The sequence below is a fragment of the Numida meleagris genome, chromosome 4 (genome assembly GCF_002078875.1).
Source record: "Numida meleagris isolate 19003 breed g44 Domestic line chromosome 4, NumMel1.0, whole genome shotgun sequence".
In the NCBI taxonomy this organism is placed as follows: Eukaryota; Metazoa; Chordata; class Aves; order Galliformes; family Numididae; genus Numida; species Numida meleagris.
In genome coordinates, this window is record NC_034412.1 from 61,390,394 (window position 1) to 61,462,482 (window position 72,089).

General features: G+C 37.5%; 3 long non-coding RNA genes across 4 annotated transcripts in view; all 3 read right to left on the reverse strand.

Annotated features, from left to right (window-relative positions):
• LOC110397337 overlaps positions 1 to 2,959 on the reverse strand; it is a 10,624-nt gene extending 7,665 nt beyond the window's left edge. Inside the window, exon 1 of the long non-coding RNA XR_002437711.1 lies at positions 2,665 to 2,959. This is a non-coding gene — a long non-coding RNA (uncharacterized LOC110397337). The remainder of the gene's footprint in view (positions 1 to 2,664) is intronic.
• On the reverse strand, positions 8,907 to 31,479 carry LOC110399022. The gene is made up of 4 exons (XR_002438828.1): positions 31,346 to 31,479; positions 27,546 to 27,693; positions 22,758 to 22,792; positions 8,907 to 11,856 (listed from the first exon to the last, which is right to left on the reverse strand). It is a non-coding gene; the product is annotated as an uncharacterized LOC110399022 (long non-coding RNA).
• LOC110399001 lies at positions 49,898 to 56,703 on the reverse strand. Of its 2 annotated transcripts, none has more exons than XR_002438809.1 (4): positions 56,548 to 56,703; positions 55,747 to 55,894; positions 52,137 to 52,182; positions 49,898 to 50,026 (listed from the first exon to the last, which is right to left on the reverse strand). It is a non-coding gene; the product is annotated as an uncharacterized LOC110399001 (long non-coding RNA). The 2 variants fall into 2 exon arrangements; XR_002438808.1 differs by having other exon boundaries at positions 56,495 to 56,703.

Here is a 72,089-nt window from a genome sequence, read left to right on the forward strand (position 1 = left end):
CAGTGAAGACATTTAATCCTTCCATTTCCTAATTTCATTTTTATTCTGATAAGGCATGTCCAGCAGAGCAAATCATAGAATCATAGAATTAGCTAGGTTGGAAAAGACCTACAAGATCATCCAGTCCAACCATTCACCTACCACCAATAACCCCACTAAACCATGTCTCTCAACGCTATATCTAAATGTTTCTTGAACACCTCCAGCGACGGTGACTCAACCACCACCCCGGGCAGCCCATTCCAGCACCTGACCACTCTTTCAGAAAAGTAGTGTTTCCTAATGTCCAGCCTAAATCTCCCCTGGCACAACTTGAGGCCATTCCCCCTTGTCCTGTCACTAGTTATAAGAGAGAAGAGGCTGAGCCCCAGCTCACTACAACCTCCCTTCAGGTAGTTATAGAGAGCGATAAGGTCTCCCCTGAGCCTCCTCTTCTCCAGACTGAACAATCCCAGCTCCCTCAGCCGCTCCTCGTAAGGCCTGTGCTCCAGACCCCTCACCAGCTTCATTGCCCTCCTCTGAACACACTCCAGGGCCTCAATATCTTTCTTGCAGTGAGGGGCCCAAAACTGGACACAGTACTTGAGGTGCGGCCTCACCAGGGCTGAGTACAGAGGGACAATGACTTCCCTCCTCCTACTGGCAACACTATTTCTGATACAAGCCAGGATGCCATTGGCCTTCTTGGCCACTGTCATGGTTTTGTGATTTTCGGTTATTGGTATTCCACATCATAACATCATGTAGTGGACATACCTAGTTCAGAAGAGAAGGACTACTACAGTCCCCACGGTACTTTGCTCCTTTGTTACCATTTTCCAGCCGGAGGGAAATGATAGAAGCTCGCAGTATAAGAACTTGCAGATCACGAGACCTTGTTCCTTTTTCCGCCGTCTCTCGTCTTGGCAGCACCTCGCTCTCCAGCCGTCTTATCGTCGGTAGTAGAGTAAGGCCTACCTTGACTTTGGGACATTCTCTCTCTCTGTATTGGATTTATCAGCTTAAATTGTAATTATATTGTATTATAGTGTGTTGTTTTGCATTCCGATATTTTATTTAGTAAATTAGTTTGTTTCTCCTCAGATTGTTGCCGCTGTTCTTTGCTCTCAGGGCCATCTCCCTACCCTTTTCCCCTTTCCCCTTTTCCCGGGACGTGGGCCCTTGGGTCCCCTGTCCCCTTTGTCACGGAATCGGGCCTAACGCCCGTAAACCGTTGACAGCCACCCAGGCACACTGCTGGCTCATGCTCAGCCGAGCATCGACCAACACCCCCAGGTCCGTTTCCTCCACACAACCTTCCAGCCACTCTGCCCCAAGCCTGTAGTGTTGCCTGGGGTTGTTGCGGCCAAAGTTCAGGACCCGGCACTTGGTCTTGTTGAACCTCATCCCACTGGCTTCAGCCCAGAGATCCAGCCTGTCCAGATCTCTCTGGAGGGCCTCTCTATCCCCAGGCAGATTGACACTTCCTGCCAGCTTGGTGTCATCTGCAAACTTACTGAGGGTGCTCTCAATGCCCTCATCCAGGTCATCAATAAAGATATTGAAGAGGACAGGCTCCAGCACCGACCCCTGGAGAACACCACTCGTGACCAGTCACCAGCTGGATTTAATTCCATTCACCACTACTCTCTGGGCCTGGCCCTCCAGCCAGCTCCTTACCCAGCAAAGAGTGTACCTGTCCAAGCCACGGGCTGCCAGGACAATACTGTGGGAGACAGTGTCAAAGGCTTTGGTACATCTAGGCACATCATGATACATCCAGGCTTACACCAAACCTATAACTGGGCACACCAGAACGATAACTTTCAGCGAGGAATGTGACAGCATCACAGACCAAATTACTGGCTCATACAGGCCTGGCAGGATGGCGTGGGTGCACAACAGAGCTGCTGCCCCACCGGGAGGCCCTGGAAATTCAGTGGTGGAAAGGAGCCACAATGCAGGGTTTACAACAGGACATGGACAGGAATGTTTGACTACTAACTCACGGGGCAGAGTGCTGGTATTCTGAATAGCCCCTTTTCACTTCTACCTCCTTTTTCTAAAGGCTTTTTTACTTTCTTATTTACTTCCTAACCACTATTTCTCAGTTTTTAATCCTTTTCTCTGAAGTCTGATAGTTCAATTCTATCAAACATTTCCAGCCCAAACACTGTGAACTTCTCACACTTTTCTTCTTACCTTGACCTTTGATGTAACTTCCAAAGCAAGTTCAATGAGGTATAACACAGAAATAAAGACGGTCAAAGACTTTCCTGTCAAGTTCACAGAACTTCGCTCCCCTCATATCTCTGTAACTGTTACCCTCCAATCGCCAGTTTGCACAGGCTCCAGCCATCCAAAAGGCATTGCAGGAATCACATCTGGGCAGAGGCAGGCACACAAGGCTGTGCCAGGTTGGCATCAGTGCCCTTTGCAGGCTTTACATCAAGTAACTGAAAGAAGATTCAGCTGGCAACTTTGCTTATATTTTGACACCTCAGGGAAGTGCTTGCTTTTCTCTAAAACCACAAGAGACACTCAAATCCTGCCTAAATATCTAGCTCACTTCTCTCTGATCACTATTTTTAGGGCTGCGTAATCCTTCTCCTTACTGTACATGTAAGCAAATATGCTACTTCAGCTCAGCTCAGAATAAGTCACTTATATTTACTCAGTACTTACATTTTGTAAAGGAAAAATATAGAAGGATGACCACATAAGTGTTTGCTTATCGTTGAAATCCATTTGCAGAGACCAGCGACAATGTGGGGTTTCTCCTCCTGGTGCTGCATCTTCTGAGGAAATAATAGAAAAATAAAATAATAGAATGGCTTGGGTTGGAAGGGACCTTAATCTAGTTTCAATCCCCTTGTGGTTGGTAGGGCTGCCAGCTACTAAAATCAGGCTGCCCAGGGCTCTATCCAACCTGGCATTGAATACCTCCCGGGATGGGGCATTCACAGCTTCTCTGGGCAACCTGTGCCAGGGCCTCACCACCCTCTGAGTGAAAAATTTCCCCATAACATCTAATCTACATCTGTCATGGTTTTGTGATTTTTGTTGTTGTTGTTGTCTGTATTCCACATCATAACATCATGTAAAGCACTGGCAGTTAAAGAGTTAATGTCCCGGTTTTCAGGGACTGCCTTTTTTGGGTGTTTGGTTCTCCAAGGGGGAGGAGAGAAGCAGCACTCCCCAGCGGTCTTTTTGGGTCTGGAGGGGGTTGATGAAGCCGCCTGGCAGACCGAGAGCTTTTCCTTCCTACCCAGCAGAGAAGCATGTGGTCCCCCTGCAGCTTATGGTGCGAGAATCTCAGCTTGTAACTCTCTGTTTGATTTATTGGCCTCAATTTCAATATAATATTTAGTAAAGTAACGTTCCTCCTCAGATTGGTGCCGCTGTTTTGTTTTATATCCATCTACGAGTTCCTACCTTTCCCCTTTTCCCTTTGTCTTCCCCAGGGCGGGTCCCCTGCCGCACTAGCTGCCGGACGAGTCCAGGCTGGCCCCTAACCTGCTAATTTTTTTTTTCTCCTTTCTCTCTTTTCTGGGCCTGTGGGCCTGCTGTCCCCGTGTCACAGACGCAGATAACGCCGTGACAACATCTCCCCTCTTTTAGTTCAAAACCATTTCCCTTTGTCCTGTCACTATTAGATTGTGTAAAAAGTTGGTCCCCCTCCTGTTTATAAGCTCCTCTTAAGTACTGGAAGGCCACAATGAAGTCTTCCCAGAGCTGTTTCTTCTCCATGGTAAAGAAGCCCAGCTCCCTCAGTCCTCCTTCATAGTAGAAGTGCTCCACCTCTATGATCATCTCAGTAATGCCCCTCTGGACCGGCTCCAACAGCTCTGCATCCTTCTTGTGCTGAGAACCCCAGGCCTGGAAGCAGTACTCCAGATGGGGCCTCACTAGGGCAGAGTAGAGGAGGGCAATCAACTCCCTAATCCTGCTACCACTGCTCTTTTGATGTAGCCCAGGATACAAGTGGCCTTCCAGGCTGCAAGCACACACTGCTGGCTCATGTCCAGCTTTTTGTCCACCAGGACCCCCACGTCCTTCTCAGTAGGGCTGCTCTCAATGATCTCTTCTCTTAGTCTGTACTCATATCTGGGATTTCCACAACCCAAGCGCAACGCCTTCCACTTGGCCTTGTTGAAAGTCATTAGGTCGGTTCACCTGGGCCCACTTCTCAAGCTTGTCCAGGTTGCTCTGGATGGCATCCTTTCCTTCTACTGTGTCAACTGCACCACTCAGCTTGGTGTCATCAGCAAGCTTGCTGAGGGTGCACTCAATTCCATCATCTATGTCACTGATAAAGATGTTGAAGAGCACCAGCCCCAAGACTGATCCTTTGGAGACACAACTTGTCACTGGCCTCCACCCGAACATAGAGTCACTGATGACAACATTCTGGCTGTGAACATCCAACAGGTTTTTTATCCATTGAATATTCTATCCTTAAAACCCATATCTCTCCAATTTAGAGATAAGTACGTGGTGTGGGTCCATGCCAAAGGCCTTGCAGAAGTCCAGGCAAATGACATCAGTTGCTCTTCCTTTCTCCATTGATGCTGTCACTCCATTATAGAAGGCCACCAGATCAGTGAGGCACTATCTGCCCTTGGTGAAGCCATGCTGTCTCACATCACCTCCTTGTCTTGCACATGCATTAGCTTCCAGGAGTATCCACTCCATGATCATCCAGGGAACAGAGGTGAGGCTCACCAGCATATAGTTTCCCAAGTCTTCCTTTCTCCATTTCTCAGTAATGGGAGTGATGTTTCCTTTTTTCCAGTCACCAGGGACTTTGCCTGACAATCATGACTTTTCAAGTATGATGGAGAGCTGCTTGGCAACCACGTCAGCCAATTCCTTCAGGATTCTGGGATGTATAATCATCTGACCCCATAGACCTGTACACATTCAGCCTCATGAGGTGATCTCAGACTTGTTATTCTCTTACAGAAAGAAGGGCTCTGCTCCCCTGCCCCATGCCTAAAGGTTCAGGGACACAAGAGATGTGGGAAAACTGGCCATCAGCAAAGGGTGAGGCAAATAACTTGTTGAGTTGTTGTAGACAGTTTCCCCTTTTCATTTATCAGAGAGGGGTACATTCTCCTTGGTCTGTCTCTTCTTGACTAATGTATTTATAGAATTGCTTCTTGTTCTTTTTCACATCTCTCACCAAGTTCAGTTCCATCTGCACCTTGGCTTTCCTGATCCCATCTCTGCATGCCCTGTATTCTTCCCAGGCCACATATCCCTGCTTCCAGTGCCTTTACACGTTCCTCTCTTCCCACCATTTAACCAGCAGGTCCTTCTTCAGCAATGCTGATTTCCTCCCTCCTCTGCTGATTTCTTATGCTGGGGGACAGAGAGCTCTTGTGCTCTCTGTTTCTTTATCACTAAACATAATCTCCCAGGGGAGATCATTCAATAATTCCTTAAACAGCCAGAAGTTTGGTCTCTTCAAGTTCGAAGTCCTGACTTCACTTTTTGCCAGGCCCATATTCCTTAAGATCACAAACTCTACCAGGGCATGGTCACTACATCCCAGATTGCCTCCAACCTTAACCTCTTCAACAAGCTCCTCTGCACTGGTGAACACTAGGTCTGGTAACACTTCTCCTCTGGTCATTTGATCTAATAGCTGGATCAGGAAGTTATCTTCAATACACTCCAGGAGTCTACTGGATTTCACAACAAACATCCAAGTGGGTGAAATCCCCCATCAAGACAAAAGTCTGCGAGCACAACACTTCTTGTAGCTGAAGCAAGAAGGCTTCACCCACAGGCTCTCCCTGATCAGGCAGCCTGTAGTAGACCCCAAACACCCAATGTCCTTTGTTGATCTGGTCCCTGATTTTTATCAACAGGCTCTAAACCTGATTATGGCTGTGCCTCAGAGAGCTTCACTGAATACCTCATGGGTTGCACAGGGAAGTCTCACCAACACACAGCACTGGGCTGTAATCAGGATCTTGGGCACCAGTAAAACTCAGGGACAGCTTTCCCAAATCAATCAGTTTCAGTCTGATCAGGCCAAGCTTCAGGAAAATTAATGTGCAGTCATGCAGCACAGAGTTGCATAGCCAGGTAGCAGCTCCAGTATAGGTTCCAGCAAATGTATGTGTGCTTTAGCACAGTATTACAATCAATTAAGTGGTTCTGCTTTTTAACAAATTACCCACCTCAAGCTGAAATGTTTGTACTAAATCCACCTCTAAGGCTCTACTGGTTGGAAAGAAGAAGAATTACAAATTATAAACATGTATCTGTAATAATATGAACACAAATCTATTGGTGAGATTATAACATCAGCCTGCATATAAGGGCACAAGTTTTGTATGCAGCAGTTAAATGAAGGAGACAGCAAACTGCAGAATAAAGGTTGATTTAAACTTGTCTACTAACCATTTGCCTAGTGCCAGGGTGAAAGAGGGCTGGTGAAACAAATACTTAGCTCTTCAACAAATGCTATCAGAGTAGCTCACTCTAAAGTATGTTGAGAAAACTTGTGTCCCATATTGAAGAGATCTGAGAAACTAAGGACTGAAAATAAGTACAGGAAGCAGCATTGAGTAATAATGCACACACATTTTGCAAGCACACACAAACGTTTGTTTCTTAACATTCACTTGGTCCTGTTGCCTGCAACTAACTATACCTAGAAACAAAATCCACAAGGATGAAAAAGTATAAACATGAATAAATGCAAAATTTATTTTTTCTCCTCTCACACATTTTCAATTGGAAGGGAAGGTTTTAGTCTAACTGTACGCTGCTAATAGAAAGCTCTTTTGCTGGCTGGTCTAGTGTCAGTGCAGTCACAAGGCACGAGCAGCTCATGCCCCTCAAACCATCTCTATCTATGCAGGAATAGCATAAGGAAGTCATATGGAAATCATACACGGAGATCACCTTCCACTCAGCAGTTACCTTCACGCTATATAGATCTGCTCTTGGCTATGTAGGTGCAAAAAGAAAAAAAAAAAAAAGGAAAAGAAAAGAAAAACACCAGCTTCCTGACTGAACACTAAGTATATTTTAATTTCAATATTCCTATTCTCTGTACAGCAATGTGTCATTTCTTATAAATGTCAGGGACTTGGTTTAACACATACTTTAGACTTTTGCCTGCAGTAGCAGGTAATACACAGACGCAGCTCTTGGCCAAATCTTCCTCAGTGAACAAATTTGACAGAGGAACCATTGATGCAGAATGAATGCAAATCAGGATGCCAGTTTATTTTCCAGTCAGTTCTGCACATAACTAGAATCTAATCCAGTTATGGTAAATATTCAAAATCTAGATGCAACAGTAAAACATATGTAAATTGCCATTGTGATTATTTTTTAAATAAACGAGAATCCAGCAAATCCATCTCATTTCATTATCCTCTGCTGCAGAGAAGAAAATTCAGTTGCCAAGAGCAAATTAAAAATAATACTGGCAATACATACTTTACAAGACCATTCTGCATCTTAAAAAAAATAAGGTCCCTGGATGCCATAGAGGCCAATAAATAATTGCACAGGCCACAAAGCAACATATCTCTGCACAAAGTAGATTATCTGCTCACATTAACAAAAAAAAATGAAAGTGTACCACTTCAAATATGAGAACACCACTGTTATTGTATTTTATAGTTCTAATGAAATTTTAGAGGCAATCACTGACGACTATGCAGAAGGCCCGTCCACTGCCAGAGTTGTCAGTTTACATAAATGCCTAGTAGGGAAACCAATATTAATGGCCTCAGCTTCACTGTAGCCTGGAGCTACGTTTGGTTGTGAAGAGAGGAGAAGCAGTAATGACAGGCTCTCTGCCCTGCTCGCCTGCCAGCTTGTGACGCATCTTTCAGAGGAGTGCTGCAAACAGACATGAGTGTCTGCCTGCCTCTGCTGTCAAGGTTCTTAAAAGCAAACTTGTTGATCAGAGAATGAAAGCTAAATGGTTGTCTAGCCAAAATTACACTATGCTGCCGAGGGCATTTTTAATACAGGAAGTGCTGAGAGCTCACTTTTCTTTTTTATATATGCCCTCGCAGACTGAGTCAAGTGTCAACACAATTTATGCATTCAAATAGAAATATGGTACATGTTCTAAATAAAGCCATATTAAGAACAACTGCCGTTTCTGTGTATTATTTACTCCAGTTGGTTTTTAGGCAAAAAATTATGCAGTTCGGTATAGGAAAAGACCAAATGCAGGAGTTTGCTCTCAGACAATGTAATGGAAACAGCACAAAATATTTTATGCTAACATAAGTTAGTGGCCATCTCATACCAAGAGGAAAAAAAAAAAATGAGTTTTTAACTGAGAGTCATGAATTTTAAATTCTCTCAACTTTCCTTTTTTTTTTTTCCCCCCCAGTATTGTGTTAGAGAGGTAGAGAAAGCAAGGTGAAGTCTAGAAAACTAAATGCTTCTGAAAGGAAAGCAAGGACAACACAGTGTAGCTCCTAAGTAATTCTTCCAGAAAATAATCCTGTTATACTGAAAACAAAAACAGAGTTATGAAATTCTCATTAATATACATTAATATGTATATACAGAGCATTTATCTGATGCATTTTTCTTCATCTTCAATTCTTACCCAGAAGAAGCCAAAGGAAATATTCTCATTAGTTCCACTGCCTCTCCTCAGGCTCCTAGCACTATCATTTAATTTAGGATCATACAGTGCCTGCTATCAAGTATTGCAAAATGTTAACAGATTAGTTAACTTTCAAGAAAATGAGAAATTAATCTGATAACAGATACTGCTAAATATATCAAACAAATAACAACACTCACCTTTTTTAGCTCTATGTCTATCAGAAGCAGAATATACATCATGGCAGGAAAGCTGCCTCTTTGTTTTGAGAAGGGGTACCCAAATACAAAATTTGCGACCATTGCCTTTTGGACTATAGGTCAGCCTCCATGTTTGTATAGCAAACTTCATCTACTTTCAACAGTCATAAATCAAAAGGCTAGAGGGTTTAAACCATTTCCCAGATATGGTATGTCTACCAGACAACAACAGCTGGGCAATAAACTCATAGCCGTAAATGTTTCTGAAAGCATCAAGTTCATGGCCAAAACCGTAACTACAGTAGTATCAATTGATGTCCAAAATGCAATCTAGTTGCATGGTTCCTTTTAACATGAAACAATATGTTACATTGCAAGGTACTTACCAGCAGCCTCCAGGTTAAATAAGATGGTTTAAGGTCAGGTGGGATGGTTCTGAAAGGATCCGTTGAGTCAGCCTGAGATTTGTGGCCTCCTCCGAGCCTTTAGGGCTCTCAGATTTCATCCCCCTTCTATCGAACACTCTCAGTATCACTTTAGACTGGATATTGAAATCACTTAGCTGGAATAAAGGAGTGCTGCAGAACTGAATCCCATTTTGCTCAGCACTATCTCTAAACTATTATCAGTGTGAAATGAAATCTAATGTCTCCCTTAGCAATCCCATCTTCTTTGTCCTCTTGTTTTTCCAGGAGTGTTATGATACACAAAATTCATTTGTACACCCAATAGTACATGGAGTATACTACAGATTTCAAAAAGTGTTTTCCAAATTTACGCAGCCACTGTGTCAGGTCGCTTTTCAGTCATCACACACTCAGAGTAATCATTAATAAAAATAGAGAGACAATGCAAACACCCTAGATAAAAGACAAAGTTACATAAAGTGATTAGAAATGTGAGAATGGTGAAGTTACTTTAGTAAAACAAGTTAATCTCATCCCCAGAGCACTCATACTAGTGGCTTTATGGGAAGGCAGTCAAAATTCCCTGGTGCCATTTCACAATGTTAATTTAGATTCTTTCACACACTCTTAAAAGGAAGTAACTCCGTTAGGCTGAATACATAAGCCCAACATATCCACTCCCTTTTCTCTTGCTAGTAGTTAGTTTCCTTTTCCTCATCTGATTTTTATTTGATGAAATTTGATTTACTGACAAGATGACAACAATGAAGGTATGGTTACCTATGACAACATCCTCTTCTTTATTCTGAATTATATGGTAGTAGAAAAAAAGAAAATGTGACTGCATCTCTGCAGTTTCATCTAATGTCCTCATTAACAAAGCGAGCTCTAGGACAGTACAAACATTATACAGAAAATACAACCAGTTGAAATTCAAATGCCTTGACTTTCATGGGGAAAAACAAGGCAATAGCTACGGGTTATGCTATCTGAGATGGATCTTCTTCTCAGCGCTGCTAAATGCTTCCTGATTTCCACAGTCTTGCCTTTTTGTCATTGGTGATATTCCTTCTTTCTCTCTAATTACATCTTATATTCTTCAGTATTGGAAGTTTTGCTGAAATAATACAAGGCAAGTGACTGATCTGCAGAGCTAACTAATTAAAGGATGAATTTGCAGGGCAAGTGAGGATATAACCTGCCCCAAGAAGGAGTTTTAGAGGAGGATTACTGCATTGTCAACTACTGAGAACAGATGTAGTTTATGGAGCTTGGGCAGAAAGCTCATCTGATAGCTCTTGGCCAAGTTAAGATGATGGCTAGTCAACAAAATACAATGCCCAAGAGACTGTGAAACTAAACCCTCCGGAAACATGTTCAAAGAATAATCCAAGCATAAGGCAATACTGTACTAATAAATCAGCTTAGCCTCTTAACACTAACAGAGTCAGATATGCGTATAATGATTCTGTTTAAAACATCTGAGGAGCTTGTCAAAGCTTTGTTATCAATATATATCCTATACATAATTTTATTAAATAAAAAGAGATTGCTAGCTTCCAGTTTTCCTCAAATTTAATAAATGCTTTTACTCTTCGTATTAATGAAGATAAGTTTCTTTAGATAGCTGCATGGCACAGTGTCTTCTTGGATAGCATTTTTAACTCTTCACAATTATTTCTGGAGTGCATTAGTTCCAATAATGTCACAAAGATAGGATCTAGCACAGTGAGTCTTTGACGTAGCTTATCAGAGTTACAGCTTGCTTTGCATATGATACCAGGCTGACCGGTTATAAAGTAAAAAATGATAAATTTAAAAAAAAAATCTTTGGAGGGAAGTATGCAAAATGTCTTGGCTGTTTATCTTGAGCAGTCAATAAAAATGGTATATAAAATAAAGAGTATACAAAATTAACAAAACGTAAGCTAACAATAATTGATGATTAGTATATATATATATGCACACTACACAGAATAAAGAATGAACATATTGCCAATTTCAAGGTAATTAACTATTTCAGTAGTTGTAGGATCAGTACGTAGTTTTTCTTCATGTAACCTTCAAACTTAAAACAAAATTATGTCTATCAGTAGTGGATCAGAATATGAAGCTATTGCTTGCATTAGGTAGCATCTTGCAGTTTAGAGTAAGATACCACTCAGCATGAACAAAACTACCATAACTTATACTTTCATTCAAGTTCTAAGTTCAGGATAAACATACCAGAAATTGCACTTCCCTCAAATTTTTTCTAACCTCTTAAGTATAATCATAGCTTAAATGAAAGCAGACAGTTGCTCATAAATATTTTGGCTGTAGAAATGAGTAACTACACAACACCGTATTCAATTTACCTCACTTTTACCATCAGCTGGCATAATACACGATTTAAGCAAAGAGAAGACATACACTCATGTGACAAATTGAACATACTGGCCAATGTGACACTGAACATCCAGAATCATCAGCAGTCAGGAAATAAAGCTGTACCCGCATTAGAGAACTACCAGCTAAAAATCTGGCGAAGTAACAAACTACCTGTTCTAAAGGCACCTATCTTGGACGCTCTGCCCATTTTTCAGCCTGGACTTCACATTTTGTTCTCCATACTCAGAGTGACAACTGAGTTTCCCACTTTTCTGAGATCCTTCCCTATTTCCATTATCTTCTGTAAACAAACAAGACAAACAAGAAAAAGAAAATAAGTGAAAAACACATGTAAAAGAATTCTTGTTTTCTAGCCCCAGTATAGATTGAAGGATATAAAGGAAATGTTTGTTCTTACTTTACTCTGATTAGATTTGAATTACTAGTATTAATAATGACTGCAATTTGCAGTTACTTCCCTTGAAAGAAATTTCACACAAAGTCATTTGTCTGTCTTTAGTTATTTTTACAAACACATTGGAACTGGAGCAATAAAACTTTCCAGTATTCCTCACTTGGATGGACAGACATGTTGGAGGAAGGTCAAAAGAGTGCCTTTCCAAAGCAGAGTTGTAGGGTTCATATCTACAATAGTTTTTTCCCTCCTCTTGGACCATACTTCCAGGGGACATGTTCTAATTTAAAGTGTCTTTTTCTTTTTTTAAATCATTTATTCAAAAACGTGTATTTGGGTGAAAAGCCCTTAAACAGTAATGCCTCCCACTGCAAACAAAGGTGAAAACCTCCTTTAATGGAAAAATACTGTTCCACAAGGTACAAAGGGTTATCCCAACACTAAAAGCAATGGCTATTTATACTTCCCCAGTCAAGGCTCTTATTAATTGCATTTAAATAACTAAGTATATGGTAGACAACAAACTTACATCATTTGCAGGTTATGCAAGTTATAACAGCATCCTGATGTAGAAAATATATTTTTTTCAGAAGATACTGCCTCTTAAATTAGCTTTTACATGTAAATATAAAACAAGACTACTAGGATGGCTATTAGACCATAATAAGGGATGTTCTTGATTTATTTCTTAATTTTTTCCCCACTACCATAGTGTAGCAGTACAATTCCCTTTACAACCACAAACCATGTTCATGACATAATACAGTGCAATAAAATTGACACAAATAAGAGCAATGGGTCATATTATTCTGTGTGATTGAATCAGAAGACAACACAACTCCAGAGAATTGGTAATTCAGTGAGTATCTTTCATAAGATTTTATAAGATCCCATTGCCACAGATGAATTAGAAACCAAACAGCAATAAACTATAAAATTACAGAAGTTTTCTATACAATGTCAGGCAAGCTTCTCCCCAAAAACAGATTAAGCAAGACATCACTGGCACTTGTTAACTAGGTCAGTGTCAACTGCAATTTAATATGTGAATTTTCACACAATCTAATACAGTAAAAAAGCATAATTAACGATCATATTGGGTGGGTCACCATTAGCCACCTGCTGAAGATACAGATTGTAACAAAGGACGCAGCAGGGTGCATTACAGAAGAGTTCGTAAATCTTATAAACGGAGAATTTAAAGGTTTATCTCAGAAACCTTCCCCACCTCACCAGTACATCGGTTGCTCTGAAAGTAATGCCTCCAATTTCTTTCCATGGAAACTGTAATACATACAAAGAGCACAAAAACACTAGCTGATAGAGCAAGTTCTCAGCTACAAAAGGCTATTTTTCAATATTTTCACCAATATTACCTATACATTCTCATCAACAACAAAAAAGAGCCTGTATGCTGTGCTCCTAAAAATCTGCACCAGTGGAGGTGCCCCACTGTTGCCATTACCACTGCTGAAACACACCACCTCACATCCATTGTTTGGTCTCCAGAAACATTCAGCAAGTGTCAATGAATGTCAGTGGGTACAATTTTTTTTCCACATGGAGGAATTCAATGACACACCTTTGCTTCATACACACTTCCATGTCAGATGCCATTTTGTCACAGACAGCCCCTCTGCTGCCATTTGTCACAGAGCAACAAAATGCAATGGAATCTACTCCATATCACCAACATCCTCTTCTGACATTGTGGGCCAATATTTTTGGAGCAGTTCTTGTACATACAGTCATATTTCATTAGGTAATGATGTACATGAAAGGATTTCTAGGACTGAAGAAAAGCAAAAATACCCTGAGAGACTGAACTGAGCAACAGCAGATGATTGTCTGAAGAAGGAAGCCATGATGATTCTATACAGCTTCAGTCTTTGGACACAAGAACAAAATTCACAAACGTAATAAGAAAAAATGATACTTAAGTTTTTGTTTTCCCCTAAATAGCTCTTTAACTCTAGAATTAGAAACTCTATAACCTTGATGTTTGAGAAAATTTCTGTGACAGGCACTCCAAGTGGGGCCGTTCAGAGCTTTACAAAAAGAGTTTTTATAGAGTCTAGATGGATGAGATGGAATGGAGTATCAGTTTCCAGATAAGTTTATCTTCTTATTGTGACTTTTCCTGAGTCAATTCCCGATCTTAAAAATAAATAAAAATAAATAAAAAAATAAAAAGGCAAACATCCATAACATGCAAGCTTTACAAAAATAAAAAAAGTAGGCAAATTGTAGCCATCAAGCAGCCACATGTACATTCAACTTAATCTCAGTGTACATTTTATATGTCAGAATGCATTTCTTTTTTTTTTTTTAAATGGAGAACTAATTAGCAGATGACTTCCTACAGTAATTTTTTTAAAAAAGTTTTGCTATTTCGCTATTTTGCCCAGTCCATTCTTTACATTACAAACACAGTAGTTTTTATTTGGTGCAGCAGTTTTTTCATAAATTACACTGGCATAAAGCTCTTGAAATGGAGGCAGTGATCAAGATCTTAGTTTTACTGGGTGTATTATTTTGTACATACACATAATGTATTTGTCTGGTTAAGTCACAGAGAACTGCTGGATGAACTCAGTAACATAAATACTGCATGTTAGAAAAATGGGTCTTCTAGTACAGAGATTATGCTATTAAAGATAAGAAAGACAGGAAAAAATCATCCTAGACATATAATTACAGTGCAATGCTTTGTTCTATACTCAACTTGACAATTTTACTTGGTTCAAATCTGAATAATTTCACATCTATCTGGTGAAGTAATAGCCACACAAGAATTGGCTTAAAGTAATAAAGAAAACTCCTAACAAGTGTCCTCCAATAAATACTGGTGTTTTGACTATATTTGGAAGACAGGCAGAGCACTGATCCAGATATTTTGATTACCACATGGTGCAATCAACAGAAGGAAGCCAGATGCTTTGTAGTACTTCCAAGATTCTATTATCTACGGGGAATTTTATTAAAAAAACAACCAAAAAAAAAACCAAACACATAGCCAGCATAGCTTCTTGTAACAAGTGCATAACCTAGAGTTTTCAAGAACATGATTGTTTTAAAAAAGAAAGAGGGCTTAAAATGCACTCACACAGTTCAACTTTAAGAAGTGCAGTCTTTGTTAATATAAAACAGGCTGTGCTGCTGTATTCGGACTACTTCTGAACAATAGCAGGTCACAACAGAAGGAAGAATGATAATACTGGGAATATTACTAATGGGTTTGTGAGGTATGGATCAGGAATAAAGTACGCAATCTCGCATGTTGAAGAATAACTCCCACATATTAAGATGAGAAACACAAAGTTGAATTGTATGCTCTTATGCGTGTGTGTGTGTGTATGTGTGTGTGTGTGTGTGACAACAGTCACTCTAGACATGAAAATTGTGGATGTACTTTTCAGCAGGCTGAAAATACCTGCAGTTTTAAAAGGTCATAGGGGTTGGTTGCTCACAAGTCTTCAGCCGTCTTTCAACAGACAAAAGCCAAATCATTGGCATTTTAAATTGGTCTAAGATGCCATCAGCATACAAAGATAAAAACCTCCACTATGTTTCTGATTGTTACATTATTTCCAATGGCACTGGAAAAACTATCTTCTTTACAATTATACAATCTGTTCTTGTTTTTCATCTTTTGAAAACTTACTAGTATTTGCTATAAACCATTAACATCAGCTACCTAGCACAAACACCTGGGTGGGAGAGAAGCTTACACAATTACCAGTGTCTTTGGTGTGCTGAATTGTCCGAAAACAACATTGAAAGTGACATCCAGGATCTCTGGATCACTGCTATTTACTTCTAAAATATAGATTCCATTAGATAGAATAACACTTCCATTCCAGGCAGAATGAAATCTTAAAACTGATGACATGAAGATAAGAAACAGTAACTGCAATGTCACTTTCAAGTGCCATTCTGCAAATGAAGTCATAATATCTGCAGACGATATAGGGCTTTTGTGTAGGCTATAAGGGAATACAGAATTTGAGCTACTGGTTGCAAATTGAACTGGCTGTAGTCTTCTCTTAACAAGTCATAGTATACTGACTGAGCCAGCCAAACCCACCTAATTGAATACACTCAAAGCAAGGTAACAGTTCTTGCTGAACTCGAGCTATGATTCTGACTAACAGTGCTGTTACATCACTTTTGTACTCTGTGGTGTTTATGTTTATTATCTATACTGGCTATCCAAATAGCATTTTTTCCTCTAAACAACAGCTAAAGATATGGAGCTACGGCTAGCACATCTCTCCACAGGGACTAGATACCACACCACTCTATTTTAAGTGTGATATAATGGAAAATGGAGCAGGGATTTCAAATGGCCTTTAGCTGTTAACCTCAAAAAGCAGCTTTAAAAATATTGTATTTGTTATTGTAATTTCTAACAGTGTCCAAAAGGATAACTCCTGGGACTGCAAGAGCTCATTGGCTTCACATGTTTGACCTCAGAGAAGGATGTACACAGGAACCTTTCATGAGTGCGCAGTTGAGAGAAGAATTACCTAATGAAGTGCTCTTGCCTGAGCACATCCAGCTCAGACAGCGCTCCCTCACAAACATAAAAAGCAGCTTTTAATGTGAAAACCTGTTTTTGTTTGAAACTATGAAATGTTTATGGGAAATTCTGCCTGTAGGCTCTGAGACATGCACATGCATAAATGCACAAAGTATTGTTCTCATTTACATCATTGTGGTCTCAAGGGGAAAAAAGGTCTGAAAAACAAATTTGTTTTTACAAACGGGATGAAATGAAATTATCCAGGTTAGAACATCTTACTAACACTGACAACTAAAGGTGCTTGCTGAAGTACACTTTGTTGAAATCTAGTCTGTTGATACTCTTCAAGAAACAAGATACAAAAGTCAAAAGCACATCTTTCAAAGTCATTATTACAGAACTCTGCACTGAACTCAGTTAAGTGATGGAAAAAATGAGGCATTATTAATGACATTTCTTCAGGAAACCAGAGATAAAGGGCGATGGTGAAGTGGTTATGTTATAGACAATGTAACCTCCATGCTAGTTAGTCTGATGATAGGTTCAGTTATCATTGCATGGTAATTCCACAGCATATGAGGATATTCAGTAAGAATTCAAGTGAAAATCTCAACTAAAATTTCAGTGGCTCTTTCAACTTACACACTGATTTTCTAAAGAATATCTTAGAGGCAGTGAGAACTTACCAAGAAAGGGGAAACAAACAGATCACTGGATCAGAGCAGTAAGGTTAGACATGTTGGATAAATAGGCTGAGACTGAGACTGATACCAAGAATGAGAAAGAACATATGCATGCTTAGGTTAATAATTGTAAGATTATTTCATTAGCTGATGCTTGGATAATTGCCAGCGTTCCCTGAATATACATTCTCCTTCTTGGCCGTGAAACCAAGAAATCATCAGTGCAAAACAGGAACAACAACATCCTTAGACAACTCATGACCAAATAAGGGCAAAATGAATACGGGGAGCACTCCCCAAATGACCACCAAGGGTTCCATAAAACCCCCATACAACTCCATGCAAGTGCGGATGGCTGAGGAAAGCAGCCAAAAGGGGATGGAGTATCATGCCTGCATATGTATATGTATGTAATAGGTGTTTCTTTTGTATTAGCAAGGTGGAGTAATGTAGCACTGTATGTAAAAAAATCTGCATGAGCTGAAGGAGGTGTGCTAGATTTGTGGAAATACTCCACCTGGTACCCTGCCCTGAAAACAAACCACCTCTCCTCTCAACATGCTTTGTGAGTGTGTTTCAGGAGTGCATAATTGCTACATTTTCAAGTAACAAGATAAGAAACCTTATGTTTGGAAACTTGGACTGAGAGTACCGAGGACCAGGGGAACAAAGAGACAAAATTAGAAGCAGAGACAATTTCAAGGGCAGGGTGTGATATTTGAGTGCCAAGAGGTAAGGAGCCAGGAGCCAAGCGAGCTCACTGCCCATCCATGTCTGATACTGGAGAAGTGCCTCAAAATCCACAGAGTCCATTGACAATAGTATCCATAAAACTCAGCATCAGTGTTTCTGTGCCCATTTATTACTGCAGATGCTGACCAGTTAGCAGTACTCTTTATACTTTTAGCTCAGTGAAAGGGACAGAAGGATGTAGCTGACCTAAAACTTCATTGTTGCAGATATTCTATATACATGGTACTAGAAGTAATTTTACTGTTTGCTCTTCTAATGTCTAGCAAATTTCACATAGTATGTCAAACAAGCTATTAAGGCTGTGCTATCAGAAGTTGGAACACATCGTAATGTCTGTGCTGCTCAGACTACATGACGATATATTGTTTTCACAGTATTATCCATCTCACTGAGTTCTAGAACAGTCCACTGTGTGATTTCTGTCAGGTAGAAGGGATTTGTCTATAAAGCCCCAGTTTCACATGCAGCAGGGCTGAAAGCTACATAGCACATACGAACGGAAACTGGAGAAAGACCATCACAGCTACCCTGGAGAGGATTCATGCTCTACCTCAGATGACTCGTGATAATAAAACACAGTTTAAAAAAAAAAAATGCAAGACTACTACTTGTATATTTCTCATCGTCTAGCAGCCTGACATGATATTCCAAAGTCTGACTGACAGATCCTCAAAAACACTTCTTAAGAGAACAGTGAGCCGCTAAGATCTGCTCTCCGGCCTTCCTCCATAACATGAGCCACATCATTTCTATATCCACACAGAATATGATCTGATTAAAACAATGAAATCCATAACTTTTGACTGTAGAACTGCCAGCGTTCACCTTGGAAGTATAATCAGATTGGATTGCCTACCAATACTCAGAAAATTAGCTAGGAAAAATCCAGTTAAGAAATGCTTAAAAATGCAGATTTGCATTTCTGGAAGTTTGTGTTTCTTATACAGCTCCTGGGAATATGTAAGATACAAATAGGCAAAAAAATTATCTTCTGCATCTTCTCCCTACTACAGAACAGGAAAAAATAACAACAGTACACTCTCACGAAGTGTTACAAAATAGAAGATTCGTACACAGTTGCCTATGCTTAAACCACAAGGGAGTGAAATGTAAAGACTAAAGAGACATCAAGTCGCCACCATCATTATTAGGCAAAAAAACTGTTAAGCTGTGCTGTTTGGGAACGCTTCCTTTGCTTTTCTAATTGCTTCCCTATGGGGAGAAGAGTGGAATGCATGTGTTGATTTTACTAAGGTCTCCTTCTAAAAGGGCTGTTTAACTTTAAAGTAACACTGAAACACAAATAACAGCGTTCAATTTACATACAAACAGCTCGGACAAGCCAAATACCTCCCCTTGGCAATAGCTGAAGCAACACAGCCTGCGTCTGAAGCATTTTAGCTCTCCTCCTGCTAGCCGAGCACCACTCAGACACGTCACATTCTGCAGTTACTGAGGACACAGTTACCTAAATAATAAAGCTGGGGAGAAAAATAAGTACTTTTTAAACCTCTACTTTTCAGTCCCAACTTTCCTCATAACGTTTTTGCTTCAGCAAAGCACTTAGGTATAGATGTCAGTGAGAGGAATCAATACTGTTATTCACTTTCTTTTAGTTGGTCTGTGAAATGAGCAATGTGAAAATATGTATTGGCGCACTGTCAGTTTCCATTAAAAACTGAGCCTGATTACATTTTTATTTCACTTTCAATAGTTCCTCTTCAGCTTTAAGTAGTGAGTACTGTACTCACAGCTGCCTGCCCTGGGAAATCCCTGGCAATTCCATCTACAGCGAGAACAAAACAGCCCTACTCACTTTAGAGCAGATCTATGCACCCTTGAAAGAGTTACAGACTTGATTTGCAGGCAGAAGTGCCTCTTCATAGTTCTTCCCATTGCTCAGAGGCTGCAGGGTTTGCAGTGCAGGAGAGTCAAAGCTGTATGAAGAACGTTCCCTGAATACCAGAAGTCGAGGGACAGCACAAGAGAAAAAACTAGCGCAACTCTGTTGCATTAGCTGTCACGCTTACTTAGGAAACATTTCGTTCAATATTTAATTCAAATGTCTTTTTAGCAGCTTGTTCATTTACTGGATAAAAGAAAGAAAAAGAAAAGAAAGAAAAAGAGTAAAAAAAAATTCACCTGTTTATATACAATTTACAAAGACTTCCTATCACTGCCTCTATTCATCACAAGGCTTGAGAAATCAAATCTTTTCATTCTCTCTCACTCATGTTTAGTACTTCTACGTAGAATACAGCAGATTTAGAAGGAGAGACTGTTTTGGTCAAGTAGCTCAATTATTAGAGTACCATTAAAGTGACAGGAATTCTCTTTTGCCCTAGCTAAGCTACACACCAGTATTAAAGCAATACATTCAGCGAAGCAGGGGGGAAGCCTCAATCTTCCTCTGCAGATTCTGAAAAGTAGTATAAAGGAAGGGACTTGCACACATATGACAGCAGAGACTTGGAGAAAAGAGTAATTTCTGAACTATCTAATTGGAGTTAGAAAGCCTAATGTGGGTCATGGACATCCTAAATCCATTTACTGTGGCCTAAGCTCCTAATCTCAAGCATTCTCCTTCAGGAATTCAGGGTCTCATAATTCATAGTCTTTAACTCACAGCTATGATCATACTAACAGCTACTAAATGTTTCTGTGGCACCACTCATAAGCATAACACATTATTACCTCACTTTTCAGGAGTTGCCCTGGAGAAATGTAGGTGTCTCAGTCTCTCTCAGCACAGCACAAGTGGGGCCCCTTCACAGTGACATGTTTTGCTACTGCAGGCAACATTTCCTCAGTGGCAATACTGAAAGAAGCAGCTGCCATTGTCACCGCCTATAATTTGCTTTAACAAATACTAGGGAACCACTGCCAGGATTAATCCCTCTCCTGACTGAAATAGATGTCGTAACACGTACAATGAGTCTTCTCCTTGAGCAGCTTTTTCTACTTATCTCTATTTTTTGCTACAGAAGCCATGTCAATGCAAGCAAGGGATCATGTGGAAGAATGAACAGGCTCCGATTTATGCATATCATATCTGACAGCCTTTCAGAGGCACTTTCTGGGTCAGCATGCTCCATTATTCTCCAAATGTCACAAAAAGTTACTTAAATCAACAGGCTGAAGAGCAGGGATTAACAAGCACAGGAACACAGACATCAGAGCATTTACTGACATGATGTTAAATACTGTATGCCATGTCTCCACTGCCCCTCTCTGTGACAACAGTTGGGAAGCATGCAAGCATGCTTGTTTAGAGCAGGAGCTGTAGATGCCAACAGGGCCTACCTTGAACACAAACATTTTTGATGACTATTTCCACATTGGTTCATGCTGCTGGGGCCATCCATCAGCCCATTTCCAGGCAATGGACCTCACACACAGCAGCAGTGAAGCCACTGACAGCCACAGCAGGAACCTGAGGCCTCCTCAGGTCCAAGGCTGCCAACCAACACAGAACTTCTACCACCAGGCACAGGAGGACAGTGTGTAAATTGGTACACACCAGCCTCATAGTTCTTCTCATTCCCTCTTTGTACCTCCTCTGCATCCCTCCCTGTCCCTGTTTTCTCCCATAAGCAGCCCATCTTCTGCAATTTGCAGAAGAATCATGATGTTTGGAAACCTTCTTCCCTACTACCTCCTCCTTCGCAAGCACAGTGTGACTCCTCAAACTCATCCTAGAATCATAGAATCATTAAGGTTGGAAAAGACCACTAAGCTCATCTAACCCAACGGCCAATTCATCACCCAATAAACTGTCACTCAGTGCCACACCTACTGAGTGCAGAGCTGCACTCCCTGCACCTTGGCTCTCTCACTGTGTTTGTGACAGTTCTTGAATCTGCCTGAGTCAGCTATTGCTTTTAGTTGTTTCTGGTGAATAAGGATTGTGTTGAAATTTCTGCTGTCAAATAGCACCACTGCTCTTCCTAATTCTTCCACAAGTCCAAAGAGTGAATGTACACTGGATCCATCACCACCTTACCCCAATGCTTTCTTCCAGCCTATCCAATTTTTTTTTTTAAAACGTACTTCCAGAGAACACAAAAATGTAAAGCTCTATTACAGCAGGAGGCTCATAGCAACACTTACAAAGAAAATGGCTGTTGTTCCTCTAGCTTAAAATGCAGAACATAACTAGATTTCTGTGTATTCCCAATGATACACCCAGTTCTTGGTAGGGACTGGAAGCAATGGCTAAAGGCACTTATGGAGCAATGAGAAGCATATCAGTGTGTGAACTGGGCAGCTGCAGCACGCAGCCTCCTCTGTGCATCAGCAGGGCTTAGTTCCTCCCCATGTACTGCAGATTCCATCATCCCGCACCATAGACCTGCAGCTGGCATCTGCACTCCCCGCCACAGTAAGAGTGCTTACATTTGTTTCATTTCCAGGCATCAGGCTTGCCATTGTTAACTACTGTCACTAGTTGACTGGACACTAAGCAGTTCCAAAAATATCAGTTTGGGGTAATAATTTTCTCAGGTGAAATCTGGTATCTTGAAAAAAAAAATGACGCAAGTGTGTATAGTTTAAAATACTAGCACCCACAATTATTTCAGCTTCAATTCTCACATCTGTCAGAGTTTAAATTAATTATTTAGAGTTCAGGCTGTTCAAAGATTTTAGTTATATATTTACTTTTTAACTGTCACACCTTTTCTCACAGCTTTGAAGATGCTGTAATTTAAAAATTACTAAGAATGTATCAAGGGATTAATTGCTGGTACCAGCTCACAGATTCAGTCATCCAGAAGTAATTTGATAACTTTCAAATGCAATTGAGGCACCTTCATTAGAGCCTTTACCTCAACGATTGCTCAGGTAACCCATCTTCATTTTTCTAGGGAAAAGAAAAAACAAAAAAAAAACATTTTTACCTGTTTTTCAGAAAAAAAAAAGACTTAAAATGTACAGCATTACAGTAGGTGATACCCTCAGAGGATTGTAAGGTTGTAATGGCACTTTGGATGTTCAGCTAGGATTGGAGTTACTTGCTCTCCTTCTGTATAGGAGTGAACAACCACCAGTGCTCCCTATGGTGCTTGCTATGAATCCTCATACTGATGCTTGTGTGAAATCCTAAAGTGTTTGCTCATATAAAGGAAACAAAATTAATCTTTAAACTTAGTTGTTGGGCCTTATCTGGAATCTACATTTTATCAGCAAACTTGCTAACATTCAAAAAAAGAAAGAATCAAAACTCCAAGCCTTGTCACTCTGCCTTACTGCTATGAAAACATGATTTCTGGTGCACATAGTCTTATGACTAGGCTGATTAATATTTTTTTTTCCTTTCTTTGACAAGAAACACCTATGTTCTCTCCTACTCATATATGGACTGCGAGGCAATGCCTAAATGGCTGTGATGCAGCTCGAGTTCCCTTTCCATTTTCAGGCATGTTAAAACTGCAACCACCTTGAGAGTTTATGTCCTAGTAAAACTATCTACTAATAGGTGATTTTCCAGGGTTAATCCAACAATTGTAAAATACCATCTATTAACAACTGTCCTTATTAATAACTGCCAATCAGATCTGCTTCTACTGAGAAGTCAGGAAGAAAGATCTCCACAATACCACTTTCTCAACTTTATTACCTATCTCAAGTTAGCAGTCCTGAGGAAAATTTATTTGCATTGATAAAGATCACTCACAACCATAGACATAGTGGAGAGCACAATGTGCTTCCACAGGTGCTCTGAAGATTTATGAGGACAATGAACTTCCAGGTTCTCAGGTCACCCTCAAAAGATTTATAGGTCAGGATGGTTCAAAAGAACAGTGAACTGTGGGTCTTCAGAGACCCTGTGCATCTGTCTGTGGAGAACATGCTTCACAAGCAAATACATTTTATATTTTTAAGCTTCATCCTGAATAGGTGAATTCTGAGAAAATAACTGTCAGGAGTGATGAATCAAAATGTAGAAATACAGAAAAGCACTGGCAGTCCTCTGGAAAAGCTTTGAAGGTGAAATTGGTAATTAGCATGGTTTTCAGGGTGGGCAGCTCAGTGCTGGCAGAATAGCTCCTCATCCTCCCAGGAAGGAGAGGCCACTCAGAGATAAGGTCAGGGTTGCAGCTTCACCCTTCTATAACCTTCCAGATATTAAAATAATGAGTGTTGGGTCTCTGCCTCAAGGTCTGATCCGATCCTCCAAAAGGTCCATAAATCAGCCTCTAGGACTGAAGCTCTACATCACTTAAAAGATACTATTTATGGGTTGGAGACATGTTTCAGGTACATGAGGAGTCTCAGAAAAGATTAAGCTGTCCATGTAGACATAGATATTCAGCAGAAGAAAGTTGCTTGTATAAGCAGTCTTCAAGGTATCAAGGACTGCATGGTCTAGCTTTTCATTAGGTGTCTGAATTTGAAGTGTTTGTTTGAAGTGGTCATGCTTTTGCGAATCTTTCGTTTGTTCTGTGTTTCTTTATCATTGGATTATTCAAAAACACTATCCTTCACAGATAAACCTAATCTGCTTTAATGGATGTAAGCAACAAAGATGGAGTAGTCATGAAGAGATTTTGATTAAAATGGAAAATAGTTCCAAGTCACACAAAAATTTAATTCAGTACTTCACATTTTGTTTTCATTCTAATAAAAAGGCAAATGCAATTTACCAGAAATTATTTTTCACCAAAAAAAAGTGTATGCTATTATGCACTGATTGGAAGTGGTGCATTTAAATATTCAGTACATCAATGCTAGTGGAGAATTGACAAAAAAAAAAATCCTCTCTCTCTCTTCCTCCTCATTCAGCAAATCAGGTGTAGTGTTTTCAACATAAATTCAGAAAGTATTTTCATAAATAGAATATTTCACCACTTAAAACTGGTTTTAAGCAGTTCTGACTCTTCCTGAATTCTTTGCCTATGCCTTAGAGGAAATAAATCAAACTCTTAAGCTGCTGCAATAATCGCCAAGAAACAAAACAGATGGAAAAATAATGGGATGAAGTACCTTATGAGTAAGATTTTGGCAAACCTAATGTCTCTACTCTTTACCCCAGTGTTTAGACTTGTAGCTGTAAAAATCAAATCAAAATAGTGGGGTTTTGCTTGTTTAAAGTATGTGGTACATTTTATAAAAAGCACATTTAAAAAAAAGTAATAACAATCTGCGCCGGAAAAAAATACCTCAAGCAGAAAAATACTTAAATGTTCTCCAGTAAATTTTGCAAGAGACCTCAGGCAAGACATACAGAGAGGTACAAAGACAGACAACCTGTCTTGATCACAGACATAACCACCCTTTACATCTGCAGTTCCTCAGGTGCCGCCTGCAGCTAGGGAAAATACACCATCTCCCTCCTGGACAGGGAGCCTTGACATGTCACACTTGATAACGCTGGAAAGAATTGCATCAATTGGGCATGGAGGTATTTGAAAGCAACCTTGGGGCAGCACCAATCACAACTTTTAAACTTCTTCTTATTGACTTCTTCCCCCCGCCATGTATCTCCCCTTCAAGCCCCCTGCACCGCCTGAGATATACATTATTATCCCTTTGGCCCTAGTTTTGCTCTCCTAGTATTTCTTTTTTGTTACTTACTGTTTGATTATCTTGATAACACCCACCATAGCAGTTTACTAATCCTCTATTTTTATTATTTACAAGATGTGACCATTGTTCACATTACCTTGCTGTTGCAGACATAAAATGAGGTTAGACTTGAAAAAATAAACACTGCTTTCTCCCTGTTTTCAAGAAAGTTCATCACTTTCTTTTATTTCTATTTTGTTTGTGGAAATACATGGCCAGGTTAGGCTACTCTCTCAGTATTATTTGCTTTTGATATCAGGAAGTTCTCATACTGTTGTCCTGAACTACACATTCAGGACAGGTTTTCTGTCTGTGCAGCATGACATAGTTGTGGTTCATCCTTTTCTACTTATGGGTCTTCTTGATCTTGTGAAAAAAAGCCAAGCAATTTTGCCAAATAAATGGTATTTCACTGACATTAATCCTACTACAGCATGGGTAAATTTGTCTCCTACATATATCCCCAACAGAACATAGGTAATTGCAACCATTTTTAGTTTTATGGGAAGCCCAATAATGTGTCTGCAAGCCTTTTTTTAAGCAAGGAACCTGGGAAGAAATGGGCACAATTTTAAAATTGTATATTTAAGTACATTCAAAATAACCTGCACCTCACTGTCTTTTCTTGATTGATAGAGAATTACACTCCCCTACAAGAAAGCCATATCATATTTTGGAAGCTTGTTTGTTTGGCTGTTGCTTTCTTTAAATTATCTGATAAAATACAATTGAGAGTACATCTTAAAAACAGTCCAGAACAGTTAACCTTCTTTGTATAGCTCTTACGTGTATAATGAACTTGCAGGGAAATTTACCTACTTTGACCATTGTGCATTCTTTTAATGAAATGAGACTGAACAGCAAAAGAAATAACAAAGAACATACACAAGGATCCTTGTGCAACCTTAGAGCTATCAAGTCAAATTTAAAGATACACAACCACTATCTTGAGAGAAATACCTTTTGGGGGAATTTATCTTGACTAAGAAGAAGAAAAAACACTAGAAATACATAATACTTTATACAGAAGTCTGTGTGCATACGTTTGGGTGCATAACCACGCAGCTTAAAAACGCACACAGCTCAAGGGCTTTTTGGTTACTTGACTTTAATCTGTTCCAAACTGCGGTTCTCAAATTGTGTTTTCTATAATTGCTTTTAGCCAAGCTGTAATTCTCTAAATTCGGAAACCTTAAATCTTCCTGATCTTACGCTGAGTTTTGGAGATGAAAATTAAAACAGACTTTGAATCATTCCAGTAACATCTTCATGAACCAAGCTAAACTTTCAAGAGTTAAGAAAAATGTAACAGCTTAATTTTTGAAGTGGAACAGCTATAAGACCCCATGAACATTTGTCTTTTTTATTTCAATATTAATATCTTAGGTTTTATGACCTTATTCAAAATACCCACAAGAATTTAACTGTTCTTTTTATATTGTGTTTGTGCCCTTTACATCATCTCCTAATACTAATAACTAATGAGGATAGTAATTACTTAACAGATGGTAAAAGTGCTTTAATTGCTTTTAAGGACTACTGAACTTGGCTGAATTTGGGCAGCATTAACTTCTGTGACTTTTCATCTTCCTCAGCTCATTCCAAGTTTGTTCAGCCATCATCAAACACTGAAGGGACTGAGCTTTTTTTTCCAGCACCACTGAACGGGAGGCTAGTAACATGTGGCTGCAGCCTGTTGTTATTTCAGATACATGTCTTTTATGAGGTGGCTCTTGGCACTGAGAAAGTAGTACCCTTCCCTTTTCTCCTCAGTCCAATCACCGTATCAGGCCACGCAGCCCAGGGCCCCCAACCTTTAGTTACCAGAGCTGCATCTCTCTCCCTTTCCTGCAGCAAAGAACTATCAGATCATTAAGAGGAGGCTAGGGGAAAAAACATAAAGCCTCAAAGCTAAACGGGCTGAAGCCTCATTAACATCTGACAATGCATTTACATTATCTCCTGAGTAACACAGGCAACAGAAATTCTGAAATCATAGGAAAGAAATTCACAGTCAACACAAACACAGTGACCCTCTTTAGACCTACCTTACTCTTCGAATAAATTGCACACTAACCACAGGAAATGCTGGCCTAATTAGTCAAGCTGCACTATAAGCAACCACCAATTCTGCTGAATGCCTCTTCATATCCACTGTTTGTTTTTCTGGATTTGTATGTGAATTTGTACAAGGAGCTGCAGCAAAAGATAAAAAAAACCAGACTTAAAAATAGCAAAGGGTACGTCTAGAAACACATCATTCTATCTCATAATTGTAGCTAAAATAAATTACATGAGTCTTGCTTTTTGCAAAAAAAAGGATCAATGGCCTTCTTATTAAATAACTAAGGTTACAATTGATTAAGTTGTACATTTTTTATTTGGTATAAGGAATTGTACAACAAATACCAGATGTGCAAATTCTGGTTACATATGAAGTGTGATTCATTATTAAAAATGAATGTTTATATCAGATTTGTTACTTGAAATAAAATAGGTACATAACTGGATGTGACCCTGGGCAAACTGTGTGTGCTTGATCTAGCAGTCAGCAACCCTGCCCACAGCAGAAAGATTGCAATTGGATGATCTTTGAGTTCCCTTTCAACTCAAGCAATTCTATGATTCTGTGATTATAGACAGATTATAAGGTAGAAGTCATTACATTTTTATTGCAAGTATAAAATTTAAAGGCTTGATTGCTTTTTGGGAGGAATTTAGAGTCAGCCAGGTGTAGGGAGAGGCAGCAAACTCCCTCCCTCCTTTTGCTGAGTGATGACCTATTGCTCTCCATTTACCAGTGAGCATTTATGTAAGGTAGCCATCAATGACTGTATAGGAGGCAGCAGTGTTGCCATCTCTTGTGATGTTTAGCCAGTTTTCCAATACTGAAAACAGCTCCTGAAGTCATAAAAGACATTTTGTCCTCATAACAAAATGCACATTTTCGGCCCTACCGATTCTTGGAAAGACTGAGAAAAATATAGCATAAACAATTAACAACAGGAATGCAGAACAAATCAACATTTATGGTTTTTCAAATTCTATTTTTGAATGCTTGTCTACCTGCCTGGAAAATGTTTCCTCAGGCTTTTTAGATTGATGGCACCCTTCACCAAACATTTACAACTCTGAGCTCCAAGACTGTGACTGCACTCATCCAGCAAGACCCCAACCCTTAGCCCAAGCAGATCTTGTCAGAGTGAGCAGGTGACCTCTGTTTATTTTCCTCCATGTACCTTTGAGATCCTCCAAGTGCAGACATAAATTGTCCATTTATATGCACTGAATCTGAACACCTCCTCTAACACTGCAATTTTACTTTTCATTGAGAAGAAAATGATAGTTATTTGCCCAATGAAAACTCGAACATGACCTGCAACTTGCATTTTGTTCAATAATCTCCAGTACATTTGGTAAACTGCTGAGTGTATTATGTTCAAACACAGAGTGAATAATTATAATCATCACCATAAAAAGAAGGACTTGGTAGGTATTAATTTTTTTATGTGAGGTGGACTAGGCACTTCCTTTGCAATTCTGTTGTCATCTAGCATCATTGTCCCATAAATACAGAGTGCAGCCCGAAACAGCTCTGCCTTGTTTTGTATCATGGTTCCTTAGGAGTTAGGAAGTTTAAGCAGATATAGCTGATTGTAGAGACATTAGCATTTAGCACATATATTATGATGAAAGATGCAATCTAAAAACTTTTAAAATAGAGCTGCACAAATTAATAAATTCATAGAATCATTTGAGTTGGAAGATATCGTAAAGGCCATCTAGTCCAACTCCCCTGCAACGATCAAGAACACCCAGAGCTACATCAGGTGCTCAGAGTTCCGTTCAGCCTGACCTTGAGTGTCTCCGGGAATGGGACACCCACCACCTCCCTGGGCAACCTGTGCCAGTGCCTCACCACCCTTATTGGAAAAAACTTCTTCCTTATATCCAATCTAAATCTTCCCTCTTTTAGTCTGAAACCATTTCCCCTCGCCCTATCAAAAAAATTGTTTTGAACAAGGAAAATCCTTGATTATTTTACACACAAACTTAGGCTGGGCTTTATATGAACTTGTAGTGGCTGGGGGAAAAAACAAAAAAGACACAGGAAGACCGAGATTGACAGATGAATAAAGCCAGAAAAGTAACAGAAGAAGGAATAATCACACAACTGGGGAAACACTAGGAGGTAAGCACCAAGCCCTCTTTTGCCTAGTTTTTCATTCCTGCTTCATAGCTATGGATCCTCACATGCTGCACAGGATTCCCTGCTCTAGTGGACCCCTGGATTTGGCTTGGGTTTTCCTAAAGATGAACAAAACATTACAGAGCATTACAAACTGGGGAGCACAGTTACTGCAATGTTTCCAAAACAGTGTGCACCACTCTTCAGAAACAGATAAATACAGAAGCTGAGCACTAGACTGTTTCTGCAGAGAGGAAAGCAGTCTTTACAGTCTCCCAGCCAGCTGCAGCTGGGGTGTATCTCTCTCCCTGCCTACCAAGCCCCTCCTCCAACTTTGCCGATTTAATTATCCTCTCCACCACGCCAAGTCATTTAGAAAAGCCTTTTTACATGGAGGACTGTGCGGCAGAGATAGCTGAGCCCTTCTCCATGCAGGCCAGCAGCTGAGCTGGGCTTTGGAGGGGTGAGCCAAGTCCAAATCTACAGCTCTAGGAAACATCCCTGCATGAAGAGCAAAGGAGAGAAGCAATGAGGATGTCCCTCGGAAATTCTCTTTTTAAAATTTCCCTTACTCTTTTTTTTTAAAAATAATCTCAAAAATAAATATTTTTCCATTTTAATATACCAATGAATTAAGTGAAATTGTATCATGAGACTTTGCATAAATAATAGTTATATATGACATACAGCATTTAGTCTTGCAGCCTAGCAAAAGAAATGGAGCTTCTTTAACATACTATTCATAAAAAAGTGAAACTGAAAACAGATACTCTTCCCACCTGAAAAAGCGCAAAAGGCACATTACTGGCACTCTAAGCTCTCTTCCTCATCAGTGAACAGCAACACACTGTCCATACTTAGAAAAGCTGACAGGAAACAACACATTTTCATTAGTCTTTATTTATTTTTTGCTATCTTCCGTTCGTTTTTTTTGTTTTTTTTTTTTTTTTCAAATCTATGTTCTTTCAAGTCCTCCAAAATCCACTAAAAGCAAGCACTTTGCAGGAGGCTTTCTGAACCTTACAGAATTAAAGCTGTGAATGGTCTATCACCTTAGTTACACTACATGATTTCCAGACCCAGCAAGTGCACTAAGCTCACTCACAGCAAACCACAGATTTACTGTAATTCTGAGAGCCCAGGGTTGGAGCCATTTCTGAGACAAAGCACAATCAGTCATCCTGAAGCATTTCAGGCTTTCCATCCTTGATAAATGTAAAACATACATAGGAAGGGTAAACAAAGAAACACCTACCGTTTAATTAAAGGCTGAAAATCCACAGATATCTTCTGATGTTCCAACAACATTTTAAATCACTACATTTATTTTTGTGTGTGTTTCCACACATCTTCCAGCAGAATATTTCCATGGTTCTAAGCTAACATGTTTTTTGTCTTTATCTTATTTATTTTGATTGAAATAGTAACATTAAAACTTTTCTCACAGCCTCTGGGTACTCAAGAACAAAACTACACAAAAACTCCCTTGGTGTTAAAACAATCACTAAAGCCAGATCTCTGAATCTGTAATTATAAAGAACATTTATATTCAGAAGGCAAAGTAAGCACATTTACCTTACTAAAGGTGACAGCAAATCGGTCAGGGGAAAGAGGAAAAAAATGAGTTCAAGAAAACTTTAGTAGATAACATACACTCACATCACCTGTCTTGCTACAACTGCTTACAGCAGTGCCAGAAGTCAAGTCTGAGCTGGTGGCAGAGAAGGTGAGAGGAACATTGACCACACTCAGCATCCTTTTACTCATCAGGCATCTTCAAAGCAAACTCTTATTTGCTGTCTTCCTTCCAAGGACATCAGGGAAGGAGAGAAAAGAGAGCTCACCTTAATGAGGAGATGATTTGCACCTGAGCTCTCGGAGGGTGGTGGGGACGGAGTGGTTCTGATGCAGAAATACCCACGAAGAGCAGAGATGGTCTTTGGGGACCACCTGAATCCTAGGGGAGAAGGAAGAGAAAATTCAAGACTCCTACAGACCCTGGAGTATTTGTTCTGAGGTTTCTAACTCTGGTTGCATTTGCGCTGTAGAGATATCTGCTTGGGCTAAGTGCGTTAAGGCATAGTTTATCACTTCAACATTTCAGCAGAAACTAGCTCCAGTGATTTAACAGTGATTAGAGTACGGGAATAGCTGTCCCCACCACCAGTAGAACAACTCACCAAGTGGATCAGGAAAAACTGAATTGATCTTAAGTTCCTTGGTCCATTGTCCCTTCTGGAGTCAGTGCAAAGAAATATGTTCTACATCAGTTACCATGAAGCTTGCAAAGCACATCTTATGCTGCAAGGATATTTCTAGAGTGCATCCAGATTCAGTTCAGCTTCTTGGCTGGTTGCACAGGGGATGGAGCAACATACGTGTTTCTACAGCTTGCTGGGGAAATAAAAGCAGGAGGGCAAAGGCGCACACAGTGATCAGCTGTCTATCAGGGACAGCAGCTGCTTAGTATATATATGAGCTTAGTGCTTTTGCTCAGCACTAAGCTCAGAGAATCTGGCAGCTGAGAGCAGCAAGAACACAATCCAGCTCCCACATCAGCCTGCTCCATCCAGAGATTTTGCAGGAATGGACAGGTGGGAAGCTGGGCAGAATCTCAAAACTCCCAGGTATCCACAAGAGAACTCCTTCACTACTAAAAGTAGATCTGGGACTAATTTCTGTTCTACTGGCTGGTTTGATACAGAACAAACTCTACAGGCATTTTCCATAACGTAATATGTTTGCTTTCATAACTGATACATCCATGGAAAGGTGTCTATTCTGTAGAGAAGCACCAAGTGGTACTGTGAAAGTACCAAAAATGTTTGCAAACCCAAAGCTCTGACAGAAGATCTGAAAAGCCCTGGAAATAAACACAGCATTTACTCATCATCTCAACAAGCCTCATAAAGAAGAGACTGTGAACCTTCTGCAGAATAGCAGGCTAGGCAGAAGAAAAAACTGGTGGTAGTAACATCTATGTTTCCTCTACATTTTTATAGTATATTTATTAACTTGTCTCCACTCTAGTGGAATAAAAATAATTAGAAAGAAGAAAAAATTAGATTAAATCCAAATGTATTCATTAGCGTGCAGCTGGGATTCTGACAGTCTGGTGCTTAAACCTACATGATGCTTTGAGGAGCTCTAGAGTACATTCAGCATCTGCAATTCTGAGGATAAATGAACAGCCTGAGCTGAAATAGATGCTCCTGAAATAAAACTAACTCACAATATTTACACTCTTTTCTTTCCTTCCTTTTCATTTTATATGGGAAGTGACCAAAACATATAGAAGCAGGTGGCTATTTCTTCTGGTTTTTTTTAATGCTAAAACTTTGAAAAAAAATTAAAAGGTACGAAGTTATTGTGGCCGTGTGTACCACCAACACCTTGATTCTTGAATTGCATACACCTGCATTTACATTTAAGCAAGCAATCCTTTTGAATTTTTATGATTCAAAATAACAAGATTTTGGAATGAAATGATTTATTTTTAAACACAGCTCTTCATGTAATATTATGCCCTAATCTCTATAATTAGTATTATCCATCTGACTAAAAGGGAATCAGTTTTTCATTGGCAATATTCTGGTCTAAAATTATTTGCTGATGCTGTGTACATGTATGTATATATTTTGAGGAAACTGTCCAACTTTGGATGAGGATTTCTTACCACAGGAAAAGGAATCTGTAAATCCATTACTGAAAAAAAAAAAGCGATCTCTGAGAAATGGATCAGACAATTTTCTTTAAAGCTCAGTGGTTATGAAGTTTGTTTTGGTTTTTTAATCCCTGGAAATCCATCTTCTCCTCCAGCAGCTTGGTAATAATAAGTTAGAAGAGATTTTCTTATTCATACAAAGTGCCTGTGGAAAAAAATCCTGCTTAATTCTTCACAGCACATCTCTGAGTACAAACTTCCACAGAGTCACTTTAAGTTGCTCTGAAAACTGGAAATGATGTTTTGGTTACAGCTTACAGATGGGCACCGCTTTAGAAAGATCCTATAAGTAGATAAAGACGAATCTTATTAAGTCAAATCTCTTCATTTCCGCCCTGACTCTTCAGTATATTTTGAATATGATTTCAGGAAAGATGATATCTGAGCTTTGGACCTTCAAAGCAATGAGAAAGACATGTGCCACTTAAATCCTCTTTTATTCCTAGAATGTTTTTAGATCTGGAAGTACAAACTGTGTCGATTTCTAGGGTGAGAGCAGAGAAAGGGGCACAGGAAATAACCAAAGGAATTTGGAGTTTCACACTGCTGGTAATATGAGTATCATCTGCCCCATTAAACAGCGGCTACATTTTCTTTGAGCAATATTATTGTTATCCAGCTGCCTCTAACATTCAGTTTAGGAAACTGAACTACCATGTGGCTGACAGATGTCTGACTCAAATAATGTATTATGATCTAGTGGAAATGTCAGATAACATTCTTCACCCATTTGCTTAAGGTTCTTTTTCATCATTCAAAATGTATCTCATGGAAAGTGCATGCAACATCTTGAAGATACGCAAGTAAAACTCATTTTTGGATTAAAACTGCATCCATTTAGATGGCGTGCAAAAGCATGTAAACACCTATTTTAGTGGTTTCATCGTATAAAAAAGGAGACCAGAATGAAAAGTGCAAAAATCATTAAAGAAGTAAAGTAAGTATGCAACATAGGTCCATTTTAGCTTAACCAGAGACAGGGATGGACAAGATCATACAGTCCTAACCTTCCACTGCTTGCCAGAGAGCAGTGCTCTCTGAGTGGCTTTTTAAAGATCTTGTCAGTAAGCTCAGCCAAAGTATCTTGAATTTCAAAAACATTTAAAAGTCGTTCTCTTGGAGTAACCACTAGTCATACCAATCAACAGAACTTGTCTCCTTATATTCTTGTCTCTGTCCATTGGTGGTATCTTTCCATATAATTACATTAAATGGGGCACCTTGAGGATCTGGAGTTGTCTTTTAGTTCAAGGTGTGGACAGTGTTAATGAATTGGGTATGGCAGTGCTTCGTACTTTTCAAAGCCTGCAAGAGTAACAACAGTACATTCTTAAATGAGAATTTTAAAATGATACAGCAGTAAGTGTGTCACTTGGTAATAGAATATATAAATAATTGTGCCAATGCATTTCTATCCAGAGAGAGCTTACCTAACAAATTGGGGAAAACTATGTTTTGGAGAGTGTAGCACACATTTGGAAATGCAAGGTTCACAGAGCTTAGATAATACTGAGTGCAAACCTGCAGCATTTTACAATCCCCTGAACTGAACTAGCAATCTGAAAATACTGGTTTTCCAATTACTAGGCAATGCATTTCCCCTGACTGCTAACAGAAATGTATGCCACAAGAATCTGTTGGTTTGGAATGTTTCTCACTGTAGCACTACTTAAGCACAAGCAGAAAGACAAAAAAAGAATTATAAACTAAAAAATTTAAATAATCACAGTCAAGATTAAAAAGCTCAGCTAGTACAAAAGCACTGAATGTTTCCATAGTCCCAGGAACTTAGAAGATGCAATGTTCAGAATTTTTCTTCCATAAGTCTATATGTTTCCTTTCACAAAGTTTTGATATATTAACAGCCATATATTTTAGCTTACTGGATTATCCTGATTTCAGTAACATTTTGCATCTGATGAGAAAAATCTAAGCAGTTTAAAAATCTGAGATGTTTCAAAATGAGTTTTCGATCAAAATAGATCATAAATGTGTACAAGCCTTTGAAGAAAAGGTGTTAATTTTACAAAAATTTCTCCAGAAATACCATGATGAACTGTAAATTTTGTATTACAAGAAGTATAAGCAGAACTCATGGGAGGAGAAGAATAAACTTGCAATGAAGATCAGGACTTGATGATACAAAAAACCTTCACTGCTGTTAGGTAATTTTTTTTCTCCACTAGTCACACAGAATTATTGCAGAGTTTTATCTGTTTTTGTCAGGATGTAGGAACCACATTAGACAGACACGTAGAAGGCATTCATCTAAATATTCTCAAATTTGCCTCACTGAATAAGAAATGTTTAGATGACCTCTTCAGACAGTTTTCAACTATAAATTACTTTAGTTTTATTCTCTCTGTAATAAACAAATGCCGCACACTCCTTCTTGGTAACAAAAGGACATCTCTTCAAGTACGCTTGTGCTCTTTAAAGAAGACAGCACCCAGTAGATTTCTCAGGAACGTGTAGAGAATTATTTCCTAATTCAGATTCACCTTGATTAGAGCAAGATGGTCCACACAGGCAATTTTGAAAATTAGACTAAATACATTAATATCTTTGATATCTATGCAAATTCCAGACTAACTAGTTAAAAGCTCTTTGGACTTGTTCCATTAAAGCAATGGACATTACAGTCATTTGTGGTCTTGTTTTCATACTCACTAGAATTACTAAAATAGCCATTTTCAAATAGAGTACGCTACTTTATTATTAATTAAACTAAGTTGTATGTACAAGGAAGCAACATAATATACGTATTGTTATTAGCAAAATAGTTGGTGAAAATCCAAAAGAAGTAGATCCTCTTGAAATGTGAGAATTCTTGACTCAGGATTACGGTGCAGATATTGGTGATCTGTTTGTAAGTGAATAATCATAACCATTCCACGAGTAAAAATTTTCTGAAGAGGTTCTGATGAAACACTCATAGAACTGAATCAATTCTTGTTTCTGATCTCTTGTTGAACATGTGGGGTATTTCAGTTTATGGCTTCCAGCAAATCTGGTGGTGTTTTAAGTAACTTGATCTTAATATTTTTGAGAATGAAAGAAACAAGGGAAAACTGCACATTGACCCTGATTTATGGAAGAACTTGCCTTACTTTTAACCCATAAAAGAGTATAATAATTTTTTCTTACAAAAAAAGCCAATTATAACAATTTTCCAGGTACGTTTTTTTAATACGAAAATTCAGCTACTGCCATCTATTGCTACACTGTGAAGCATACCTGTGAAAGAGCGCATCTTCCCTGTATCCATTCTAAAAGTAAAATACCAAGGGTGAAAAGAGGACACTGAAAAAATTCTTCTCTTTCATTGTAGTGAAACACAGTGATTTTGGGAATTAAGATTAAGAAATAATTTGAGGATGGGGCGACAGAACAGGCTGCTTTTATTTTAGAGGTAAATCTTCAAATGTGAAAGACAACATTCACATATACTGGGGAGATCTGTCATTAAATGACTTGTCTAATAAACACATCCAAGATACCTAGTCGCATTAAGCTCATTAGATCATATTCAGGTGCGTTGGCCTGTGTTCAGCTTTTTAATAGCAGCCTCATCTCACTGGACATGCTCATTCTCAAAGCCTTTGGAAAACATCCTGTGTTTCCAACCATCTGTGGAAGGAATGCACTGACCTGAATTAATTAACTGAAATCAAGCCAGTATTATAAAGGAACAAGACCAAAGAAAGAAATGCACTGAATCAGAACAAGAAGAGAGTTGTGACTTTCAGCAAAGCTCAGACTTCACAATAGAGTGAAAATTTTGATCTTCAGGAAACTGCCATTACAGCTGAGGAATGCAGTTAGAGCAGGGCAAGCTCATGGGAGTGGAAGGCAAAGCAAGGAAAGGTCTGAGGTTGAATCTAGTAATTTCTTGGTGTTGAACACCACAGCAAATATACTGCAATTCTCCAACACTTATTTTGGTTTCTCTTGTGCTGAACAGCAACAGCACTCATTACCTCCTTAATTCTAAGAACTGAGGTCTGACGTCTATATAACACACATTGCTCTCCCTTTCTCAAATGAATAACAAGGCTATTTACAGCTTGCATGAACATTTCTTCCCTCACTGCCTCTTCCACCTTCAGCTGATGATGCACAAATAAGAATTTTGCCCTCCACAAAACAAGCTTGGCTTATCTGTACAGGAATCTGTTTTATTAATTTGTTTTCATCTGAGTATACAAAATATCTGCTGCACACTTTCTACATTTTGTCAACATCTTGCTAATTACTTAAATGATACTGTTTTCTTTTTTTTAATTTTTAATGAGACATACTGGGGAGAGGGAAAGTGGAGAGTCTGTCTTCAGTTACTCATTTCATTTATTCAAACTACAGCTTCCCAATCCAATACTGCAGAAAAAAAACTTGCTCTAGGGTAAATTTGGAAGTCTGTTTCATTATGATCCCTTAAGTATAATGTAATTAGAATCATGCCATGAATGAATAACAGTTTAGAAGCAATTATTTTATGACTAGGTGAATTTCTACCTCACAGCAAATATTCTCGCGTTTTTGTCTGCTAGTCGTTTCAGCTGCCGTTAAGATTAGAAAGATTAAATAGGCATTTATAATCATGAAAGGAAACCAAGAGCAATCTTACTTTTGTTTGAGAAAGCTGAACTGGAGAAGCTGAGGACTTTGGTCAGCTGTAGGCCCTGTGAAACAAGCTGGAGTATGATAGAGGCCTGATGCAGAGCTCACTGAAGACTCAAGGTACCCATTGGATGAGGTCCTTCAGAAATTGTTGGTCCTCTGTCTGTGATCAGTGTCTTGGAAGAAACACAACATAGGTTCAGTGTTAGGTTGGAGGGGGGCTTTAACTGGTGGAAACACACCACCCTCATGGTGATGTGTTTTAGCATAAAAGGGCAACGAACACAGAGAAAACTGAATTCAATTAGCCCACAAATCAGTTAATTGCTCTATTATAGAAAGGTAAGAATGGAAATTTTAAAGCTGAGGCAGTTCCCAGCTCATTGCCCTCAGTCTCTGCTTGAGTTAGAGCTCTCAATGCTCCCAAGATCTTGTGTCAGTTCAGGGTATTTCTGTTTCAAGAACCAAGCATCAATGGAGAGCTTCCAGGAGAGCTATAGATTTCGTGACAGGTAGTTTCCTGATAAACAGCTGAAAAAACTAGAGTGGTAACCATTAGAAATTTACTTTTTAAGAAATTATAGTATTTAGACATTATAGATGAAAAACATATAAACAACCTCTTTAGCCATTTGAAGGAATTTTGCCCTTCCTAAATAGGATTGTGTAGTTTACAACTCTTTGCCATACCATGTGAAATGTTACAAAATAAGTGCATTGCTCATTGCTTCCTCACTTCAGCAATATGCAAGTTGTTTAGTATTCAACCTGAAAACATAGCTCCATGCATCTCTGGGGGAATTCTCATTTTAAGGCCTTGAAGCTCACCAGCCCATTCTTTCTTTTCTACTAAACTTATTTTTCTTTTAAAATAAAAGTAACATTAGTTATTATTGTAACAGTCTGCACATAATCTGCTGAGAATAAATACCCATGTAATGAGCCTGAAATGATATGGTAATTTCTTAATTCAAAATAATTACATGGCTATTTGTGCCCTCTAAAATAGGTATTACTTATTCAGCCCAAACAAATTGCTATTTGCCCAGGTTTTGAACTCTGGTAAACAGTAGCACAACATTCAGCTGAATACAAATTCTGAAACAATTTTATGTTAGATGTTTACTGACGCAGAAACAGAAACAAATATTTGACAGGGCAACAACCAGACTTGAGTACAACCAAGGGATAAAAAACAAGAAGGCCTTGAAAACAGGACTGAAAACACAGCCAAGTCAGTGTTACAAGGTCACCAGTTGGCACAAAGTCACCTAGATGCCTGCTATAAAGTCTCACAAGCTTGAAAATGTAGATAAAAGAGTGGGATTAGCTTTGTTTATTTTGGCTTTTTGTTTGCATCGGAGTTAACTGCACAACTCCCTTTGTCACCTGGAGACACAGATAGGAAAGCCACTGCAGAGATGAAAACTGGAAGAAGGAACGTGAGAAACTATTCACGTTATTGATTCTTCCAAGTCAATAAAAAGTCTTCCCCTGGCTTTAATGGAGTCTAGAGAAGACCTAGATTTCAGAGCACTAATAAAAGATTTAAAAGTCACCTAGTTCTAAGTGGCAATACAAGGCTTTTTATTAACTTTAATAACATGAGCTAAAGCCACAGGCATTCATGACTATTGACTGCTAAATGGTAATTCCTAGCTTTCTCAACCTGGAAGGATGACTGATAATGAAGGACTTGTAGACAGATTGGTGCTGCTTTGTATGAAGGCAGAGCCCTTCAAAACCCAGAGTGGACTTCAAGTATTTTCCAGACATGAACGAATGTGCACTGAATGAATTACGCAAGAGAATGAAATTGTGTGTGCTAATCACCTGTGATGATTAAGTATTCCGGCCTGTAATGAAAATTAAACCCATACTTGATTTCCTATTTCTATGTTGCCTAGATACTTCTCATGTATTTCCTTTTCTTGGTTGAAACACAGTGGACTGAGATTTAAACCTGTATTTGTACTTGCAGTTACAGATTTCACTCATAGAAATAGACCTATATGCAAGATCTGGTATATTGTTTCCTGCTTCTAGAAAAAAAATTAAAATCAACTTAAATCTGATCCATCCTAATTATAAACCTCCTGGGTGAGAAATAAAATTCAGTAACCAACTTTCCACTTAAAAGAAAATAGGCAACACAATAATCTGAAGAAAATATTTTCTTCAGGATGATAGATTACGAAGAAGAAACATTATGTAAATGTTTTCAACTTAGAACAGTGACCCAAAACGTATGGTGAATAAAACATTCCTTTGTATTCAGAGATGTTTCAGATCTACTCCTAAGAAGAAGAACTTGCTGCTCTAAATCTTTAAGAAGAAAATATTGCTTATTTTCAGTTAACATACGTGCCAAAAAGTATGTAAAACTTTGCATGACTTAAATTGTAGCATTCATTTTTATGCACAACTTATTTTTTCTTTCAGCATTACATATCCTTTAGTTTATTTGTGTATCATAGTTAGATTATTGCAATATCGTTACTTAGAACTACTGCAGAAAAATCAACATTGTACTCTGTTCTTCACTTGCTGAAGTTTTTAAAGATGTAATTTGTGGAACCTGACCATACAGAAAAATTCTACTTTGCATAGTACTGAGAGGGTTAGAATTAAAATTCCTCAACACTGTGTTTGAAAATATGCTGCATGTAATGGCAAAACATAATATCATCCACACGATTTTATTAATTAGCTTTTGACCAGAAACCACCATTTTCTCCCATTATTTCTATTTCTTATCATTCAGAAAATTCATGACATGCTGTGAGGGTTTGTCTTCCTGGAAGCAGTTTCCTGGTTGTTTCATCTGTGGTTGCGTCACTTCAACAGTGTGCTATACATCTGTCCTAAGGCTAACTTGCTGCAGGTTGCTTTGTGCTTTTTCACATTGGGTCAATTTAACTCAGCCTTGATCTTTGCCTTGCTGTTTTGCATACCAGTATTGTTTTGGGTGCTCTTGATATTTATGCTTGCATATTTTCAAGAAAACATTACTGAGGCCTTAAGCTAAGCTCTCTACAGTTTTGTACATGGATTCTTTAAAAGAACCACAAGGAAAAGCAAGACCAAAACAAAAACCAAAAAGAAAAAGAGGTCTGGCCTTTTCTTTAGCTGCCAATAAACATTTTCCTTTTTGTTCTGACATAAATAGCATTGAATTTGTAGCTTGTGATAGCACAGTAGTTAACAGTCCCACCACCGTTAGTTGTAAACAGCAGTGAAGATTGTTTGTTTGGTCTGTCCCACATTTTTATGGTACAACCAGCGAAGCCTTCACTACATCCAACATGCTATTCCCACTATCTCTAATGGGACTAACATCATTGGGTTTAGATTTGAACCCTCCACTACTAGCAGTGCATGTAAAAGAACAGAATATCCAGAATTGGGAGGGATCAAAAGGATCATCAAGTCCAACTCCTGGCATAGGACCACCCAAAAATCAAAACATATTTCTGAGACTGAGGTTCAAATGATTCTTGTAGTCCAGAATGCTTGGTGCCACAACCTAGGGAGCCTGTTCCATGCCCACTACCTTCTAGTGAAAGACCTTTTCCTAACACCCAACCTGACCTCCCCCAAAGTAGTTCCATGCCGTTCCCTTGGGCCCTGTTCCTGTCATCAGCACTGACCCTCCGCTCCCTGTGAGGAACTGTAAACCACCATGAGGTCTCCCCTCATTCTCCCTTCGTCTGGGCTAAACAAACCAAGGGACATCAGTCACTCCCCATGCATCTTGCTCTCTATGCCCACCACCTTCTTCCTAGCTCTCTTTTGGACACTCTCTAATAGCTTAATGCCTTCATTATGTTGTGGCCCCAAACTTGCACTCAGTGCATGAGATGCATGCAGGTGCCTTTGGCCATTTTAAGTGATGATATCCAAATGATCTTGAACACATCAAATGAAACTTCAGCACTTGTTCTAATGTAAGTGTTATCATCTTGAATAAATGTATCTTACCTATCTCAATAATATTGCCTGTTTCAGCTTGTTTGGTTTTAATTCAAGCCTGAGCTGCTCTATAATGATTTGTCCAAGTTTATGACATTACACGTTGTTGACTAATAGCTTCATTTTGCTGAGTTTCCATTTATTACTGTCAATGTTACAGCTGGTTTTGAATTTTTCTATATTGCCTATTCTGGCATGAATCTAATTTCATTGACGTTTAACACTGATCCTGAGGGCTCCTCTTTGACTGTTTGTCACCCAAAGATCAAATACTTTTGCTGCTGACTTTTAAAATCAATTATAATCTTGCAGGATTTGGCTGAGAGGATAACCCAAAGTGAAAGGCAACGAGTCTTAAGAGAGAAAGTTTCCTGATGCATTAAATAAGATTGATTTTCTACGTGCAGAAACAAAAGGTCTAGTAAAGAAAGGAAAAAAAAAAGAGCCAAGTCTTTCCTATGATACATATAAAATGTGCATAAATCCATACTGCTGTTGTTGAATTTTAGTTATAAGAGAGGACAATCTGGCAAAGTGCTGGAGGGATGCTGTTACTCAACATGTTCACAAGTCTTAAAGGCACCTTTTCTTCTCTCTTTAAACACTTCAGTTTTTCCTGTGACATATTCTATCTTTGGTTCAATTAATAAAATAAAACAAAACAAAAAGTTAAACATATCCCCATCAGTAAATCCCTTTAACCTAATATTAAGAAAAAATAAAAATCTAATTAAACTGCAATTTTTCATTTCTACACAACATTTCCCCATCTGCTCCCCAATTCTGATAGTTTTGTTAATTGGATCTGAACTAAATATCCAAATTTAACAAAAAAATGAGCCAAAGTGAAGTACTGCACTATATAATTTTTTTGTTAATAAATAAATGCCTTCACTTTCAGAGTCATTTTCTTATCTATATAAGTGACTAATACAGATTAATAGAATCCTTGAAAAAATATACAATATCTTAGACAAACAATCAAATATTTTCTTGAAAATATCCTTTCATCCTGTGAATAACAATTCCTCAAATTCACAGGAAAAATGTATATTTGCTTTACAGTTTGAATTAGGTTGAAAAACATTTTAAGGTACTGATTTGAATTTTTTTAGAAGAATTATTCACATGTGGATAAGCAGAAGGTCACTAAAAACAGATTTAAAACTGATATATTTTAAAAGTTTATTTTTAAAGTATACTGACTCATCACAGAAGACAGATATAAAAGTGTAAGGCCTTTTGTCTAGCAGTTCTTAGTAAGGAGTTGCTGTTACGTGATCAGTAATAGGGAAGAAGCTGGGGGAAAGACAGCCAGAAGGTAGAAAACATGATAGAGAAGCAACTCAGGGGAAGATGGAAGAGCTGCAACTAGCAGACTCAGACAAGTTAAGGAGAAGAGCAGATGGGCTGGCAGAAAAAGCTACTCAGAGAAGCCTGTGATAATATAATTGCTTAATTGGCTAGAGTGTCTGAGCAAGGAACTGCAGGATTGCCCTTTATTTGTCTTTCCAGGCCACAGATTGCTATAAGAAGCTTCTTTTTAGCCCTTCTGCTTTTCAGTTTCTCCTTCCCACAGTTGAGAACTTTCCCATTAATGACAAGTTGTCATTACAGAAGCAAGCCACAAGGTCCTGAGAGACAGGGAATGACCTTTCCTGATGCATACGTTGACATAGAACATAAATCCAGAGCTATTAGGAAATAATTTCACCTAAAAATTATGTTTGGAAATATTTTCCAAATGTCAGTTTTTTCCTTCAGAAAATTGAGTCTTGGGTCTGCCTTTTTTTTTTCTTTTTTAATCCAAATGGTAACAATTTATTGTATTAAACAGGACAATACATTTTGCTTAAAAATCAATGAGAATCATTTTCTTAGAATATTGTCTTCTGAGAATTTGGACATTTTTAGCACAAGTGAGGAAGAGTTTCAAGTTACAGCCAATTATATAGCCATGCAAGTCATTAGCCAGCTATATGTATTTCAATCACATCATCTAGGGAGGAGTATTTCTCAACCCCACAGAGAAAATGGGAGCCCAGGCAACAATAGCAATACAAATGTGGCTGCATGCTGATCAGCTCATGAACAAAAGAAAATGAACCATTTCAGGTTCAGGAATACAGTATTTTATTTCAAAAATGCCAAACCAAAATATTTCAGCTTCTCCAAATGAATGTTCTTTGAAATAATCACGTTCTATGGGCAGGTGTTAAAATTTCACCTTCCCCTAAATAAAAGCAAACCTTGATATATCCCAGGGGTGGAAACTCTGCAATTTCTTCTCATCTACTTCTTCCTATTCCTCATTCTCAGAACACATCCTAAATTATAGAACTAGTTAGTAAAGAGGCCAGAGAATATTATAAAATGTTTAAGAAAAGATAATCTGAGCTTCACAGTAAGAGTTACTAAGAACTATACGAGTCTAAAGAACCCTACCAGTGTGATGAAAATAAAATTTTATTTGGGGTAGAATCATTGCAATTGAAATCTAAACAAAAACAAATGCATACATAATGTAACTGTTCATGCACACTAAAATTAATAAAACATTAAAATTAATAAAGATACCCTGTTGTCAGAACTCAGCGATAATTTGCTTTCCAATTCCAGTCAATTTGTTATCACAAATGCCCTCTATTAAAATGTTTTATCTGATATAGGGTGAATTAAAACAATCTTTTTATTCTGACAATAGAGATGCACTTAGCAGCGTATAAAATAGTGATTTAATGGGTACTTAATGGTCTGAAGCTTTAAATGAACAAATCATAAATTAAAGCTTTCGTAGACTTTTATGCTTTCCCATTTGGATCCTAAAAACACAATTTGCATCCATTATTTAGGGCTGATATATAGTACTTTGCCTCTCAGTGACATTCAGTTGCATCACAGTGTTTGTCCCCACAGCATGCTTGATGCTGTTTTTTGCCTTTTGAGGAGCTCTTCATTTGAGGTCCAGGTCACAGCCCTCCCAAGCTGAAGATGGGCAGAATTGTTTCAAACTTTTCTGGGTAACTCTGAATTTACTGAAATACCTAGATACTGAGCAATTGCTAGCTATAAATCCATTTCTTCTTCTCTTGTTCACTTCATAATTTCAAACGAGGCAGTAGGGGGTGGATTTCCAAATCATCATGTGAAAACTGAGTGAAGAGCATTGATAAGTAAATCATAGTCTTGCAAGCACCAGTTTATTTAAGAGATCAATTCGTTTTTGTGACACTACCAGAAAGAAATACCTTAACAGAAATAAGTTTAAAAACAAAACAAAACAAAAAACCCTTTTTCCTTCCATAAGCATTTTGTTTGTGTTTTAAAATGCTTTTCTATATCTTTTTCACATCTGGATATTTACTATAGTGAACCAAGCAATCTCAAACTATGACATCTTCATGTCACACAAAACAAATCAGAAAAAAGTAAAATAAAACCCCCAAACCTACTGAAATTGAAGCATCAATCTATGTAAGTTCTTAAGCAAAGCAACACATATATTTCTAAACTGAATTCAAGCACTTCTACTCCACTACCTGGCAGTTCATGTCCTGCTCCTCAATCCTGGGAGAGGGAAGGCAATTCTGTGCTCCTCACCATCCTCAGCCATGACTCGATGGAAGAGAAGGTCCATGGGAAGTAACTGTGCCAGTCCTTTAAGCACTTCTTAGAAAGAGGAGGAAAAAAGTCACAACAAATTTCATTCAAGACATTTATAACATAAATAGAGTCTTGCCAAAGTGCTCACACCTCAGATTGCTCGGCAGCAAAGGCAGAAACACACTGTCCTGTACCCATTTCCACCTGCACGTTCAAAGCATGCAGTTGGACTTTCCTCCAAACCCCCACTATCAAAGCCTCTGTTCCCATCATTTCTGTCTAATAAGTACTCTAGAATCTGTCCAAATAGAGAGACAGATCGGTAGCAACTTAGGCATAGGTGTTTTTCTGTTTTAACCGGTAGTTATACCTCTCTTGTTGTAGTTTACCTGGCAGGCAGCTCAGCACCACACAGTCAGTCACTCACTCCTCAATTCCAGCAAGATGAGGGACAGAATTGGGGAAAAAAACGTAGAACTCTTGGGTTGAGATAAAATACTATTTACCGAGACAGTAAAGGAAAAGGAAAATAACAATGGTAATGATCATAATATAATATATATTTACAAAACAAGCAATGCGCAACACAGTCACTCACCACCTCTCAACCGATGCCCAGCCAGTTCCCCTGGCCAGTTCCTCTCATTTTTATTTTTTTTTTTTTCACATGATATCGTATGATATGGAATATCCCCTAGGCCAGTTTATGTCAGCTGTCCTTTTCTGTCCCCTTCATGCTTACTGTGCTCCTCCAGCCCCCTTGCTGGTAGGACAGAAGCTGAAAAGCTGACATATCCTTGGCTATATAGTACATTGCTCAGCAACAACTAAAATATCAGTGTTATCAGCACTGTTTTTCTCCTAAAGTCAAATCATAGCATCATACCAGGCACTACGAAGAAAATGAACTCTGTCCAAGAGGCAAACAGAATCAATCACCTTTTTAAGGGGCCATTTTTATACACAAGTACTGCTATATATGTAATGTAATCCTGCACATTATCCAGTCTCCATTCTTCCTGCGTCACTGTGGCTTTCAATACGTAAGTAATTTGGTGATTCAAACAAAACATACAAGCATCACATAACACACACACATATATATTTCTAGGGATATATATTTATTTTGTGTAGAAATATTATTTTTATAGGAATATAATACTTATCTAAAGTAATGTCCTAGTCAAAATATTCCAGATTAAAAGCAATAAAGCCAGAAGAATCTAATTGGTTGCTCAATATATTTTGAAATTTTAAAATAGAATGTCTTCAACTTTTTTTTCCAGAATAAGTAAATAATTTTAATACTACAGAAAGAATTTTACTATTCTGTTTTTTCTTTTTCCCCCAACAACTTCAATTAATTTCTTGGGCTGTTTTTCTTTCACTTCTGAATTACACCTGAACATCCCGTTTTACCTCTTTATCACAATCTGCTGACAAAGCATTTCCAGATTGTTTCAATGGTGCCACATAGGTGGTATATTTGTTGACCCCATAATATGGCATGCTTGCATATTTTTTCTTGTTCTGTAACGTTAGTACTTACCTCATTTTTAAATGTGTTGTCATCTCTAGGCCATTTCTGTCATTTCTGCAGTTTCCTTCCAGTAAGTATCTACGTTTGCAGTAATTTTCTCCTGACCAATTACTTTTGAAAGTACCATACTGCATTTCCTCCTGTTCTCTCTCATGTCCATTTTCAGCTTCTTCCATATTGCAAGCCTAACAGGATTACATAATAACAATATCAGTATCTCAAATGATATGAGAGCTTACATCCTATTTATTATGATTGCTATTATTAGTCAATGATCTTTTCCTCCCACAAATAGCAGAACTTTTTTATTTCATACAAAACTTTTTTAAAAGTTTGCATTTTTAAAACATAAAACTAACATTTTAATGCCATACAAATGATTGTGAACTTTGTCACAAAACGTGATTAAGAAAAAAGAGACATGAGAGTAAGAAATGGTTAAAAAATGCATAAAATATTTTTATGCATATTGAGTCTTTCCAAAATAGTTTTCTAATTGCTTAAATATGTGACACAGTTAAATCTACACTGTCTTTTTCATCTGTTTCAGGACTGTACTCATTCCTAATAGAACAAAAATCCTCTTTATAAATTGCCATGTGATGCCTGCTCTTCATCCAGCCAGCTTTGGGACTGCTAATACAATTACTTGTAAACCATTATTAGGCGCTCAGAAATTCATATGCTTACAATCTTCATATTTCTGTCATCTTTCAGGGACTTTGGATATTAAATGAATTGTTCTGTGACAGCCTGCAAAGAAAAGACTCAAAATTATTGCATAAAAATTAAGTGTCTTCAATTTCCTTAATAAAAAGTACTATAAATAGTCTATTAAATGGTCTTTTGGCACTTTTGTTGAATTTATATGCGATAAATACTGGAACAAGCCTAATTAGAGTTGTTACAGTGTGAACTATTGTTAGGGAGCTATCACATTCCAGTTCTGGCCCATTTAAAAGGTGTTCAGAGTATTTGATTTATGGCTTTTCTGCATGATAGTATTCTTACTGAAGAAAGACAAAGTCCAGGGAACATACAAACAGTCCAGTTATTAATTTACAAGAATACAACTTGAATAGTCTTGCTGAATGATTCATTTTGCACACTATCACTATACTTTAAGTTTATAAGGACCACTGCTATCTCTAAAGTTGATTGTGAGCAACAAGGAAACCCCAGTTAAGTAATTCTTACATTAATTTTAGACAAGATCCTTTCCAAAACGAATACTCAACCTTCTTCGGGAGAATCTCACTTGTTAGCCTTGAACTTCTTCCAGCATGTAGTAATAATATACTTCAAAAGTCACAAATACCTTTTGCAGACACAAACTACAAAATCTTGTCTTCAGTGTTTTTTTGGCAACACATTCTAAAGAACAAGAAAGATTTGTGTACAAAAGCTTTTCCATCTGAATCTTTCATATGGCTATTAATCCAAAAATTTTCTGCCAAATTCTACTTCTATGGAAATCCATTTGCAGTTTCTGCTAGATAATGACAAAAACAGAAAAAAAAATGGTATTCTAGGAAAGCTTTAGACACACAAATGATAGACAATGGATACTTTGAAAATTGAACAAGAATAATTAATATAAACAGAAGTAGGACATAGCAATGTAAAATATAGTAATTCATTAAAAGCATATAATTCAAGAATTCTACTGAATACTAGCAATGATCAATGTATTTACAAATGTAAATCTTATAAATTAACTTTAAGCAAAAAGCTAATGATACAATTGTTTAAAAATAGACATGATAAAAACTATCCAAAACAGTCAGTGAGCATTTAACAAATAACTGCTGAAAAAGTGATCAGTGCAAATATTCTTCACATGCAGTGAAAAGTCAGTAAAGAAATTTACTCTTCAAAGTTATACATGTGTTTCAGTCTTTGAAAGACTGTTATCAGAGTTTTGTATAATATGTTTTTTTAATACTTGAAAAAAACTTTTAAACTTACTTGAAAAAAACTTTTAAAACTTCTAAGGTATTTACAGATTTTGACCAACAATTTCTTACACCGATTTTAAGATTAGTTTTTAAGTCTCTATTTTTAATACTTACTTATTCCATAGCTAGTGTAAAGGAAGTCCTAAATTATTTTGAACTAAGGACACAAACTGAAATATCTTAAATATATATTAATTAGTCCATTATAATCAATGATTCAATCACACCTACTGTTTCTCCATTTAGTATTCTGAAATGATCATGAAGGAAAATGATCAACAATTATTTGAAAAATTGCATATTACCATTTAAAGACAGAAAAAAAAGTCTGTAAGAAGTTATATTATCCTGCTCCCATCTCTCTGTAAAGAATAACTAAGTTTAGAGATGGTGACAAAATAAATTCAAGTCACTCACAGTTAAAATAGACAACTAAGGAATGACAAGTATGTCCTGGCTCTTTCTGATGGAACAGATTCTTTATTAGCTAAATAAATTTACAATGCATTTAAGTTTTTGTATATAGTAGATGTTATAAATGACTCTGAGATTTTTTACACAGGTGAACAATTAAATATCTGAATATAAAGTTCCCCCAAAGTTTTATTACTATTTTTGCTGGTGCATTATCAGAAAGACAACCATTCTTCAGTAGAACCCTAAAAACTATACTTAGAGTGAAAGTGAGAATGAGCAAAGCAAATATCAAGAAAAACACTAAACTGGATTTGATTTATCTCAGGTGTTATTTAATCAGGCAAAGTATTTGGGATCAGACTAAGTACCTTCCTCAAGAAGCCTATGCAGTACACACTTCTGTTTTTATCTGCTGGTGTTATAAAACAGCATCTGACAACCATTACACTCAATTTTTCATAAGTATTATTGATAGCATCTTTCTTGAATGATTACCTCCTGTGGACCTGGAATAAATGAACATTATGAAACATGCAGACAAGCCATGACTGAAATTTTTCATGAGACTTATCAAAAACAGATCCTTAGCAGTGAAAAGATGCACTTAACAGAAATCACGGGAATATTTTTTTATTCATGAGATGCTGCAAGTCCTTGAAATTCCCCAGAAACTTCTGAAGCTCCAGTCACCTTCACCAGTTACAGCTATACTCTTTATTTTTAAAGCTTAAAAATGAAAAAAAAAAAATAATATTTACACAACTATCTTTTGACTCCTTAGGAGAGGCTCTGCTCCCGCTTGGCACTTACTAGATAAACTTAGAGAAAAAAGCAACAATTCTCAAATTTAATCACATATTTTCCCATGAACAATACTGCCTAATAAGTCTTCCTTAATAATGAGCTAATAAGATAAGCTAATTGATATGGCAATTTTGCTAGTAATAATCAAACAGTATGATCCAGGACAGGGTAGTAAAAAAAGCACAAGTTATAAACAGTGGAAAACAATATTTCATGAACATGTGAAACCTGGGGTGCATTAAAAAGAGTGTGTCCAGCAGGTCGAGGGAGATGGTCCTCCCCCTCTACTCTGCCCTGGTCAGGCCTCACCTCAAGTATTGTGTCCAGTTCTGGGCTCCCCAGCAAAAAAGAGACAGGGATCTCCTGGAAAGAGTCCAGTGGAGGGCCACAAAGATGATAAAGGGCCTGGAGCACCTCTCTTATGAGGAAAGGCTGAGCGACCTGGGTCTGTTCAGCCTTGAGAAAAGAAGACTCAGAGGGGATCTGATCAATGTCTATAAATATCTAAGGCATGGGAGGCAAAGGGACGAGGCTAGACTCTTTTCAGCGGTGCATGGCGATAGGACAAGAGGAAACGGCCACAAACTGAAGCATAGGAAGTTCCACACAAATGTGCATAAGAAATTCTTCACAGTGAGGGTGACGGAGCACTAGAACAGGCTGCCCAGGGAGGCTGTGGAGTCTCCTTCTCTGGAGACGTTCAAGACACATCTGGACGCCTACCTGTGCAACCTGGTCTAGGGAGCCTGCTTTGCAGGGGAGTTGGACTCGATGATCTTAGAGGTCCCTTCCAGCCCCTACAATTCTATGATTCTGTGATGTCCACATCATTCTTTAGAAATCATTCTTGAACAAGGCATTATCTTTTTTAAAAAAGAATTGTTTTTTATGAGAGATTTTTGAGTTTGAACTAAACACATTATTCCTTCAGTCAGACGGCCGTTCAAAAGCTTAAACTTCTTTTTAGAAAAAGTGGATTTTTAATCCAACATTATTAGAATTGTGCAAGAATAATAGATGGGTTTATGCCATTGAATTCCTTAATGAAATGAATCTAATCTACCTACAGCAAATCGTATGTGATTTGTGACACAACATACTCAACACAGAGTTTTTAGGTTTGAGTAACATATTTGCTACAATTAATCCTCCATTATCAATACTAAATAAATAAATAAATAAATAATACTTACAGCTTTCTGACATTTCTACTGTTATATCCTTTTGCCAATCAGTTGTTTGTCTGTTTTGTTCTATTTTGTCACAAAATGCCTGCCAGTCTTAGTGAAATAATTCACAATTCCATCACCAGGATCACACTGTTCACTTTGTGGGCCTTAATCCCAAACCATTAATGTCAGTGAAAGGTTTTTATTGACTGTAGTCGATGGCAGAACAAGCAGTACCCAGGATGTCTTGAAAACTGCTTTTTGACGTGCTCTGGCTTTTTCACTTTAGCTATTTGAGTGATCATAGTCATAGAATGTTTAGCCTAATTTGTTACGGATTTAGAAATGGATTTTTCAAAGAATTTCCTGAAAAGCGCTCTTTCTCATGTCTAACTGTTTCTAAGAATTCAAACTTTCTCTGCATTTGTTGCTTTTTGAGATCCATTGGATCTCTCCCACACCTTCACAGAGTGGATCCTTTTGGAAGATCCTGAGGTATCTGGAGCTCCTATGCTGCACTGAGTTAAACTGTTAAGCTAAATTAAGGAGAGCATTTATGACTTTTGTTGTTCCAATTTACTTGGAAAAGTTATTGAATTAAAGCAAATCAATACATATTTCCAATGTATAAAGATAAACCTACCTTAGAAGGTTGACCAAATACCTTCAGAATCAATACACTGTAACACCTACGAGTAGAAGAAAAGGATTTTAGGTCACTCCGTAAATAACATATTCCCTTGCTCAGGTGACAAGAAATACAGCGTTCTCACAGTTCTGTCACTTTTCCCTTTCTCTTGCCCTTGAGTCACATGTCTAGTTAGTATAAGGTAATTAAAGAGCAGCGGCAGGCATGCTTGGAGGTTTTCAAGAAAAAGGCAGATGTAGCACTGAGGGACATGGTTTAGTAGGCATGGTGGTAATGAGTTGATAGTTGGACTAGATAATCTTAGTGCTCTCTTCCAACCTCAATGGTTCTATACTTATAGGTGAAGAGCAGTCAGGACCAATGAACAGAGCAGACAGTTTTCCTCCAGTCACTACCAAGGAATGTAGATGCTGTCATTTTTCCTTGTTATCTCTAAAGTAAAAAATTTTAGCAAGATGAGTACAGAAAATGATTTTTAGCTTTCCCAGTGAATAAATTAATTGTAATTGCACTTTATAAAACTAATGGGAAATGAGTGAGATTATTTTGGTTCCTGCTGTTTGTTGTCTGCGTAAAGATGATACATATTGCATCTTGGGTGCCAAGGCTTTGTAGTAACAAGCAATTATGCATTCCTGCCTGCTCTGCACCTGTGATAACACCTCTTCCAAAGCTATTAAATATACGTACATCTGTGTCTGGAGAGTCCTGCATGCTTGGGTTTGATACATGAGAGCCAAAGTCTTTATTTTTTTTCTCTTTGGTTGACAGTGGTATTGCAAGTGGCTATTTCCATCGTCCATTTTTCTTCAGAATGACTGGTTTTCTCAAGTTGGATTTAGTAACAACTGGCTGGCCTGAAAGTGCTCTCACCAGTGACATGGAAACGAATTTTTAAAATACAGATTCTCACAGATACTAAGGGTGTGAGAGAGTTGCTCGTGAAAAAAATAACATACTTTTTGGGTCAGTCAAATGGAGCCACACTCAGGTGGAATTTTCTGTAATTTTCCATCACACCTGCATTCAAAACCAAAGCAGTTTGTGGCTGTAGTGTGCTATCAGGTCCTTTTCACCTGGAAGTTTTAGAAAGGAAAAATCATATTGATTTAATAATGTACTGAGGATTTATCAGTCCTAATCTTTTGTCTGATATGTCCTTTACTAGGTTGAAATTGCAGGGTATGAAACCTGAAAGAGCTCCTCCTGCATTGTTAAATTGCCAAACATTCATACAGTTGTAAACCGACTGCTCTACAAATTCATTTTATCAACATTTAATGTGTTCTGCTTTCTCTTCCTCTCATCTTTTCCCATTTGTTTCTCTTCCTACATTTGTAATGCAAGCAGCCTTTGTATCTAGGCTTGTACTTTCACTCTGGTTCACCACACATAAAGCATTTCAATTGTGTTTTACATGAAAAACAGATACATTCTGTTTTAAGTTACTATTTCCAGAAGATAGCCAAGTGCTTTAATTATTATGAAAAACAACTTTTCTGGAAAATGTGGTATCTATCATCACAATATTATTTTCTAATTCTGGCCAAACTCATCAATAAATTTGTTTTGGAACCATGAAAGGGAAAATACAGAAATCCTGTCACTCACTCATTCCTTACTGCACCTCATTCTAAAGAAGTCAGAAATTTGATTGCAGGTCCCAGTCTGTAAGAATCTTTACAGCTTTCCACCTGCTCTTCTCATCAGACTGATAGGCATGCTGAGGCATCATACTGGAGATCTTTTACCTTTTTTTCAGTGCAGAAATGTCCGCTGAACACAGATCAGTGATCTGAAGCTCTTAATTTAAGAGAGACAGAAATAGCAATTGGTTCCTACAAAAGCTTTGAAAGTTTGCCCCTTCAACTTTCTTTTTTAAGAATTTTTTCAAAATTCTCCAGTGTCAAATGGTTTATGAGCCAGTTTGGCCCAGTTTCATGACTAACTGAGGCAGAGGGATCCATGGACACATGCCCTGGGAGAAGAGAAAGGGGAAAAAAAAAGAGGGGGAAAAAGGCAGGGAGATGGGCCTAAATACAAAACAGCAGCAATGAGCTAAGGGAGAAAACTAATTTACTAAATATGATAACAGAATGCGAGATGACACAATATAATACAATAAAATTGGAATTGAAGATAATAAGCCAAATAAAATGAGAGAGAGATTGTCTAAAGCCGAAGGCCTTACTCTAATGCTGAAGGTGAGATGGCTAGGGAGCACACACCACAGAGACAAGCAGTAAAAGAAGGGGCCATCTCATGACTCGTGAGCAGTTTTATCTTTCCCTCTAAACAGCAAACAGAAGCGGAACAGTGAAAGTCTTCTGGGAGATGTAGTTCTTCTCTTCTGAGAACCAGGTATACCCAGAAATATCAATAGTCCACGGAACTGGCGCATTAACTCTTTAACTCCCAGCCCACTACATGATATTATGATGTGGAATACTGATAACATAAATCATAAACCCATGACATCGAGTTAGATCAAAATAATAAAATTCTAAGTGACAAAATAATTGTAATGAATATTTGAATTTTTCTTCAGAAAAGCAGAAAATAACAAAACAAAAATAACTTTTAAGAGCTGTATTTTCCTATTGTGAAATGGAAAATAACATAAAAACACTCTCTGAACCATGCTTAATAAAGCTACTTTCAGTTTTGAATTTAGAAGCCAAAGAAATAAATCACTTCTCAGCAGCATCAGATACTAGCAAAAGAAACATTGTGGTATCCTTTACTGTCTGATGCCAATCATCCCTTGTTTTCTTTTTTGGATACACACTAAAATCTATACATATAGCCTTCTGTTTAAACACAACTTTATATTTAAGAAAATCATAGCTGAAAGTTTTAAGAACAAAGAAATAAACCAAGAATGCTGAATAACAGAATATTTTGGTTTTTTATTTCACTCCATCTTTTGTATTTTGTCCAATGTAAGTGCTACTTCTTTTTCTTCCAGGGGTAAGAAATCTACATGTGTGACTGCATGTACACAGAGCTGGGATTTTGTGTTACAAAGCTTTATGTAAAACAGATTCATGGGTTTGCCAGAGGTTAAATATTTCTCATCTGCTTCCACCTCTTCTATTGATCTGAAGATTTATTATTAAAATTGAGTGAATTATGTTAACTTAAACCAAAACTTCATGGATTTAAGTGTTATTTGGTTCAGCCCCATTACATATGTTTTTTGAGGGGAGGAAGAAGAGGAAAAAAATGAAAATAATGATTAAAGCTGAAATCTTTCAGCTTTTACTGTCATTCATTTTGAGATGGGTCCTAGGCATTTTGTCATGAGTTCCTTTAATGCTTTCAAAATTTATTTGGTCTCTTTGTATCCACTAATTTGCATATGGCAAAACTGTATGATACAGTCACAGGAAGACTGGGAAAAACTAGTGTTTTTTTTTTAAAGACTAGGTCAACCTAAAATCTCTACCACGAACGTTTAACATTGCCACAGTGCTTCAGAGTAGAACAGCAGGATACTACTATCAGTTCACATTTCCCTGATTTCAGCTCCAATAAAAGGAGAGCATTTGATCTCAGCCACACTGTATGAGCATGCCCAAGTACTTCCCCTACAGCTACTGACCAAAAGCCCCAGATCCATTTCTAGGAGGCTGCTACAAATCCCGGGAACAATGGCTTTCAGTGGAGCATTTGAATTAGGCACTCAGATTGAAGATATTCAAATGTTACTTGGCCCCTTCAGTCATCCACCCCACCAGCTCAGTTTTAGTCTGAAACAGAAGAAAACACATGCACTATTAAAAATCCTATGCGTACCAGAAGCATCTCTTCAAAAAATTAAAAATGTATGATGCTGTATTCTTTAGAAGACTTAAAAATAAAGTGTTATAATAATGAAATATTAATATTTAAAGCCATGAACCAAAACCTCAGAAAATAATAAATCACCTTACAACTTCGTCACTAAAAGTTACCATTCTGTGTCTTTTGGACTAAATGTGCCGACATACAAAATGAAAACCACTAAGGACTTTCATTCCAATTCCAGATATCTAAAATATTTAGTTATGCTTTGATTCAGCTATGACAAAGCATGATATTTTAACTGTTAGTGTTCATCTTTAGTGCAAAATTTACTTATTTTGCAAAATAAGCTGTTAACACAAGCTCTTATAATAATAAAAATAAAAGCACTGTTTCTTTAGAAAGATCTTCAAGTGCTATTGTAATTTTCTGTAGCGTTCATAATATTTCAAAAGATGCCTTCTTACCTATGCTATATCCTAAGTTAGGATAACACATTTTTACATATAACTAAAACTACAGAAGGAATGACAGCACAGAGAACTCTGGTTAGAATTTTTTTTTACCAATATGATCTAAATGGAGAAGAAAGTGTAACCCCCAAATGAGTGGCAGCTACCAGATCCAGCAAGTGTTGGTGCATGGAAGTTGCACGGCGACTGGAGGAAACAGCAGCTAGAGCACCTTGCATCTCTCAGTAACGTCACATGGATTGGATGCATCAAACATTCTTCCATTTAGTAGTTAGTATTCACTTTTCTGTTCCCCTACGGGAGCCTGAAAGAAAGAATATCTCATAGCACAAATATACCAATATAGCAGATATGAAAACAAAGCAAAGTGAAGCTCTGAGGAAAGTTTATGAGAGGAACTTTAGCAGCAGAATGACATATCTGACAGCCTCAACAGCACTGCATATGAAAGAGGCCAGAAAGTTCAAGAGTAATGAGAAAGCTATGCCCATTAAGATGAAGAGGCAAAAAGGACAAAGGCAAATGAAGAATAGGAACAGGATTAGGCAAAAAATACAACAATTAAGATTTGAAAAGAGAGAGGTTATGGTACTTTTGGGCCTGATTCAGCATAATAGGGAAAAAATAATCATCATACAGCAAAAGTTTGGATTGAAAGAAAAAGAAAGAAAAAGAAAAATCTAGAAATTTACAGCAATATACACCCTGAAAAAAAATAGAAAAGGTGACAAGAATATAAAGAATACTTCAATACTGCAGCCTTTTGGAAGGTAATAGCTGTTGTTAGAACTGTCACCTATAAACCAGTCAAAAGACAGATGTACTTGAAATGTCTTGCCCAATAAAGATCCCACATGTCACTCAAAATGATCAGACTATTTATTACAGAATTTGTAATGGAAACATGAAAGAAGGCATGGAATGATATAATAGAAACAGATGGACTGTTTTCTACATATGTCATTTAATATGAATCAGTGACTAGAATTGATTAACACAGTTGCTGCTATAATGGATTAAACATATTCAAAGAACTAGATGGTAGGTGATAATTAAAATGCAAAGCACATGGCTTCAAAAAGTAAAATATTCTCCTAATGGCAGCTAGTATAATCTATTAAAAACAAATAAAATAGACATCCATTTTTGAAGAACAAAGGATGTTCCACTGAGAGATCCATTGAAAGATGAAAACATCAGCATTATATCGACATTACTTACTGCTGCTTCTTCACCCAACTCTGCTTGTTCCCCTAACACTTCCTACAATATATCTGACGTAAACACATATACCTGAGTATTGTTTTCCATCAAGGAAAGTCCTCAAAAAGGCAGCACTCAGCTGCTGAAGATACTGCCAGTATCACAGTTTTCCCCAAGCACCAGCTAGCACATCTTTATCTTATCACTGCATAGCCCGTAAGTTATATGTCAAAGCAACTCTAATTCAGTAGCATTGTATCATATAAAAGATTGTAGGATTAATTCACCAAGCAGTATTTATTATTCTGAAAAAGACCAGAGAGTTTTTCTCACATTCTCTTTTGTCATAGTCATTCACACTGTTTGGAGTAGCCAGCTCTGGTGAGTACTTATTTGTGGCATTTCCAGTGACTTATCTGGGAGACAACTTATTTATGTAAAATCAGACAGAACTTGTCTGGGAGAAAAGTTAATCATTCTAACTTGACTTCTCAAAAGAACAAGATGTTAATAATTTTAGGATAGGAAAAACTGCAGAAAAATGAATACAATGACCTCATTGTACAAATTTCATTTCTTTTTCATTCTAAAATACAGAAATCTAAGTACAATGAGTGTCAATTGAAGAAGTTTCATACTGCCACATTTTTTAAATTGCTTTATTTTAAACTACTATAGACCAAAACACAGACTTCCCTAAAAATCTCATATTGTCATAAATGTACCAAAATTATACTTGTACTTAAAGGATTTTGCAAGACAATTCTCCTATGCTGCTTTGCAAAGTGCTACTCTATTCCGTAGGTTGGTTCCATGATTTAAGTTGAAATTTGCTCATGGCTTGTACTCGTAATTAGTGTCTGTCTTCCCAGCTACAGCAACAGGAAATATCACGAATACACCATGAAATTAACCATACAGGTAATAAAACACAAGTATCAATCATTCTTGCACTCTACAGTCACAACAGCATTATCCTACAGCTAACCTGAATTGTGTTGTTTCTCAATGGAAAGAATATTCAGGAAAAAGAGGTCTCTTTTTTTTTTTCCCTCTGCTTCCTCCCCTAGTAATTATGGTGTCTTAATGAATCCTTTCAGCAATATTTATATAACAATATATAAAGCTAAAAAGAGGAAAACAAATAGTTTCCATCAAGAATTCCAGCAGAAGGTTTGAGAAAAAAAAATTTGAAACCATCATAATTTACCTTGAGAAGATACTTTTCTTATTGTCAGAAGATATAATTTTTGCCATTTCTGTAAAATTATTTATCCATCTACTTCTGTGTGCACAACAAGCTGAAAGATATACTAACTTAATGCATAACCTCAGTCTTTTGAAAAATAGGTGTGCATCTGTCTATGTATATATAAATTTCCCTCCAGCTCACATAAGCTGAGGTACTGGCCTTTTTCTTTAAACCTAGTTGCTTAGCAACTAGGAAAGATAGAGCATTTTTAGAAAATAAGTCCTGATTGTTCAACAACAGTTTTAAGATTTTAAATTGTGGGGATTTTTAGTAGCTAGGACTCAGTTACACAAATTTTAATGAGAAAGCAATACTCCCACTGAAATCAAGGGAAGATTTTTCACTCAATTTGCAAGGTAGGATTTCCTGTTTGTTTCTTTTCCTGTTTCTTTTTGTTCTAAAGCCAGCATTGAGCACGATATATAGACTATTTCCCTGAGCGCAAAAGGTGCTGAATGCTTTCACTGACTTCAATTACACCTTCTCTGAAATGATTCTTTCATGAGCACTTATGAGAAATGACAAATGACATTCATAATATACCATGTCACTGGAGCACTAATCAAATTAGACTTACTACCTTTGCAATCACAAGTGGGTCTTCATGTTTTATATCTGAACACAATTTGAGTCAAGTTAGCTTGCCAGAACATTGCCTCTATCCTCATAAAAGTATATGACAGCTATAACAAGCATTTTGGGAGTAGGCAGGTGCAGTACAATACAGACACGGGAAGTCTAATGAAAATATAAAGCAGACTGTTTTCCTCACTAAAAGCTGTATATCTATTAGCAATTCAGAAAAATATCAGTGGTAATCAATTAAGAGTGATTTGGATAAGACATTCTGCAGGTGTCAGAGATTAATTATAATCATGTTAGTGTACTGACTGGCTAAATCTGTGTATTTATTTAGACAGCATAGTACGCCTTGCCTCTTACATTAAGTCTGTTTTGTATTTCCTAGTGTGCAGATTGAGAAAGACAAAATGCTACAAAAATTTGTTTTGCCTAATGAAAAGGCTTGTGCTCTAGTGCTTACAAATCGTGATTCAAAAACCAGGACTGAAAGTAGCCTGAGAAACACATCATTTACTGTTTGATTAAAACACTTAAATAAGTCCTGAACTGTTGAGAATAATAAGTAGGTGCTCAACACATGATTTCTAATCCAATTATTTTTAAGAACTCCTAGAAATATAGCTAAGCATCATAACCTTTGCCCCCAAATCACTGCAGTAAAACAGCAAATGAATAATTCAGGTAAACAGTATTAGCAATTAAATTGTTACTTTCCCCAGAGAATCCACTATCATGCATTACTTAACAAAAAGATATCAAAAAATAAATTTCATAACCATCTCACCAGGTGGACATTTTGGAATAAGGTGTTACAGGTAGAGATAAATGTATTAATATAGGATTCAAATATTTGAAATTCTTTGAATAGAAATTATGTTATGGCTTCCAACAATGCCAGTTGCACTGTGCCATCTGAATGTTTTTATAAATTTTCAATGTTTTGCAAATAGTAAGAAATTTCAGCCTCAATCTGCCAGATTTCATTTCCATTTGCTTAACGTGTCTTGCTTTTCATTCACCTTTATAATCACTATTTTACACTGGTGCCAAGTTGTATCTAATACAAACCATTCCAGCAGATCTTCACTTACATATTTTGGTTAATTTACCCTTTTTTAGCTCAAGGAAATGATTTACATTAAATTACGTGACATTTTTCCTTATAACATAATGAACATAATGAACGCTACATCCTGGTTTTGTTAGGAATTTTCACCAAAGGACAAAAAGAAGCAAGCTTTTGTATTCTGAGCAAAATTCATCATCTCATAACCACAGAAGTTTTACATCATTTGTGTCCAGGGAAACACAAACCAGCTAAGTATCAGCTAACAGTAAGCTAAGATCATCTATAACCACTAGGATGGCAATAAAAAACGCAAGAGAATTTGGAAGAAATTTGCAGATTTCCTTGACATTAATTCCATTTTACTTAATGAATCTGTCACTTGAAAATATAAATTTCCTGAATAAGACAACACTTGAGAATGTTGTCAGATGAATAACTCCACAGGGAATGCAAGAGAAGAAGCTACCTCAGTAGAAAGGCTCACAGTTTTAATTAAAAATATAGATAAATATATAAAAATAAATATACCAGTTATTTGGGGTAGCTCCTCAGTCATAACTAGATCACATCTCGTAACTCCTTTAGACACATATTTTTAATGAATAAGGAACGCTGGTCTTTGGAGAAGAACTAGCATATATGCTTTCCCTAGACAAAGCAGAAAACCAGACAACTTCATGTGAAAAATAGCAAAAAACAAGGCTATCACCATGCCACTTTGCTCTAAAAATATGTTACTCAACTCACAGTTTAACAGGTAAATTGAAATTAATTGCTGCCACAAAAAAGCTTTCACTAACTTTTGTTGTGTTTTTTTTTTAATTTACAAACATTTAAATTTTTGCACTTTGACAAATAATAAATATGTGGTCATTAGATCCATGCAGAAGAGATTAAAATACATCCCACTGTATTCACCCAAACTGACTCGGAAGAAGTGCAGGAACTGGATGATGGATTTGTTGAACATGGTTCAACAAATTTTGATGACAAAAAAAGAATGCTTACTATTCTTTGTATTATCATTACTAAAAATCACTGCTCTGCAATAATTAAAAAAACAAAGGGTCAGATCAGTGCAAGGACATCACCATCTGAAAATGTAAAGTAATACTCAATAGAATTACAAACTGAATTAAATAAAGCCACTCAGTAGTATAGAGTGGCATGGAGTCCTGTTTCAAAGTACCAATTTATTAGTTTCCTCATAGGTTAATTCTATTGTACAGTCATCATTATCACATCTACTTTTTCCAAATACTTAGAGATTTTATACAGTTTTATACAGTAAAGAAAGGCTGCATAACTATTCCTATTTTAGGCATAGATCAAGCAGTGGGAGCAAAGACTGGCCTACCAGCTAATGACTAATATGGGCTAGAGCATGCTCTGCACTGAGCACTTGACGTCACAGGATTTTGAAACGTGCATTATTTGATCAAATCCAGATGAATTTTCTAGTTAGCTACAAAATTTGTCCAGTAGGGCTAGATTTTCCAACTATCTCACATCTCTGCTCAAAAAATGTAGAAATATTCTAAAATCACTAATGTATTTTCCCATTTCTAATTTTAAGTAGATAAATCATTACTGATGAAGCTCTTCTCATTTGTCATCATTTCTTGGAAAAGATGGTCCATGTCAAACAGATGTAGCCTGCATAGATGTTTTAAGTCCATTTAACACTGATGTACTTAAACAAGTGAAAATTTGAATGTCAAACAACTTGAATAGATATTGTTCCCTCCAGCTACTTTATAGAAGTAGTGCAGCGAACTGACAAAATTTGTAGATGACCCAAACTTTTTCAGAGAGCTCAAGAATGGGAAAGATGTTGAATAAATCCACAAAGTTCTAAAAAGAAAAGAACCATAGAATCATAGAGTTATTTGAGTTGGAAGGGACCTGCAAAGGTCATCTTGTCCAACTCTACAGTTCGATCAGGTTGCTCAGCACTCCATCCAGTCTGACTTTGAATGCTGCCAAGGACAGGGCATTTACCATCTCTCTGGGCAACCTGTTCCAGTGCTTCTTTACTTTTACTGTTAAAAAAAAACAAAACTTTTTTCTTATATCCAGTCTAAATCTCCCCTCTTTTAGATTGAAAACATTTTCCCTTGTCCTATCACCACAGATCCTGCTAAAGAGCCTGTCCCTCTCTTTCTTATAACCCCCCTTTAGATACTGAAAGGCCGCTATTAGGTCACCTTGCAGCCTTCTCTTCTCCAGGCTCAGTAGTCCCAGCTCTCTCAGTCTGTCCTCGTAAGAGAGGTGTTCCATCCCTTGGATCATTTTTGTGGCCCTCCTCTGGACATGCTTCAACAGGTCCATGTCTCTCCTGTACAGAGGACTCTACACCTGGGCACATAACTCCAGGTGAGATCACACCAGCACAGAGTAGAGAGGCAGGATCACCTCCCTCGACTCACTGGCTGCACTTCTTTTGATGCAGCCCAGGATACAGTTGGCTTTCTGGGCTGTGAAGGCACACTGCTGGCTCATGTCCAGCTTACCATCCACCAGTAGCCCTAAGTCCTTCTCAGCAGGACTGTGCTCTATCCTTACATCAACCAGCTTGTATTGATAGTCAGAGTTGCCATGACCCAGGTGCAAGACCTTGCACTTGACTTTGTTGAACTTCATGAGGTTCACACGGGCCCACTTGTCAAGCTTGCCTAGGTCCCTTTGGATGGCATCCCTTCCTTTTGTTGTATTTACTGCACCACTCAGCTCAGTGCTGTCTGCAAACTTGATGGGGGTGCACTCAATCCCACTGTTGATGTAATTGATGAAGACATGAAAGAGCACTAGTCCCAGTACTGACCTCTGAGGAACACCACACATCACTGATCTCCATCTAAAAAATTAAAAATTAACAATTCAAAAATATCTCTTTTTGAAAAAATACAAGTCTTTCATATGATTATTTTCATAATAACAAAAGTCACTTCTGGTGTTTCTCAAAGAGCAGGGCTCCTTTTGAGAATGGCTAAAAAGACAGCTATGTTTTCAGTTCTCCTTTCAAGCAGAAAGGGTTTAATCATGTTCTGTATTATCATCTGTCTTCCAGCACCATGTGCTCTATGTCCTGCATGCTAAACACGGCAGTATATATCACCTTTGCTGATATGCTGTTAGAGAGAAACAGGCAAACCTGTCTGCACACCTTTCCTTGCTTCTGTCCCTGTCTGAGGGATACAAGTTTTATGGATTGGGCATAAAAAGACCCGAACTGGGCTTAAAAGACTCCCTTAACAGCAGGACAAGATGAGTCAGTAAATCAGTTCCACGTCCTACACTAGGCCATGGGATATGCAAGAGTCTTGTGCTCCACAGGAGGCTTTTCTGCCTTTTATTTATTTACAGAATAGAGAGCCCAGGGTTGCTAGAAAGCAGAGTGGCTGGTATGTCATTAAGCTAACAGAGACAAATACTTTCCGTCAATAAGTGATTTCTGTCACAGCAGATTATCTACACAGTAGATGTTAGTACATTACAGAATGCAGAATAGAAAACACCTGAGTTTTTAGCATCTGCATCATTCTTCACATGTACATATCTTTCAGCAAATTTCAACAGCACTGCTGGAAATTCAGTGTACAGTTGAAGATCAAATTCTTTGCCTTTTTTTAAGACAAAATTCTCTTAATATTTCATGGTGTTATACAAAATGAAACTTGTTTTTACTACAGCTTGTTAGACAACCACTAGTGATGTTAATAAGAGGAAGAAAGTTAGAAACTGGATACATCGTGCACGTTCTGCTAACAGATCTACTATGGGTGGTCTGAAGACACTGCAGTTTCTTTGCTCACCCTGTCTCCAGTGAACAAAATGAATGAAAGGAAAGACATTTTCATGCTGTCAGAAAAACTAAAGAAGTACTGCTCTTCAAGAGGCACCAACTACATGGAAGGTAACTGGCTAAGTATTTTTTCTGATGTATTAAAACTTCCACATCCTTTGTTCAAACTTCCTTTAAATTAAGTATTTGTCATCAACAACTGGACTAAAAAACCCCACCTCAGCCATTTTTGATGGTTTTGGAACATAAACTCTTCCTGAAGGTATTTAAGTTCATGGGAAGTTTTGGCCACTCTTGGAGCATCCTTACGGCCTGGTCCCAGGAGCTCTAGCTCCAATGACAAAATCTCAGCATCTCTTCCCTCCTGTTCAGGCTCATTGTGTGATGCCAAAACCACCTACCCACCAAGCACAAATCACAGGTCCCAAGTAGCTCCACTATATTTCTAGAGAACTTCAGAGATGACACTGATAAGGTGAAGTCTCTGAGGAATTTCAACATCTGACTGATTCAACACACTATGTCTGATAAAACACACTTTGATCAATATTTAACATTTTTCTAAAGTTAATGAGGTGTTCCAGCAATGGGCAGGCATCTAGATGCAACCTCCATGTTTTGCCATGGATCTTAGTATGGCAGCATATGACAGCCACCATTACACTACCTAAACTCGAAGCAATGTAGCATGCTAACACAAGTTAAAACTCTTACTTTAAAGATGGTGAACAAAGAGGTAGCCAAGCACCCAGAAAACAACAAGGTCTAATAGGTTTCCTAGTCTTGAATCCTTCCCAGAATGTCATAAACTGGGAAAAGCTGCCCTGTGGATATGGCAAGGTTAAAAGATAGACAAGAGGTAGACAGAAATATTCTGGAGGATTGTTTATGGATGAAATTTCACAGAAGGCTTTTCAGAAGATCATATGGGCTATTCCAATAACTTTTCTGCTGATCTTTCCTATATCTTAAGCAAAATAGGAAATAATTGTGCACTTTGCCTTCCTTATTCTCCTCTTGCAACAGATGAAACTCGCTCAGAGTTCACTGTCAGCACCGTGTTAGTAGGCATACCTGTGCTGAGGGGGAGAGGAGATGCATCACAGAAGGTCAGCAGAGCTGAGACTGGCAGGAGACTTCGCCCCCACTGCTGTGTTTGAATATCAGAAGCAAATCTGGGCATACCTTCAGGATTGTTGTGCCACTATCCAGGGATTTCCTTTCACAGGAAAAACAGACAGCTGGAAGTATTAAAAATGCGGCTGTATATATAAAGTCTTCACCAGTAACCTGGGCTGAAGAATGAAAGAGCTGTATAACTTAGCAGATGGGCTATTTTCTCCAGGCAAAGCTGGCAGTTCCTTGGAAGGCAGGTGGCAGGCAGCATTCCTCCCTAGTGCCACAAAAGCAATAAAAAGATATCAGTAAATCAAAGAAAGAATAGCCAAGTTAGAGTGTTTATTTTAATTCTCCTTCTGAGGTTTAATGACTGTATCTTTGCATAAAAGCTTTATAGCATTGAATTACCCAAGGATGGGGTTTTGTTTGTTTGTTTTACCCTCCTTTTCAAAGAAAAGGAAATGTTTCCTTGAAGACTTAATAAGAATTTGCAATACTGTTAACATTTAACCTTGTAGTTGGAAAAACTACTGGAATCTAATAGCAAAAATGTTATGTTATATATTTCTTTCCTACTTTTTTGGCTGGTGTATATTAACAATTCCATTTACATGAATGGGGCATACAGTGGCTGACAGGAACAGCACAAAATCTCAGATGTGGTATAAGATGGTATGGAATACTTGTTGGTGGTGAATGGTGCGGAGGACTGAAGAAGACTGATGCTTATCATTGTTTCTGTCATATTCCATCTTTTTTTTTTTTCACAGCTCAGAAATTTCTCATCATTGCTATTTAGTTCTTGAGATTCTGAAAACTGTTTTCAAAAAAGTCCTGTTCCTTGTTTTTCATCACCTCTCCCTACTGTCTACACATCATGAACTATGAAATCACTGCATTTCGACATCTTTTTTTCTATCTTGTCTGTCTCCAAGCATGTTGCAAGGTTTGGTGAAGGCTGCTAGGAGAAAGATGTGTCTAAGGGGTGACTTTAGCAGCACTAGTAAGCAAACCACTAACTGAGAAACCAAGTGCAAACAAAACCAGAAATGTTTTTCTTAAGTCACATTTTAGATATTACTTATTTCAACCCTTGCAAATATTAAAAAGCAGCTTTCCTAATCAATATCTATTTCATGGGCTATTTTCTGCCCCCCTCTATTTCACTGAATCAGGATGTATTTCCAGCTGTACTGTAACCAAGAAAATATCCCTGTGTCTAAAACTTCATTATATGCTTGAAGAGGAATTAATCTAGTAAGTTTTCTCTTTATCTGTATTGTATGCTATTAAAAGCAGATTGGTAATCATTGCCAAAAAAAATCTGTAATTGAATTAAAAAAATTCAGCTTTCAACAACAAATGTTCATTTATTTTAGCAAATTAACCTACTATATCACCATACCAAATTACTGTAATTTTCGTATTTGTGTTTTTTTAAAACAGAAAAAATATATACTAGCAAATAATTAAAAAAAAAAAAAGATTTTAAAGTCTTCCACTGAGATGTCAAGAATGCAGCCTTTCTTTTCAGTACTGCTGTATTAGCCATTCAAATAACATTATAAAAGCCCTACTAGATGCATGTGCTTACCAAAAAAGTAAACCATAGGGCAAATGGCTAATGTTAAAATATATTAAACAATTTGTAAATTTTAAATAAATTACATTTCCAAGCTTAAAGCTACTAAAATATAAAACTAAGCTTGCTTATTTTTTTAATTTACCTTGAAGTCTGCACACAGATCAAATACTTACAGAACAAGCTCCTCTGCAAGGACATTCTGACCGAGTTCCTAGGAAGAGCAGATTTATGTCAAAGGCTGCCAGTAGATGATGTCATTGAAGAAACAAATATAAATTCCTCTGAAAATGAAACAATCTTGTAAACATCTTTACATTTAATTGCAGAAGTTCTATTCTCCTGCCTGTGTTCCAAACACCCATGAGGATTAAGAGCATTACAAGTAGAAAACACTGCCCAAATGAATTACTCTGTTAAAAACATGGAAGAGAAAGAACACCAGATGTTCAAAAAGAACTGGGTATAGATTTAAGAATCAGAAAGGATGATGAATATGGACCATGAAATAAAGCATTAAGCAATGTGATGAGCATCTGTTGAGTAATAAATCTAGTCTTTGTATGGTTCTCTTTCCAAAATGAATTTGAACTGAAAGTTTTCCAACTTGGTGAAAATATTATCAAGTAAGAAAATAGTGGTCATTTTCATAATAATACTTTATCTGTTAATACAAATAATCACATGCTAATAAATATAAATGATTTACCTACAGAATAAATAAATACTTCTACCAATTTATGAATAAACTGCAGTTTTTATTCATTTGTAAACCAGATGGGGGGTCATAATTGAGTTATCTTTTGAGAAAACTAGGAAAGCTAAGGGTGTGTGGAAGCAGCAGCTATAATTCAAGATTATGTACAGCCCTTTCCTAATTAAATAAGCTTTTAGCACTTGAAATTATGAAATCAAAGCTGGTTTCTGAGGGAAAACAAGTATTTGTTGAGAGACTGAACAGAAATGGTTTAATGCAATCTCCATATCAAGAGTAACGAACAGCAGGAAGAGAAGACCTTTTCTTCATGAAGAGAGTTGCTGTTGTGAACTTATTCCAAAGACATTTGAACTGAAACAGCTGGGCTGGAGGGCACAAATTTGGCATGAAAAGGTTTCTCACTGCGTGCTTATTGACTTTGAGCAGTCTTCTCAACGTATCTGAGTAGAGACAGAAAAAATATATACTGTAAGTGCATGCAGTATTGTTTTTGTCACAGTTTTTTTATGCAGAGCACTTAACATGCAGCTAGGGAAGGATATACTTGCATCACTGCAGAAACCTTGGCTCAGGCGCAGAAAACTCAGTGAATGACAAATGTGACCTGTTCGGTGTTTTAGATGTTTATTTCAGTATAATGCAAAGGAAGTTTGGATGGGGAAGAATTATAATTTGATATAATCTTGGAAAGAAAGCGATCTCTAGTCTGCTTCACCACAGAACTTCTCTGAAGGAAAGCAGAGCCATATGGCACGTAGTCTTCTAATTGCGTTGCATATTAAATAGGGAATAGTTTATTCTTCCCTTTTGTTCTTCTTGGGATTGTTTGGTGGTAGTGGTGATGGTTTTCTAATGAAAAGGAGAATCACGATAACCTTGGAAGCTATATTTTTCAAGTAATTTGGAAGGTATTTTTAAAGAAATAGCAGATTAATTATATCCTAAGTGCCCTCTTTTTGCACAACGGCAGCCAAGATTCATCCTGCCAGCCTTTGTTGTATCAAAGCAGAGGTGTAACAGACAGGATGAAAAACGTCCAAACCAGAGTAACGGCATTCAACTTGAGTCCAAGATACAAAACTCCAGTGTGAAAGGCTACACAATTGTTCCTTAAGATTCACACCTGAGAGAAAATAGTCAGAAAGCCTTTTGAAATAAGATTTATTATTTAGTGTGCATTTTATCTGTGCCCTGGTTTCAAGATTTAATAAGGGGGGCACATTTGTCACTTCACTCTGACCAGCAGCAGGTATATGTGGAAAAAGGTTGCTCTGGCAAATTTCAGCTGGATGCCTGATCTCTCTTCAGACCTAGTTTCAAGTGTTTGTGTTTCACTCCATCCACATCTGCCCAAAAGATTAAGACTTCTATTCCAAAAGCAAAAACACAGTCTATATTTCCATATTGGTATTTTAAAACAACTTTTATGCACAAGTGAGTTTGCAAGGAAATGACACCTAAGAAGTGTACAAATTGAGTTCCTCCTCCTCTCTTACCAGCTGTAGTCTTAGCTCATTTTACTAAATTTTTGCTCTAACTCTTCCACCCTCACCTTTTATTTTAATCACCGATCAAAATTTCTAATTTAATTACACCAGAATACGTTCCTGCACGTCTTTCACCTTCTCCCTTTCTTTATTTACTATTTAACTTCTCCCTTATTAATTTTTATCTACACTCTGCAGGTGAATAGATCAGTCTGTTCATCTGTCACTGAACTGTCGATCACCAGCTGTTACATTCCTTACAACAGTTGCACTAGATTGGGAAAATCATTTTTCATTATTTCATCTTAGCTTTTGGAAAACATCCACATCAAGTCTATGTCTAAATGTCTTGACATAAAAAATGTAATCTCTACAAACACAGAATTAAACTACAGTATTGTACTAGATCAGGACTTACATGCTTTGTATCAATCAGCAACAAAGAAACACGAATCTGCTACACTGTGCACAGCATTAATGGCGGAATAACCACCTTTACAGTAATACCAAAACTGATTTTCCATTGATGATATATATACATATTTTTTGTCAGGGTTTCAACTTATCTGTGAGCAATGCAGAAGTACCCAGCTCCTACTATGTGCAGTAGCATCTTTGCAGATTCAACTCTGCAAGGGAACTTGGGTCCACATGAGATCGTACATTCCTTTTTCATTTGAGTATCTCACAACATAAAGGCATAATACCATTAAAAATTGTTGCAACTTAACCTTCAGGATGCAGTGTTGTTGTGTTTGAAGGAATTCTTCACTGTACCTATAATATTTAATTGAGAAATGACAAAGTCATTTTATAAGAAACATTCTCAGGAAGGAAAACATATCCAAATATGCAAAATCCAAACCATAGATATGGATTGTTTTTCTGCTCTAGATGAAATCATACATCCAAATTCATTAGAATAGCCCCTGCTCTTCTCTACCATCTCTTCTTCACAAACCCCTAAGGAGGTTTTACTAAATCAGTGAAGAGGTCATGTACCAAGAAACAATTTGCTATGATACAATTAAGAAAGCAAGTGAAATCCCTTCATTTATCTACTATCCGAGAAAATAAGAAAATTTGAAGTATAAACTCTTGTAAACCATGATGTACCTAAATGATTAAAAAAATTCCAGTCAAATTGCCTGAAACACGGAAGCATATGGACAGATACAGAGATTCAGTTCATAGTAGCCTCAAGGTTACTTGCAGAACTCACTTGCATGAGGGTGATGCAGAGCTCTAAGCAGAGCACAAGACAATTGCTACATCACGTCAAATCTGTGATGCTGAAGTAAAAACTTCTGTTTCAGATCTGGATAGAGAGGGTAGAACAGCAGTGAAATATTAGACTTATATATTTATAAATATATAAATAAAACACAAATATAAAGATTTATAAATATATAAATTTACAAATATATTTTCTATTATCCCTGTTAGGTCCTAATCATGTTACCTAGCACAAAGATAGTAGTCTGTGGGAGTTGCTGTCTCTGCAGAGCCATTCCACTAGGTTCCCCCAGCTCTCGGAAGGGGGAACCAGAAGGGCACTGCAAAAGGGGCTAACTTCCAGGTCCAGCTGAATTGTGAAATTTGTGAAATTTCTACTTTAGGATTATCAGGTCTGAGTTTATTGTATCCAGGTTAATGCTATTCAAATTCTTTGCTCATTACATAATTCACTGTGAATGAAAAAAATTTTCTTATTTTTGTAGTGAAATTGGATTCTGTTCACATAGGGAGCTAAAACTGTACTTCTACTTATTTATGCATTCTAGTATAGTTATGCAATTTAAAATGTCAGGTGTCGTAGATGTTAATTCTCAAATCACACGAACACAGTACAATAGAGACTTAGAGCGGGCATGGTCCCCATTTACTAACCCTTTCCTCCCTTAATCTAGAGTTTCATCAGGATTTTTGTTAAAATTCTGTACAAATGTAAGTAAGGAAAATGAGTTTTTGTTGACAAAAACAGAGGAACAAAAAAACTCATGGTAACTTGTCAATCTGAAGCTCTGAATGCACTTATATAATATTCATGAATAAACAGAAGTATCATTTTATTGAATATTAATATTCATGAGTGGGGCTAAACAAAATCAAATTCTTTCTACTGACTACTGTCTTCATCTAGAAGATAAATTAAATTAAGTTCTACAAGGGCAGTAATTTCATTTCAGAAGTCATTTGTAAAGGAATGGTCTCTTTATCCAAATGTTATCTTTAAGCAATAAATTCAGAAGCATTACTGCAGGCGACACTACTCATATTACATTAATGGATTTGAGAGCTTGATGCTTCTTAATGACCTTAATACACAGGGAAATTATTTAAATCAAGATTTTTGTTTAATATTAAAATATGTTGATTTCTGTTGGAAAATGAATCCGGTACATATAATGAAACAGAAAAAAAAACATGGATTCCCTATGCTGTGTTTCACAACAAGTAGAAAGCTGATAAGAAATGTTTCAGTGGAAAATATTAATTTATTAAATGAGACACTTCTTCATATTTTGAGCAAGTGAGGACAGGAGTGAAATGTCCTTGGACTGATGGATTAATTGAAGCCAAGTTTCATATTTCTTAAACAAGAATTTTTATCAGTGCTGGCCTTGCAGACAATGGTGCAGTAGCACTGTCGCCTTATTTCAGTTAGGTAAGCAAAAGTCCTTGCTTATGTGATTTAAACAACAAATGTTTCACCATTCAGTAAATGTTTTTTAACAACTATTTTTTTAAACTTCATTTATGTTTTTATCAAGTGCTTAATTTGAAGCATACTCTTAAATTAACCTTCTCCATACAGGTTCTCTTAAATTGAAGTGTAACTCTTCACAGCATCACACCAAATGCCCGTTC